At 41.1% G+C, this 72,089-nt stretch overlaps 1 pseudogene; it reads right to left on the bottom strand.

The window, feature by feature from the left end:
• Positions 1–30,255: 30,255 nt before the first annotated feature.
• Positions 30,256–49,828, bottom strand: LOC142175294 (protein GRAVITROPIC IN THE LIGHT 1-like; annotated as a pseudogene).
• Positions 49,829–72,089: the final 22,261 nt, after the last annotated feature.

The following is a 72,089-nucleotide window of genomic DNA, read 5'->3' as shown; positions in this document are numbered from 1 at the left end:
TTAGCCAAATTTTGAAACTATTGGTTTGTTTGAATTAACAGCTGGGCCACATTTAATTCTAATGATGGATTTTGACCCTCATTCAAGGATGAATGATCCTAAGTGGGGGAGAATATAAGGCCCCGTAAAATTTAGCAAAGGAATTTAAGGTTTCGTGGTGCCGAATTAGGTTTACGTGTTAACGTTTTGGGTTGAAAAATGCACTGGTGAGTAAAGGAAAATTTTGGGCAGAAAAATACATTTGTGCAGCCCACTATGCGGCCGCATAATCACTCTGCGAACTGCATAATGGCCGCAGAGTGAAGCAGCTTAGGCAAGTTTGTAGATCAGTTCTGCGGACGCATAATGGCCCCAGAATGTGTCAGTTTTGCCTTTGTGTTTATGGTTTTATGACTTATGTGGTTGATTAGTTTCATTTCGGGAAGATTTTGTGTAAGGCTGCATAAAATTTTTCAAAGGCATTTAAGGTTTCGTGGTGCCAAAGTAGGCTTACGTATTAACTATTTGGGTTGAACAATGCATTTTTGAGTAAAGGAAAATTTCTAGTAGAAAAATACATTTCTGCGGCCCACTCTGCGGCCGCATAATCACTCTGTGGACCGCATAATGGCCGCAGGATGAAGCAGCTTAGGCAAGTTTGGAGATCAGGTTTGCGGCACATTATGCGACCATATACCAGTTCAGCGATGCATTATGCGACCGAAGAATAGGTCTGCATGCCGCATAATGACCGCATACGGAGTCATCTTTGCCCAATTCCAGAGGGCAATTATGTAGTCCATTTCGCAGACCGCAGATGCATTATGCGGTCGCATATGCGACCATAGATCCTGTTCTGGAGCTTTATTATTTGTGTTTTTATAACCCGACCCTACTTCATTAAATAGACGATATGTACCATCTTTTGAGCAAAAACCTGATATTTTGAGGGTTAGAGAGTTCCCTAGAGTGGGAGAGAGTTCTTCAACAATTTGGTATTCTATTCTTGGAAGATTAACAAGCAAAACTCACTAGGTCTTCATCCTAGTGGTAAGATTCTACACCCTAACCCTTCATTTTGAAACTTAACTAGAAATGGATAATTAGTAAGATAATTCTTGGGTGTGGGAGTTGGTTATTTTTCATGTCTGTGTTATCAAGGGGTGTAGGAAGATTATTGAGCTAAAAATGGTATAGAATGGGTTGTGGGATAATGAAATCCTCCATAAAAAGGCCTTGAAACCTTAATGCACACATAGTATTTGATAAAATGCTCAAATGAGCTAGAACCATGATCAACTTCCTAATTTTGGTTCAATTTGTTACATTTCTAAAATAGATCGAAGTTGCTAAGATATTTGGAACATTTTATAGTTTAAGGAAGCTCAAGTGAGGTATGTTGACTAAACTCCTCTCCTAGAATTGAATCCCACGGTATTCATATAATTTATGTAAGTCCCGAATTGTTCATTATGAAAGTGTCTATTAGGAACAAGCTTGTGTTGAAAGATATATGTTCAATATGTATCCCAAAATGCTTTTATCTTGTTATGTTATAATTTGATAATATGTTCAAAGTATGATCTATGCATTAATAATGTTGTGACTTCAAGTCAAGTTCAAACAACGGTTATTATGCCAAATTTTATGAAAAACCTCTATGTGTCTATGACTGTTAATTGCTCACATGTGTACTAAAAATATTGATTTGAAATATCCTTGTTGTAGATGATGATGATGATGTTTGAAAGTGAAAAATATGAGCATGAAATATTAAATACGGCCAATGTGCCAATAATGATTTGATAACTATGGCCACTAGTGCCAATAAAATGAAAAGATGCGAAAGAAGTATGAAATGAGATGATTGGTATAAGAAGGTTTATGTCTCTAATGAGACGGCCTTGCTGATCGGGTCGTGATCAAATGCCATGCCGCACACATGGTGGTGATTGTGTTAAAACTTATAATTGTGGTTGATGTCTCTAATGAGATGGCCTAGCCGATCAGGTCGTCGTCGGACTCCGTGCTAAAAGAACGGTGGTATTGTGAATATTGGTATCGTGAACGGTGGCATATTGGTACTAAAGACCTCCTAACTTAAAATATGGAAATTTAATTGAACATTGTCTTGATCCTAATTTCAAGTTTGATATTGCTTGAGGCTTCCACTAATATTATGATTGTACTTGCTTGTATTATTTATCATTCTATTGAGAGGGTGTTTTTTCATTCATACTAGTACTTTTCCATATCTATTACCGTCCTTTTTTTCGGTGGCACTGCATCTTCAATGGATGCAGGTGGTTCCACAGTAGGAGACATTGATCGGTGATAGTGGTACACTTTCTTCCCAGCAGACTTGGTGAGCCCCACTTCATTTCGGGTTCATGTATCTTTTGTTCCTTTGAATTGTGTTTGAGGTATACCCGGGGCCTTGTTGCCGGCACCATTATAATACTCTTATGTATCTATTAGAGGCTCCGTAGACATAGTGTGGGTTGTATATTAGTACTGGGGAAGTCAAACAATGTTATGTGGTGTTTGAATTACTTGTTCCACTTTAGACTATGAAAATATGTGTGAAATTTGAGACTCTTAAATGATGTAACTAATGGTATGAAATTGGTATTGCAGACATGGTGACCTTATTGTATAATCAATGAAAATATGTATTATCTTTATTCATGAATGAGTTTGGGTAGAAAGAAATCTAAGAGGCTTGCTCGACCGGGTTCACTCAGTTAAGCGCCGGTCGCGTTCCCCGAGTTTGGGGCATGACATTTTTGGTAGAATTGGACCATTTGGCTCTTGGCTTAGAAGCCTAAGCTGGCTATGTCGACCAATGTTGACTTTTGTGAAAACAACCCCAAAATGGTATTTTGATGACTCTGATAACGTCGTATTGTGATTTTGAATTGGGCATATGGCCGGAATTGAATTAGGAAGCACGTAGGTTGAACTCTGTTGTGTTGCCAAAAATTGACAATTTAAGGTTTAAAGGTTTGACCGTATGTTGAATGTTGGTTATCGTGTTCGGAATTTGGTTTTGGGACTTAAAATAGGTATGTTATGCTATTTAGAACTTGTCTACAAAATTTGGTGTCATTTGGAGTTGATTTAATAGGATTCGGATGCTTAGGTGCAATTCTAGAGGTTCTTGAACTTTACTTTGAAATTCATGCCTTTTGGTGTCTGATTCGTGGTTCTAGATGTTATTTTTGTGTTTTGGTCACGCGAACGAGTTCGTATATCTTTTTAGGCTCGTGTGGATGTTTGGTTTGGAGCCCCGAGGGCTCGGTTGAGTTTCGGACGCGTAGCGGAATTTGTTTTGAGCTTAAAATGGAATTGCTGGTGTGTTGTTGGTGCTATGTTATCACAATCGCGAGCACCATCCTCACAATTGCGAAGGTGGCAGGGGATGTTCTGATGTCACAATTGCAACTTACACCTTCAAATTCGCGAAGTCAATAGGCTTGGGCTTGGGTCGCATCTGCGACCACTTGGCTACTATTGCGATGGTATCCAGCTTCGCAATTGCAAAGCCTTTGTCAAAAATTGCGACTTCTGTTGAGGATGTCAGGGTTTACAAATGCGATCTCTAATTCGCAATTGCGAGGGCTCGCAAATGCAAATCTTGTGTCACAAATACGACATCTACAGCTAGTCATAAGGACTGGAAAGTTGGGATTTATTCTCATTTCTCACATTTTTAGAACCCTAGACTCGATAGGAGGCAATATTTAGAGGGGATTTTCATCTACAAATATTGGTTAGATGATTGTAATCAATTTCCAACTATATGTTATGAATGTATCTTAGATTTAAGATCAAATTTATGTCAATCAAAGAAGAAACATTGGGAAATTTTGCCTATGTTTTGAAAAATGAGAATTTGAGTTTTGAAAATCGATTTGGAATTAGATATCAAAACCAATCACATATATGGACTCGCGGGGCTATGGTTTGTTGGATTTACCCTTGGACCCGACCGACCATTCCCGGGGTTGATTTTTGTTGACTTTTTAGGAATTTTATAAGATCAAAGCTTTATCTATTATAATTGTTTTCCCTTGCATTGTTTGATGATATTAAGTCACTTTTTGTTATATTTGACCCATGAAGAGGAGAATTTTAGGGGAAAAGTTATTTTTGAGGGTTGAGTTGGCCTAGTTGAGGTAAGTATCTTGCCTAACTTTGTGTGGGGGAACTACCCCTTAAGATTTGGGATTGATTGTGATATTTTTGTTATGTGAAGCCATGCACGCAAGGTGACGAGGTTATATGTGGTGTTTGACTTGTTTAGGTTATGTAGACTCTTTCCATGCCTTTAATTGAATTGTCATAACATGTTGTGTCCCTTATTGTTAATCAACTCTTAAATGTGTTAATCTACCCTAACATACTTTATTTGACATGGTTAACACTTGTTCTCCCTCTTACTTGTTATTTTTCGCGTATATGCTTAGTTGAAGTTATTGATTTCCTTGTTGCTTTGCTACATTCTTACATTTTGAATTACTTTTATTTCAAATTGTTATTTCATGAAATATCTTCTTGTTCAGTTATTGGTGTTGAAGTTGTGAAAGCCGTTATCACATTGAGGTGAAGTTGTTAATGGTTGAGATGTATTTCTTGCTGAGCAAATTCACATTCATTTTGTTATTGTTGAGATTCTTGAGAACACTGTGGTTGAGCCATGTATTTGTTGTGGAAATATTGATATTGTTGATTTTTGGCAAGTTGTGACATATGGGTACTTGTGGTGCGAATTTTTATTGTATTGTGATATTGATGTAGATGCGACGGTATAAGGATAGGGGTTAATGTGTATGCGACAGCATAAGGTGGGATTTATGTGCATGTTGCTAGTAAGGGAATTACTTGAAGACACGCGGTAACATAAGGTGGGTTAAAGTGCGTGTAGCTATTTTAGGAAAAATGTTTTCAAAACTATCTAAATGCAAAGAACTATCCTATTCATGATTTGGAGTTAGCTGCCATCATTCATGCATTAAAGATTTGGAGGCATTATATCTACGGTGTGTCTTGTGAGGTGTTTACAGATCATCGGAGCCTCCAACACTTGTTCAAACAGAAGGATCTAAATTTGAGGCAGTAGAGATGGTTGGAGCTACTAAAGGACTATGATATCACCATTCGGGAAAGACAATGTGGTTGTCGATTCCATGAGTAGAAAGGCGATGAGTATGGGTAGACTTGCATTCATTCCCGTTGAAGAGAGACCTCTTGCAGTTGATGTTCAGGCCTTGGCCAACCAATTCGTGAGATTGGATATTTCATAGCCCAGCCGGGTTATAGCTTGTGTGATTTCTCGGCCTTCCTTATATGATCGCATCAGTGAGCGCTAGTATGATGATCCCCATTTGCTTGTCCTTAAGGACACAGTTCAGCACGGTGATGCCAAAGATGTGACTATTATGGATGATGGGGTATTGAAGATGCAGGGTCGGATTTGTGTGCCCAATGTGGATGGGCTACGTGACTTGATTCTTAACGAAGCCCACAGTTCGCGGTATTCCATTCATCCAGGTGCCGTGAAGACATCAGGATGTGAGGCAGCACTATTGGTGGAAGAGAATGAAGAAGGATATAGTGGGGTTTGTAGCTCGGTGCCTTAACAGTCAGCCGGTGAAGTGTGAGCATCAGAGATCGGGTGGATTGCTTCAGAGGTTAGAGATTCTAGAGTGGAAGTGGGAGCGAATCACCATGGATTTCGTAGTTGGGCTCCAATAGACTTCGAGGAAGTTCGATGCTATTTGGGTGATTGTGGATCGGCTGACCAAGTCTGCGCACTTCATTCCTGTTGGTACTACTTATTCTTCAGAGCGGTTGGCTGAGATTTACTTTCGAGAGATCGTCCGCCTTCACGGTGTGCCAGTGTCTATCATTTCATATAGAGGCACGCAGTTTACATCACAGTTCTGGAGAGCAGTACAGCGAGAGTTGGGAACCCAGGTTGAGTTGAGCATAGCATTTCATCCTCAGATGAACGGACAGTCTGAGCGCACTATTCAGATATTGGAGGAGATGCTACGCGCTTGTGTCATTGATTTTGGGGGTTTTTGGGATCAGTTTCTGCCACTCGCGAAGTTTGCCTACAATAATAGCTACCAGTCGAGCATTCAGATGGCTCTGTATGAGGCTTTGTATGGGAGACGATGTATATTGCTGGTGGGTTAGTTCGAGCCGGGGGAGGCTGGGCTATTGGGTATTGACTTGGTTCAAGATGCATTGGACAAGGTAAAATTGATTCAGGAGCGGCTTCGCACGACGCAGTCCAGACAGAAGAGTTATGCCGACAAGAAGGTCTGTGATGTTGTTTACATGGTTGGGGAGAAGATCCTGCTAAAGGTTTCACCCATAAAGGGTGTTGAGCGCTCGGTACATTGGGCCATTTGAGGTACTTCGGAGGATTGGGGAGGTGGCTTACGAGCTTGCCTTGCCACCTAGTTTGTTGGGTGTGCATCAAGTATTTCATATTTCTATGCTCCGGAAGTATGTTGCTGATCTGTCTCATATTTTGGATTTCAGCACGGTTCAGTTAGATGGTGATCTGACTTATGATGTGGAGCCGGTGGCCATTTTGGATCGGCAGGTTCGGAAGTTGAGGTCAAAGAATATAGCTTCAGTGAAGGTGCAGTGGAGGGGTCAGCCCGTGGAGGAGGCTACTTGGGAGGCCGAGCGAGAGATATGGAGCAGATTTCCACGCCTATTTGAGACTCCAGGTATGTTTCTAGACCCGTTCGAGGATGAACGCTTGTTTAAGAGGGGGAGGATGTAACGAGCCGGCCGCTCATTTTGAGAGTTGTAGCTCAGTTTGCACATTTACTGCTCCTTTTGTGCTTTATAGCTGTTATTTGACTTATCAGGTTAGTTGGTTCGGGTCCGGAGAGATTTCGGAATGAATTGAGACACTTAGTATCATAATCGAAAGCTTAAGTTGGAAAAGTTAACTGGATGTTGACTTATGTGTAAACGACCATGGATTTGCATTTTGATGGTTCTGTTAGCTCCGTTAGGTGATTTTGGACTTAGGAGCATGTCCAGATTGTGATTTGGAGGTCTGTAGTTGAATTTGGCTTGAAATGGCGAAAGTTGAATTTTTGGGAAGTTTGACCGGGAGTGGACTTTTTGATATCGGGGTTGGATTCTGATTTAGGAAGTTAGAATAGGTCCGTGGTGTCATTTTTTACTTGTGTGCAAAAATTGGGGTCAATCGGACGTGATTTGATAGGTTTCGGTGTCGTTTGTAGGAAGTGGAAGTTTCAAAGTTCATTAGGCTTGAATCTATGTGTGATTTGCGTTTTTGATATTGTTTGAGGTGATTTGAGGGTTCAACTAAGTTTGTATGATGATTTGGGACTTTATGGTATGTTTGGTTGAGGTCCTGGGGGCCTCGGGTGAGTTTCGGATGGTTAGCGGATCGATTTTGGACTTGACATATTAGCTGAAGTTTTATGGTGTCTCTGATAAGGTTTCATCTTATGTGATCGTGTGGGAATGTCCGGGATCATGTAGGCTAATCTGGGCAGTGAAGGATTTTGTTCTACACATTCACAAGCAGGGGGATGCGAACGCGTAGTTGTAGAATGTTGTGGTTCGCGAACGCATGGCAAAGGCCTCATTCGCGTATAGTATTGGAGGCAGGAGCTGGGGCCAGGCAATTGTTCTATGCGGTCACGTGGGGAAGGACGCGATCGCATAGCTATGAGGAGTCAGATGTACGCGACTACGGTTGTTGTTACGCATTCGCGTAGAAGAGTTTCTGGACAGAAGCATAGTTTTGCATTGCGATCGTGTGGAATGTTCCGCGATCGTGATGAAGACTTAATTGGGCAGATTTTAAGTTTCAAAAATGAGGGTTTTGTGTTCATAACACAAAATTAATTTGGGAGCTTGGTAGAAGGTGATATTTGGAGGGATTTTCACATGGGTGTTTGGGGTAAGTGATTCCTATCTAGTTTTGGTTAATTTCCATGATTATGCCTTTGATTCTACCATTAAATTTGTGATTTGGGGTGGAAAATTTAGGAAAATGAAGAGAGAGTTCTTGGGTTAGATTTTTGAGTTTTTGAATGCGATTTTATTATTGGATTTGAGTAAATTTGATATGGTTAGACTCGGGGATGAATGGGCTTTCGGGTTTGGTTATTCTTGTTGGATTCCGATAATTGGGCTCGGGGGCCGGTTTGGAGTCGATTACGAATTTTTGAGTTATAACTTCGAATTTCTTGTAGAATTGATTCCTTTAGCCTGTAATGATTATATCATACTGTTATGGCTAGATTCGAGGCATTTGGAGTCTGATTTGCAAGGCAAAGGCATGTTGGATTAGAGTTTTGCTCGGATTGAGGTAAGAAACACTTCTAAACTTGGCTCGGAGGGTTCGAAACCCCAAAATATGTGTTATATGATTGGTGTTGAGGCAACGCACATGCCAACTGACGGGCATACGGGCGTGCACTCTGAGAATTGTGGCTTGGTTGATTCCATGGCATTTTATAGTGGACTTATCTTGTTGATGTCCGTGTTTTTATCATGTGATAGAGTAATTAAGTGTTAAACATGCTAGAGATCATGTCTAAGCTATATGCCGGTACTGTTGGGGCCCATAGTGGTCATTTCTTGCTGGTATCTTACTGATTCCATTGATATTTCGTACTCAGTCATATTCATTTATTTCACATCATATCTCAGTCTCTGTTGTTATTTATTGATGCATCATATCATTTTTTCGGGCTAGTTTCATTGACATGGTGAGTCCGTGAGAGAGACTGGAGAGATTGATGGTAGGGTGAGGCCGAGGGCCTGACTATGAGTGACATTTATGGGATCGGGTTGCATGTCGCAGCGGTTATACTGATTTATGATAGCGTTTGGGATGAAGGTGCCCCTCCGGAGTCAGCACACACCCTCAGTGAGCGCGGTTGATTATATTGAGGGATGGATCTTCCCTAGACATGGATCTTGTCCGAAGCATTATAATCTGGGGATGGATCTCTCCCACGAGTTGGATTGACCCTACTTGGTACTAGGAGACTGATGGTCAGTCGATGTATATATTCCAGGATGGATCTTCCCTGGGCCGGGTTGGCCATATACAGTACTGAGTGATTGAGCAAATGAGAGTGTTAGCATATGAGGCTGACAGCATGGTGCATCAGATACAGCATGCGCATTGGCATGTAGGAGTAGAGAAGTTATATTCTTCTTATTATTCAGATTTGATCTATTTTACTATTTTAACTTTATCTGCTTAACATAAAAGCATGCCTACATTTCTACAATGTTACTTCTATATTGAACTGTGCCGGTTGAGTTCGTCACTACTTTCAGTCCAAAGTTTGGATTTGTTACTTATTGAGTTGGTTGTATTCATGCTACACCCTGCACCTCATGTATAGATTCAGGTTTCCAGTCACGGCGGTTGCTCAGTGTGGAGTCGGGATCTCGGGATACTCTCAAGGGAGCTACATGACGTATGAAGACCTTGACCCTTCTTCATTTTCTTTACTACTATTTCAGTTTTTATTCTTTAGAAATTATATTAGACTATATTTTGTTGTAGATGCTCATGTACTTGGTGATACCTCAGTTTTGGGAGAGATTGTATTGGGTTGCATATTTATTTCTATCTTCAAAGTTTTTCTTAAATATTAACCGCTTCCATATTTTTTTCAAAGCTTTTGGTTATGTTGGAGTAGTTGAGTAATTGGCTTGCCTAGTTCCACGATAGACGTCATCATGATGGTTGGTTTTGGGTCGTGACATAAATACTATCTATGAATTTAGAATTGTACTCGAAAGTGGGAACTTTAGATTGCAATAGGATTAGATAGAGCAAATGTTTGAACCTAAGCATCGGGAATAAATTTGTGGTTATGATAGATATATATCTAATCGTTGCTTCGTTATTATACAAGTAATATTACTGAATTATTATTAATTCTTATTCCATAGACATATAGGCATTATGTTGACTTAAATAGGCAGGTAAGAACTCGAGAAATTATTATAAGTAACATTAACCCTGTCAATTAATAAATTAGATAAATTAATTAGTCAATCCAGGTGGATAAATCAACACGATTTTTAGCCGATCCATAACCCTGAAATATTCTCTTTTATTGATCTCAATCCAATATTTCACACACGATTTGTTCAGGTGCTTGTTTTAGTTATTTGGTTTGCAATTCTTAAGTTAGTTTAGTTATTCACATCCAACTGTCGAAGAAATCCCTTGAAAGATAACTTATATTAGTTTAATTTAGTTAATAGATAATAACAATAAGTCTATGTGCAAAACGATACTCTATTTATCACATTATTACTTGTTGACCACGTATATTTGCGCGTGTGTTTGGTAGATATTCGACTACATTTTCATCCTTTTATCCCCCATTTATAAAATAAGATAAAAATATTTGGTAGTGCTTCACGCGGTTATATCATTTTACATCAACCATACAAAAATTTTAGTTCTTAAAATAATAAGATTATGATAATTATTTTTTTTATTGAATTTGTTCAAAAAAGTAATGACCGACTATATTATGCTTAATGGCCTGTAAATATCAAATTTTCTATAATAGATAAAATTATCAAATTTTCTCCCTCTATTTCATTTTTGTAGGTTTTAGAATAATTATACGTTTTAAATAAAAATAATATTTTCTTAAAATTTTAAATAATCCTTTTTAAGAATTATATAAATTTAAACTTAAATATGTAGCTATAAAATCCTCAGGTAATTTTTAAAGTATTATATATTCAACTAAAGAAGCAATATGTAATGACCCGGCCGGTCGTTTTGAGAGTATTAGCCCTGAACCCCTATTTATTGCTCCCTCTATTTCATTTTTGGGTTTTGTGACTTTTTGGGGTGTTTGGTGTCGGATTCGGGAGAGTTTCAGAGTGGAATGGGACACATAGTCCCTAAATTGGGAATGTAAGTTATAGGAATTTACCATAGTTTAAATTGGGTGAAGACGACTCCGGAGTGAAGTTCCAACGGTTCCAATAGCTCCGTAGGGTGATCTCGGTCTTAGGAGCGTGTCCGGATGTTGATTTGGAGGTCTGTAGGTCATTTTAGCGTCAATTAGCGAAATTTGGAAATTGAATAATTTTTTGGAAGGTTTGACCGGGAGTGAAAATTTTAATATCGGGGTCGGATATCGATTCTGGAAGTTGGAGTAGGTCCGTAATGTCAATTATGACTTGTGTAAAAAATTTGAGGTCAATCGGACTGTATTTGATAAGTTTCGGCATCGTATGTAGAAGTTTGAAGTTTTAAAGTTCAATAGGCTTGAATCTATGCACAATTCGTATTTTTAGCATTGTTTGATGCAACTTAGAAGCTTGACTAAGTTCGTATGATGTTTTAGGACTTATTAGTATGTTTGGTTGAGGTCCCGGGGGCCTCGGGTTGTTTTCGGATGGTTAATGGATCAAGTTGAAGTTTATAGAATGGCTGAAGTGCACTAGTTCCGGTGCAACCGCACTTGCGCAACATTTACCGTAGGTGCGGGCCCGCAGAAGTGTGAGGCCAAGTGTAGAAGCAGAACTGGAGGAAGTGGCCTGTGGTCGCAGGTGTAATGTGAAGGCCGCAGAAGCGGAGTCGCTTCTGCGGAAGTATGAGCGTATAAGCGAAAAGGTCAGGGAGGCCTGTTGATCGCAGATGCGGATGAGGTCCGCAGGAGCACATGCGCAAAAGCGCTCCTTGGCCGCAGGAGCGGAAACGCAGAGGCACATTTGGGTCCGCAGAAGCGGACGAGCCTGGACTAAGTTATAACCGCACCTGCGATGGAAAGTTCACAGGTGTAGAGCCGCATATACGGCTGTGGGTTCGCATGTGCGACTTCGCTGGGCAGAAAAGGGACAATTCCGAGGGTTTAATTTCATTCTCCATTTGTGAAGCTAGAGAGCATGGATTGAGGGAAAATTTCGAGGGTTTTTCGAAGGAAACATTTGGGTAGGATTCTTTACTTGTTTTTGAATAATTTCCACTACGATATCATTTATTCTTCCTTTACTAGTGAGTTGGGCCGTACATAGAGATTTCAAGGTATATCAGCCAGGGTCCGTAAACCTCGGAGTCCCCCTCTATCCTTATTATGATATTTTTCTTCTTCTCTTTATACTCTAATGTATAGAGACACTTAGTATTTTCTCTTAGAAGCTTGTGACTTATTTCTACGTGTAATTATTTGAATCGCAGTTTCTATTTATATTTTATGTGTTGAGATTTGAGTTCCGTTTTATATTCAGTTATTCCGCAAATTATTAGGCTTACCTAGTCCTGGAGACTAGGTGCCATCACGATATCCTACAGAGGAAAATTTGGGGTCATGACAAGTTGGTATCATAGCTCTAGGTTCATAGGTGTTATGAGTCATAAGAAGGTTTAGTAGAGTCTCACGGATCAGTACGGAGACGTATGTACTTTTCTTCGGGAGGCTATGGAACTAGTAGGAAAAGCTTCACTTCTTTGATTCCTTATCGTGCGAGATTTTGACTTAGGATTCTAAATTTTTGTCTTTCTATTCTCTCACAGATGGTGAGGACACGTACAACTGGATCACGTGACTAGACATCCGCGCCCCCTGTTAGATACGCGAGAGGCTGGCGCCAGGGTAGAGGTCGAGGAAGTCCACGTGGTGCAGCCAGAGCACCCGCATAAGCTGCTATAGAGGAGCCACCAGTATTTCTAATTGTAGAGCAGGCACCTGAGACATCTGTTACTGCACCTGCCATCCAGGAGACTCTAGCCCAATTTCTGAGCATGTTCAGTACCCTGGCTCAGGAAGGATTGATACCACTTGCTCCTTCCACATCTCAGGTCTGGGGAGGAGCACAAACTCCCGTCGCCGGTATCCCAGAGCAGCAGGTTCAGGCCGACCAGGTTCCACAGATCAAACCGATGCAGCCGGTAGCTCTAGTTCAACCTGAGGTTAGGATAGCCTATTCTGAGGCGGAGCAACTCAGGCACGAGAGGTACAAGAAGTACCATCCTCCTACTTTCAGTGGCTTGGAATCAGAGGATACTGAGGGTTTTGTTGAGGAGTGCCACCGCATCCTCCGTACTATGGGTGTTCCAAAGACTAGTGAGGTTTCTTTCACTACGTTCCATCTTAGAGGAGCGACATATCAGTGGTGGCGAGCTTACGAGTTAGGTAGTCCGGCAGAGGAAGTTTCACGTACTTTGACTCAGTTCTCAAATATGTTCTTGAGGGAGTATGTTCCTTAGAGTCTCAGAGATGCATGGCACGCGAGTTTGAGTAGTTGCACCAGGGTTCTATGACCGTGTAAGAGTATGCGGTCTGATTTAGTGATTTGGCCAGGCATGCACAAGCCTTGGTTGCTACTGTTTGAGAGCGAGTCCGTCGATTTGTTGAGGGGCTTAACCCCAATATCAGATTTAGCATGGCCAAAAAGTTGGAGATGGATATTACGTACCAGCAAGTAGTAGGGATTGCTAGGAGGTTGGAGGGTATGCTAACTTGGGAGAGAGAGGAGAGAGAGTCCAAGAGGTATCGAGAGACTGGCACTTATAGTGGTACTCTTGCCCCAACTGCAGCTCGTCAGGGTAGGGGTTATATGGGTTGCCCTGTTCATTCAGCACTTTCAACCGTCAGTGGTGGTCCGGCCACTCCTAGGCCTCAGGATCCCTATTATGCACTGCCAGTGTCTAGTGTACCTCCTGTATGGGGTGCTTTTAGTGTTCAGTCCATCCGATCAGACTCGAGTCAGTCGCAGTAGCCACATCCTCTAAGAGCTTGTTTTGAGTATGGTGGCACTAATCATGTGGTGAGGGATTGCCCTAGAACTAAGAGGGGTATACCTCCCCAGATTTCTTAAGCACCGCGTGCTCCACCGGATCCTCAAGCTATGATTACACCACCAACTACCACTCCACCTGCACCTCTAGCTAGAGGTGAAGGGTCGAGCAGGTAGAGGTCGCCCCAGAGGGGGAGGCCAAGCCAAATATTATGCCCTTCCTGCTAGGATGGAGGCAGTTGTATCAGATTCTGTCATCACATGTATTGTTCCGGTCTGTCATAGAGATGCACCAGTCTTATTTGATCCAGGCTCCACTTATTCCTATATGTCGTCTTATGTTGCTCCGTATTTGGGTATATCTCGTGATTCTCTGAGTTCACCTGTCTATGTGTCTACACCCGTGGGTGATTCTATTATTTCTGACCATGTGTATCGGTCGTGTTTGATTGTTCTTAGTGGTTTTGAGACCAGAGTCGATTTATTATTGCTTAGTAGGGTGGATTTTGATGTTATTTTGGGCATGGACTGGTTGTCTCCCTATCATGTTATCCTTGATTGTCATTCCAAGACAGTGACGTTGGCTATGCTAAGTCTACCGCAGCTAGAGTGGAGAGGTACCTTAGATTATGTTCCTAATAGGGTTGTCTCATTTCTTAAGGCTTAGTGAATGGTTGAGATGGGATGTGATGCGTATCTGGCCTATGTGAGGGATGTTAGTATTGATACTCCTACTGTCGAGTCTGTTCTGGTAGTGAGGGACTATTCAGATGTATTCCTGATGGATCTTCTGAGTATGTCGCCCGACAAGGATATTGACTTTGGCATTGGTTTGTTACCGGACACTCATCCCATTTATATTCCACCTTATCATATGGCCACAGCAGAGTTGAATGAATTAAAGGAGCAGTTGCAAGAATTGCTCGATAAGGGCTTCATTCGGCCCAGTGTGTCGCCTTGGGGTGATCCTGTCTTGTTTGTAAAGAAGAAGGATGGTTCTATGCAAATGTGTATTGATTATCGCTAGTTGAACAAGGTTACAGTAAAGAACATGTATCCATTGCCAGGTATTGATGACCTATTTGATCATCTTTAGGGTGCCAGAGTGTTCTCTAAGATCGACTTGTGTTCAGGCTATCATCAGCTAAAGATTCGGGAACCAAATATCTCAAAGACTGCTTTCAAGACTCGGTATGGTCATTACGAGGTCCTTGTGATGTCTTTTGGGCTGACCAACGCCCCAGCAGCATTCATGCACTTGATGAATAGTGTATTCTAGCCCTATCTTGACTCTTTCGTCATTGTGTTTATTGATGACATTCTGGTGTACTCTAGGAGTCAGGAGGATCATGAGTAGCACTGGAGGACTGTGCTTCAGACCTTTAGTGAAAAGACGTTGTATGCAAATTTTTTGAAGTGTGAATTCTGGCTAGAGTCAGTGGTATTTTTGGTTCATATAGTGTCGAGTGAGGAGATCAAGGTAGATCCGAAGAAGATTGAAGCAGTGCAGAGTTGGTCCAGATCGTCCTCAGCTACGGTTATCCATAGTTTTCTTGGCTTGGCGGGGTATTACCGTCTATTTGTAGAGGGTTTCTCGTCTGTTGCAGCACCTATGACCAGACTGACCCATAAGGGTGCTCCATTCAAGTTGACCGAGGAGAGTGAGGAGAGCTCTCAAAAGCTCAAGACTGTTTTGACTACAGCCCAGTGTTGGTGTTGCCTGCTTGTTCGGGGTCCTATACAGTATATTGTGATGAGTCACGCATTGGTCTCGACACGGTGTTGATGCAGGACAGTAGGGTGATTGCCTACGCGTCTAGACAGCTGAAGGTGCATGAGAAGAATTATCCGGTCCACGACCTCGAGTTAGCAGCTATTGTTCATGCCTTGAAGATCTGGCGGCACTATTTGTGTGCTGTTCCTTGTGAGGTTTTCACCGATCACCGGAGTCTACAACATCTGTTTAAATAGAAGGATCTTAACTTGCGGCAGCGGAGATGGTTGGAGTTGCTTAAGGATTATGACATCACCATTCTATATCATCCCGGGAAGGTGAATGTGGTGGCCGATGCCTTGAGTCACAAGGCGGAGTGTTTGGGAAATTTAGCATATCTACCAGTAGCAGAAAGGCCTTTAGCCTTGGATGTTCAGGCCTTGGCTAACCAGTTTGTCAGATTGGATGTTTTCGAGCCGAGCAGAGTTTTGGCTTGTATGGTTTCTCAGTCTTCTCTTTATGATTGTATCAGGGTGCGTCAGTATGATGACCCCCATCTGCTTGTCCTCAAGGACACAGTTCAACACGGTGATGCCAAGGAAGTCACTATTGGGGATGACGATGTATTACAAATGCAGGGCAGGTTATGTGTGCCTAATGTAGATGGCTGGGGTAAGTTGATTCTCCAGGAGGCTCATAGTTCGTGGTACTCCATTCATCCAGGTGCCGTGAAGATGTATAAGGAATTAAGGCAACACTATTAATGGTGGCGGATGAAGAAGGACATAATGGGATATGTAGCTCGATACTTAAATTGTTAGCAGGTGAAGTATGAGTATCAGCGAGCGGGTTGATTTCTTCAGAAGTTGGAGATTTCAGAGTGGAAATGGGAGGGGATGACTATGGATTTTGTTGTTGGGCTCCCACGGGCTTAGAGTAAGTTCGATGCAGTTTGGGTGATTGTGGATAGATTGACGAAGTCAGCTCATTTCATTCATGTGGTTACTACATACTCTTCAGAGCAGCTAGCTCAGGTTTACATTCGCGAGATTGTCAGGCTTCATGACCCGCCAGTATCTATCATCTATGATCGGGGTACCCAGTTTACATCGCGGTTCTGGAGAGTCGTACAACATTGGGTACTCAGGTGGAGTTGAGTACAACCTTTCACCCTCAGATAGACGGACATTCCAAGCGCACTATTCAGATATTGGAGGATATACTTCGTGCATGTGTGATGGATTTTGGGGGTACTTGGGATCAATTCTTTCCACTTGCAGAGTTTTCCTACAACAACAGTTATCAGTCGAGCATTCAGATGGCACCGTATGAGGCTTTGTATGGTAGACGGTGCCGGTCTCTAGTGGGTTGGTTTAAGCAAGGTGAGGCTAGACTATTGGGTACAGATTTGGTTCAGGATGCTTTTGAAAAAGTTAAATTGATTCAGGATCGACTTCGTACAACCTAGTCTAGACATAAGAGTTACGCAGATCGGAAGGCTCGCGATGTTGCATTCATAGGTAGGAGCGGGTTTTGCTCCGGGTTTCGCACATGAAGGGTGTTATGAGGTTCGGAAAGAAGGGCAAGTTGAGCCCTAGGTATATCGGGCCTTTTTGAGATTCTTGAGAGGGTTGGAGAGGTGGCTTACAGACTTGCACTACCACCTAGTCTCTCTATAGTTCATCCAGTATTTCATGTTTCCATGCCCCGGAAGTATCACGGCGATCCGTCCATGTGTTACACTTCAGCTCAGTCCAGATGGACAAGTTTGAAAGTTGAGGTCAAAGAGAATCGATTCAGTGAAGGTTCAGTGGAGACCCAGTCGAGGAGGTGACTTGGGAGACCGAGCATGATATGCGCAGCCGTTACCCTTATCTTTTCACCACTTCAGGTATATATATATATATATACTCGTTCGAGGATGAACATTTGTTTTAAGTGGGAGACGATGTAACGACCCAGCCGGTTGTTTTGAGAGTATTAGCCCCGAAAACCTATTTATTACTCCCTCTATTTCAATTCTGGGGTTTTTGACTTGCCAAGGTGCTTGGTGTCAGGTTCGGGAGAGTTTCAGAGTGGAATGAGACACATAGTCCCTAAATTGGGAGTTTAAGTTATAGGAATTTTACGTAGTTTGTATTGTGTGAAGACGACTCTGGAATGAAGTTTTGACGGTTCCAATAGCTCCATAAGGTGATTTTGGTCTTAGGAGCGTGTTCAGAGGTTGATTTGGAGGTCCGTAGGTTATTTTAGCATAAATTGGCGAAATTTGGAAATTGAATAATTTTTTAAAGATTTCACCGAGAATGGACTTTTTGATATCGAGGTCAGATTCTGATTATGGAAGTTGGAGTAGGTCTGTAATGTCAATTATGATTTGTGTGCAAAATTTGAGGTCAATCGAACTCGGTTTGATACGTTTCGGCATCAGATGTAGAAGTTTGATGTTTTAAAGTTCAATAGGCTTGAATCTATGTGCAATTCACATTTTTTGCGTTGCTTGATGTGATTTAAAAGCTTGACTAAGTTCGAATAATGTCTATAACTTGTTAGTATGTTTGGTTGAGGTCTCGAGGGCCTCGGGTTGATTTCGGATGGTTAACGGATTATGTTGAAGTTTAAAGAATCGCTGAAGTGCACCAGGTCTAGTGCAACTGCACTTGCGCAAGATTTACCACAAGTGCAGCCCATAGAAGAGTGAGGACAAGTGCAGAAGAGGATCTGGAGGAAGTGGGTTGTGGTCGCAGGTGCAACGTGAAGGCCGCAGAAGCAAAGTCACTTCTGCAGAAGTATGAGAGCAGAAGCGGAAAGGCCAGGGAGGCATGTTGATAGCATATGCGGACAAGGTCCGCAAGAGCGCATGCATAGAAAATCTCCTTGGCCACAGGAGCGGAAGCGCAGAGGAGCATTTGGGTCCACAGAAGAGGACGAGCCTGGACTAAGTTAGAACCGCATCTGCGATGAAAATTCCACAGGTGCGGAGCCGCAGATGCGGCTGTGGGTTCGCAGGTATGACTTCGCAGGGCAGAAAAGGGCCAATTCTGAGGGTTTAATTTCATTCTCCATTTGTGAACCTAGAGAGCTCGGATTGAGACGAAATTTTGAGAGTTTTTCGGAGGAAACATTTGTGTAAGGATTCTTGACTTGTTTTTGATAAATTTCCACTAAGATATCATTTATTTTTCCTTTAATTAAGGATTTAGGTTGTGAAATTTGTGAAAAGGGTGAAAACATTCTTAGGCTAAATTTTGAGGTTTTGATCGAGAATTTTATGTCGGATTTGAGTAATTTGGTATGGGTGAACTCGATATCGAATGGGTATTTGTATTTTGTGACTTTTACCCGATTCCGAGATGTGGGCCGAGGTCGACCTTTTGGGTCGATTTTTCGATTCTCTGCTAAAGTCGTAGTTTCAGTATTTATATTAATTTCTTGTAGTTGTATTCATGGTATGTAATTGCTTTTTGCTAGATTTGGGCTTTTTGGAGTCGGAAAGTCGAGGGAAAGGCATTCTTATCGATTGATTGAGCGAGATTTGAGGTAATTGACTTGTCTAACCTTGTTTGAGAAAATCCCCTTAGGATTTGGTACTGTTGTAACAATTTGTGATATGTGAATGCCGTGTACGCGAGGTGACGAGTGCATACATAGGATAAATGTGGAAATTCCGGTTCTTGTTGAGTAGTCTTATTTTAATTCCTTAACTGAGTTGCCTTAGCATGTGTAGTTATCATGTTTAGCCTAGTATTGGATGTCTACGTGGCTTAACTTTTACTTGACATTTGTGCAACATGCTTAGTTGAATTGCTTGCCTCTGTGATCTTGCATTCAGTCTTTAACTGTATGATTGCTTGCTGTAAATTCGTTGTTCCATAGGTTATGAGTTGTGTATTTACTTTTGGGACTACGAGGCAGTACCTCGGAAGCCCCCACTGTCGTGTATTTACTTTTCGAACTACGAGGCGATACCTCGGAAGATCCCATATTGCATATTTACTTTTGGGACTATCAGGCGGTACCTCGAGAGATCCCCCTGTTGTGTATTTACATTTGGGACTACAAGGCGATACCTCGGGAGTGCCCCTGTTGTTTTCCTCTATTTGCTGGGCTGTTACCTTTCTGTAATTTTTTGTTGTTCATTTCTCAGTCATTTCATTGTATTATTATATTTTCTACATCATTTCCTTTTATTCCAGTAGGGCCCTGACCTGACCTCATCACTACTCTACCGAGGTTAGGCTTGGCACTTACTCGGTACCGTTGTGGTGTACTTATATTATACTTCTGCACATCGTTTTGTGCAGATCCAGATTCTTCTTACCAAATGATGTACCTGTGAGTTGAGCCGTACATGGAGACTTCAAAGTATATCTGCCACCGTCCAGAGACCTCGGAGTCCCCCTTTATCCTTATTATGTTGTTTTCCTTATTCTCTTTAGACTCTGATGTATAGAGACAATTAATATTTTCTCATAAAAGCTTGTAACTGATTTCTACCGGGTTTTGGCAGTTGTAATTATTTGAATCGCAGTTTCTATTTATATTTCATGTGTTGAGATTTGAGTTCAGTTTTATATTCAGTTATTCCACAAATTGTTAGGCTTATCTAGTCTTGGAGACTAGGTGCCACCACGATACTCTACGGAGGGAAATTTGGGGTCGTGAAACAACAATAATAGTTCTATCTAAATCCTAAGAACAAATTGTCACGACCCCAATTTCCATTTGTAGGATGTCGTGATGGCACCACAGTCTTTAACACTAGGTAAGCCTAACACTTACTGAAATAATAGCAAAATTCAACCACAACTATTAAATATGAAATAGAAATTTCTATACAAAGCTAACAATCCCAAAACGGGTAGTACAAGTCACAAGCTCTATTGAGTTCACTAGAAAATCTATAAGTACAATTGTTCTGGAATAGAAATAAACTATACAGACTCCGAGGCTTGCGAACGCAACAGCAGGTATACCCTGAAGTCTCCACAGCAATATCTGTCTATCTAATAACCAACAGACTCCGAAGTACTTGGATTTTCACAAAAAATTGCAGCAGTATAGAAGTGTAATACTAATAACAGAAAGCGAAAATCAGTAAACAAGAACCAACAAGTGATATAAACAGTAAAACAATAAGAACACCACCAAATAAGGAAGCACAAAGGACAATCAATTAATCAAGTCGTTCTAACACAAGTTTTACAAAAAAATAACTCGGTGGTACTTAATCTTATAGTCACAAGTCACGGGTCTCAACCCACAATCATATACTCACGGCACCTCGTGCCCACATTTCGCATCACAATAACACGGACAACTCACGTGCCAAAATCTCAATCTGCCCGGCATGATCATAGGCTCATAATCACAATCCTCCTGGTATGATCAATGGCTCAAAATCATAATCCGCCCGGCATAGTCACAGGCTCAATATAAACATGGAACAGATAATACAAAGACACATGGGCATGATAAAAAAATGTCCAGTTTTATACTCCTGATCTAGTATAAGTGGCACGCTACGGTGTATGCTTGTGCGAGTGTACTACTGCCGCCCAAGTCAACTAGTTATATCAAAGACATCGAATGGCTAGTCGAAAGAACAAAGAAGGTCACGCAGGTGTATGACAAACACACGGAAAAGCACACCATCACATGAAAATCATCAACATAATGTCTCCAACCATCACACATCATCCCTGACATTGCCACCCTTATCTCTCTGATAGCCACCTGTATCACTCCGCCCCGACATTATCATTAGCCACCCTTATCTCTTTTATATCCACCCGTATCATTTCGCCCTGACATTATCATTAGCCACCCTTATCACTCCGCCCGGACAATAACGCAATAGCCACCCGTATCACTCCGTACATTCAACAACAGTGAGATGCCACCCTTAGGCCGCGCATAACAACAACAGTGAAATGCCAACCTTATAATCTGCATAACAACAATGGTGAAACGCCACCCTTATTCTATGCATAACAACAACCAAACACAACAAATTACATGTGTTATCATCACAACAACACAACATATCAACTCGCATCAGAAGTGCCCGTAAGCCACAACCTTTCCAAAGATTCAACAATATCAATATTTTCACAACAAATAGCTCACGGCTTGACACAACGTATCTAGAATCGTAATGACAACAAAATGCCGAAAAAGTAACTCAACAAGGAACAACACCCTTTTTTAAACACAACTTCGATTAGAATAGATTAATGATTCTTAATAACCTCAATTCGAATTAATTGTTTAAGGATAATCTCGATGGTGATAGTACTTCTATGGAATGGCAAAACTTCGGACTCTCGTGTATGAATTAGGCTAACAATGAAAAATATGGCACGAACTAGTACTACATCTAAAAGCATGAGTGAAACCAGGCAACAAAGGATATCATGTGACGATAAATTTCAATCAAGAGTAGCTCCACAATAAAAGAAATCACATAATGACATAACAACTCCAAATAAAGCATATAAGAGCAGACTCGACAAGTAAAGAATGTGACATGTATTGACAACTTCAAATATAGCATGTGATAGTAGACATGACGATTAAAAGATATAACAAGTGATAACAATTCCAAATAAGTACATGAAAGAAGCCTAGAGTCTAAGCCGGTCAATTTTCCACATATAAGCCCGGATACGTACTCATCACCCCGCGTACACGGCATTCATACAACACAAATACCACAAACGACTCAAATCCTAACAGGTAGTTCCCCCACACAAAGTTAGGCAAGATACTTACCTCAAGAAAGCTAGACCGGTACTCTAAAATGACCTTCTCGAATGAAACAACCTCCAGACGACTCAAATCTATCCAAAATAACTAAATATCATAAATAAAAACCATAGGAAACAATTACGGATAATAAAGCTTCGATCTTTAATGAAACCTAAAAAGTGAACACCGGGCCCACACCTCAAAACCTGTTAAAAATCATAAAATCCGAACACCCATTCCGATACAAGTCCAACCATACCAAATTTATCCAACTACGACATCAATTTGTTCTCCAAATAATCATTTTACATTTTTGAAAGTTTTCACAAAATTCCCACTTTTCCCAACTCAAACAACTAATCTAATGATAAAAACAAAGATAAAATCATGAAATAAAATCAAATACGGGTAAAGAACACTTACCCCAATCCAACACGTGAAGAACCCCTCAAACATCGCTCAAATCGGAGGTCTACAACTCAAGATATGATAAAAATGGTCAAACCCTCAAAATATAGTTCTTTATATTTTGCCCAGTGAATTATACATCGCGATCAAGGAACATCCATTGTGATCGCGAAGAGAAAAATCTTCAGTTGCCAAAATATGCTTCGCGAACGTGATATAAAAGTTGTGAACGCGGTGACCAAGATCTTCAGACACTACGCAAACGCGCTTGTGTACTCGCGAACACGAAGAGAAACAAATGTCTGGTGCATTCCCGCCTTACCTCTGCGTGATCGCAGACCACTGTGTGCGAACGCAAAGACAAAAGTCTTCCAACCTTCGCGAACACGAGCTCCTATTCACAAACAAAAAGAACAATATTGCATACCTCGAAATTACACTACACGAACGCGATGAAGAAAACTAGATAACAAAACCAACATGAGAAACATGAGAAAATGGTTTGTGGCCCATCCGAAACACACCAGTGGTCCGCGGGACCCCGTCGAAACATACCAACAAGTTTTATAACATAATGCGGACCTGTTAGAGGCCTCAAATCAAATCAAACAACATCAAAACTACGAATCGCTCAACAAATTGAACTTAATTAACTTATGAACTTTCAGCTTCTACAACTCGCGTCGAATCATATCAAATCAACCCGGAATGAACTCAAATTTTGCATAAAAGTTCCAATTGATACAACGAAGCTATACCAACTCCCGAGATTGAAATCTGAACCCGATATTACCAAAGTCAACTCCCGGTCAATCCTCTTATGTCACGCCCCGACCTTGGGGAGCACGTCCGGTGCTCAACTGAGATACCCCGGTCAAGCAAGCCTGTATAATACCTTCTACCCAACTCACCCATGAATAAAGAGAAGAATACATTTCATTAATTAGACAATAAGGAGATCATATATACAACACCAATCCATTACTATTAGCTACTTCATTTATAAGTCCCTTCATTCATAATTCCCAAAATATATATATATATAAACTTATATTTTGAAATGGGACTTGTGATACAAATACAACATATCAAGTTGACTCTTCCAACACCAAAATACAACCCACACTATGTCTACGGAGCCTCTAAGTACAACCGAAGAGTAATATGGAAGTGTTGGTGACAAGGCCCCGGCTATACCTCAAAACACAAGGTACAACATCAAGTGAAATCAGGCCCGGAACAAAGTAGGGCTCACCAAGACCTACTGAATAGAGAGTAACTGCTAACGAGGATCAAAGTTGCTCGCTGATGAACCACCTGCATCCATTGAAGATGCAACTCCCCCGACAAAAGGGACGTTAGTACATATGGAATACTACTAGTATGTAAACCTAAATATCCTCTTCGAAATAGAATGCCAATATAACAAAGGGGAAAAACAATGGAAGCAACAAGGAACAATCAATGATATCCAAATGCCAAATATAAAACATAACAATTTTCAAAATATGGATATTAATATATATTTCTGGTTGGGAGACCATTAGCACCGATATAGATATACCACCGTGTATTTAGCACAAAGTCTGATCACGGCCCGATCAGCTAGGCCGTCTTATCCGAAGACATCAAGCATAATCACAATAACAATCACAATTTCAATTTTAATTTTCAGCACAAACACCGCCATGTGTGCGGCATGGCGTCCGATCACGACCCGACCGGCTAGGCCATCTCACCATAGTGTCGTGTGGATCTACATGGCCCTTTTCTAGCAATCAACTCATCCCAATGAAGGGGAATATTCTTATCACATAAATCTCATCCCAAATAAGGGAAATAATCACAACGCACACCTACACCGACACATGTAGTTTCGGGGTAAGGATATTTTAACCTACCCTTCCTCGGTAACTAATGATGCTCCCAAAAACATTTTGTTTTTCACCCAATGGAAAAATAAGTATAAATATATTTTATATTCACCTCATTATCTTTCACACTATAAATAGCTTCATTAGTACTTTCAACCATTCACAACATCATTATTTCCTTGGCTCTCTTGGCCATACTCATGATTCTTCATTCATGGCACTTTGACCATAATTCATATTCCACATTTTTCATTTCTAGACTTTACATGATCATCATCACAAACATCAACATATAGAATATTTCGAAAATCATAATTTTAAGTTCATCAGTAGTGGAGGCTTTAAACACATTAGACCCCTTTTCAAAGTATGGTGCACAATGACTTGCAATCACAACATAAGTTAAAAATCATAAATGAGTAATACACCGTATATTTTCAAATATTTCTTCTTAAAAGGCAACACACAATTTCAACTCTTGAGTACATAAGAATCAAATCACATTGGAAATATTTATAAAGGAGGGCATGGTGATTTACGATTTACACACAACTTCAAGTCAAGCATATTGGGTTTCTTTTCCAAGTCAAGCATAATGAACTTTCATTTGAAACATGAATTGAAGTTATAAAATTTTAATACCTAAACCTTATTTGACCACATTCCCAAAGGAGATCATGACGAGATAAGAGCAATTGGAACACGTTTTGAGTATATACATATTTCATCACAACGCTTACTTGCGATATTCGAATTTATTACGAACAACTCGGAACATGAGAATTAGGAACTTTGGCCAACCATACTTGAAACTTACGGGAACATCATAGAATTATATTCCAAGAGAGAAGTTTATCCAACATACCTGAAATTCGCCCCTTAATAATACTACGATGTTCCACCACACTAAACAACTTCAATCTATAACAATTCAACACAATTGTACCAATATTACTAAGATTTATATACTTTAAGCCATTTAGACTTTTTCTCAAATATCTAATGTGCATATCTTTCTACAACCTCCTCCAATGGAATTTCTTCACCTAACAACCACCTTCCACACCAATGATTCACCTCACAATCATCTCTAGGCCATCCACAACTTCCATTAGCACATGCATGCCCAACTATTCACTCCCAACCCATAAATCTTATCAATTAATTCATTTTACAATATCTATAATACAAACACAACCTAGGTTAGGCACTTATGGCTTCCAATCACCATCCCATAAGTCCTAAGACATATTTCATACATAAATAATCACCATGAATTAGTTAGAAATGGTAGACATACCTCTTATAGACCAAATCTTGAAAGACAACGTGTAGTGTTCTTGACCGATTTGTGGATTTGAATGGAAATCTATGGATCTTCAAGATTAATCCTAGTTAATATAAGCGTTTAGGAGTAGTAATCAACTTAAAATTACTCCAAAAACATTACCTTGGTCCATGGGAGGGAAGTGTTGGGTGGATTACCCTTGAAATGCAAGCCCTAGCTCAATGAAATGACTTAGCCCCTCTCTCTACCCGGCCTTGGGAGTATTTATAGGTCTCCTACGTGCACGTCCGCACACATGGGCAAGTGACCGCGCATCTCGCCGCACACACGAGGCTGAAACCCCCTTATATGTGCGGCCGTGCATCTGGGCGTGCATATGGCATAGGTCTGGTAAAATGGCCATAACTGTTTTTATACATTTCCAAATGACAAACGGGTTGATGCGTTGGAAACTAGACTCAAAGGGCTTTAATTTGATAGGTATATCACCACCTAAGTATTTAATATTTTTGGGAGTGGCATTTGTTTGAATTTGGGTCAGATGCTAATTGAGACATCCTTTCCACTTAATGTATCCAACTTGTTCCACACAAATCCTTGCCATTCACAAAACTCCTTCGTATGTTCCAACAAACCTTAAACATACATTTTCATTTCAAAATGATGTGGTTGTATCCCATAGGTCTCCTTTAATACTCGAATACGTTATTCCCAAATACCGTTGGCGCACTTTAAAATCTTAAATCATTAAAAAAATTTAACGGGGCCTTACATCTTAACCTTTCAAGCCTTCAACTTTCCATTTTTTGTTGAAATGCATCAGTTTAACCTACGTACCTCCAAATCCAAATCCAGAAATATGACTAAGTCACAAATCACCATACAAAGCTATTGGTATCACCAAAATACCATTCTGGAGTCGTCTACACAAAAATCAAACTCTTGTCAACTCTTACCACTTAAGTTGATAAAGCAAGAATACTTCTTCCAAATCAATCTCGAATCATCCAAAATCCGAACTGGACCACATATGCACGTCATAATACATGATATGTAGCTGCTCGAGATCTTAAGTCATTGGACGGGATGATAATTCTCAAAACGACCGGTCGGGTCGTTACATCCTCCCCCTCTTAAACAAACATTCGTCCTCGAACATGCCAAGAACCATTTTGAAGTCGTCAAAATCACTGAGTGAACTTACCGTACATACACTCGGTCCCTACACTAACACACGGTATCAACCTCGACCAGCTGCAACAACTCCTGCATGCACTCACAAGGTGCAATCACACGACGTAACACATCACACATATGTCCATAACAACATCTCTGAACATAATATCTGCCCATATTCAAATTTAGCAACAATTAATAACCTCATCTCAGCTAAAACCTTGTCCCAAACCTTCACAATGCTGACAACTGTGCAAGAAACCTGAAAATATCATAACCATTCGCCCAAATAAACATGTCACACCCTACACCATCGGGGCACAAACCGCGCAAGCTCTAAAACACAATAAGAATAACGCGAAAATGATTGGATATGCAAAGAGAAACACAAGAGAGAACTATCAAACAAGCTTGATAGACACAACTCCCTATCAGTACCATACTACGAATCAGATCCACAAGGGAGAATCAAAACATATGAACTATTCTCAAAACGAGCATCGCTTCAGTGAAGGTTCAATGGAGACCCGGTAGGAGGTTACTTGGGAAATCGAGCATGATATGCGCAGCCGTTATCCTCATCTTTTCACCACTTCAGGCATGTCTCTATACTCATTCGAGGACAAACGTTTGTTTTAAGAAGGGGGGGATGTAACGACCCAACCGGTTGTTTTGCGAGTATTAGCCTTAAAACCCTATTTATTGCTTCCTATATTTCAATTTTGGGTTTTGTGACTTGCCGGGGTGCTTGGTGTCGGATTCGGGAGAGTTTCAGAGTGGAATGGGACACATAGTCCCTAAATTGGGAGTTTAAGTTATAGGAATTTAATGTAGTATAAATTTTATGAAGATGACTCTGGAGTGAGGTTTTGACTGTTCCAATAGCTATGTAGGGTGATTTGTTTCTTTGGAGCGTGTACGGATGTTGATTCGGAGGTCCATAGGTCATTTTAGCGTCAACTGGCGAAATTTGGAATTTGAATGATTTTTTGGAAGGTTTGACCGGGAGTGGACTTTTTGATATCGGGGTAGGATTTCGATTATGGAAGTTGGAGTAGGTCTGTAATGTCAATTATAACTTGTGTGCAAAATTTGAGGTCAATCAAAATTTATTTGATAGGTTTCGACATCAGATGTAGAAGTTTGATGTTTTAAAGTTCAATAGGCTTGAATCTATGCGCAATTCGCATTTTTAGCGTTGTTTGATGTGATTTAAAAGCTCGACTAAGTTCGTATGATGTTTTAGGACTTGTTAGTATGTTTGGTTGAGGTATCGGGGGCCTCGGGTTGATTTCGGATGGTTAGTGGATTAAGTTGAAGTTTAAAGAAAGGTTGAAGTGCTCCAGTTCTGGTGCAACCGCACTTGCGCAAGATTTACCGTAGGTGCATCCTGTAGAAGTGTGAGGCCAAGCGCAAAAGAAAACCTGGAGGAAGTTTCTTGTGGTCGCAGGTGCGACGTGAAGGCCGCAGAAGCAGAGTCGCTTCTGCAGAAGTATGAGCGCATAAGCGAAAAGGCCAGGGAGGCCTATTGATCGCAGATGCGGACAAGGTCCGCAGGAGCGCATGCACAGAAACGATCCTTGTCCGTAGGAGCGGAAGCGCAGAGACGTATTTGTGTCCACATAAGAAGACGAGCCTGAACTAAGTTAGAACCACACATGCGATGGAAATTCCACAGGTGTGGAGCCGGAAATATGGCTGTGGGTTCGCAGGTGCGACTTCGCAAGGCAGAAAAGGGCCAATTCCGAGGGTTTAATTTCATTCTCCATTTGTGAACATAGAGAGCTCGGATTGAGGCAAAATTTCGAGAGTTTTTCGGAGGAAACATTTGGGTAAGGATTCTTGAATTGTTTTTGATTAATTTCCACTAAGATATCATTTATTCTTCCTTTAATTAAGGATTTGGGTTGTGAAATTATTGAAAAGGGTGGAAACATTCTTAGGCTGAATTTTGAGGTTTTGATCAAGAATTTTGTGTCGGATTTGAGTAATTTTGGTATGGGTGAAATCGATACCGAATGGGTGTTTGTATTTTGTTACTTTTACCTGATTCCGAGATATGGGCCCGGGTTGACTTTTTGGGGCGATTTTTTGATTCATTGCTAAAGTCGTTTCACTATTTAAATTAGTTTCTTGTAGTTGTATTCACGGTATGTAATTTCTTTTGGCTAGATTTGGGCCGTTCGGAGTCGGAAAGTCGAGAGAAAGGCATTCTTATCGATTGATTGAGCGAGATTTAAGGTAAGTGACTTGTCTAACCTTGTCTAGGGGAAATCCCCTTAGGATTTGGTACTGTTGTAACAATTTGTGATATGTGAATGCCGTGTACGCGAGGTGACGAGTGCATACACAGGCTAAATGTGGAAATTTCGGTTCTTGTTGAGTAGTCTTCTTTTAATTCCTTAACTGAGTTGCCTTAACATGTATATTTATCATGTTTAGCCTAGTATGGCATGTCTACATGTCTTAACGTTTACTTGAAATTTGTGCAACATGCTTAGTTGAATTACTAGCCTCCGTGATCTTGTATTTAGTCTTTAACTGTATGATTCCTTGCTGTAAATTCGTTGTTCCGTAGGTTATGAGTTAAGTATTTACTTTTGGGACTACAAGGCGGTACCTCGGAAGCTCCCCTTGTCATGTATTTACTTTTGGGACTACGAGGCGATTCCTTGGAAGATCCCATGTTGCATATTTACTTTTAGGACTATGAGGCGAGATCTCCCTGTTGTGTATTTATATTTGGGACTACGAGGCGATTCATCGAGAGTGCCCCTATTGTTTAAAACTTATATGTTTACAACTGGACGTCCGAATCACGTCAAATGAACTCTGATTCTCACCAAATTCGGCAGACAAGTCATAAATATTATAGTGGACCTATACCGATCTTCAGAACGAAAATACGGACCCGAGGTCAATAAATCCAATATTAGTAATTTCTTAAAAATCATTAAGCTTTCAAGCTTCTAATTTTTGATCAAAATTCCAAATCTCGAGCTAGGGACCTCGGAATTCGATTCCGGGCATACGCCCAAGTATAAAATCATGATACGAACCTAACGAAATTTTCAAAACACTGATCCGGATCCGTTTGCTCAAAATGTTGACCAAAGTCAACTTAGTTGAGTTTTAAAGCTCTATTTCCCATTTTAATCCATTTTTCACATAAACACTTTCCGAAAAATTGTACGGACTGCGCACGCAAGTCGAGGAATGATAAATGGTGCTTTTTGAGGTTTAGAACACAAAATTACTTATTAAATTTAAAGATGACATTTTGGGTCATCACAAGTTTCTGGTGATCCGTTAGACATCTAGAATGCTTCTTCATTCACACTCTCCATATAAACATCGGAAACTCTATATTCTCTACTCACTTGAAAGATAGCAACCTCGAGGTCGAAAGAAAAGGCAAGAAAATGCAGTAGCCAAATGCGCTTTGCCATTTCCGCAAATGTGCAAAAGAATGTAGTTTCCGGGTACTCATCATAATTGTTTACCCTCAAAATCGGATAATAATTGAATTTGTTAATGGTTATAAGGACATGTGGATTAACTCGATACAAAGTGATAAATTAGATTGTAATAAAAATAAATAGCGATAAAATAACTGCAAACCACAGGAATTGAGTGATTCCAATTCTGAGAATATCAGCCACCCTTGAGTCGAATACACTTTTATTGACAGAAACATATCAAAGAGTAGGAGCTTGGAGGATGTATTGCTTATCAGTAGATGTTACAATGTGTTTTATGAATTGTCAAGTCCCCTTTATATATTAGGGGAGATCTACTTTTTAAGATATTATTTTATTATTCTATAAAAGGCAAAAAAGGATCGTTGGTTCCCTTTTTCGTGATTTCTGCCATAATGACTAATTAGTGGTGAGAATTACGGACTCTTGTCGGATGAGTTGGTAAAGCTTTCTTTGAGGCCATTGGAACAGGACCAGTTATTCCTTTGGTAAATGCGAGGGCATATCTGATGGTTTCTCAATGGATAGTTTTAATGATGCTTAGGGTCCGATCTTGAATATTATAATCTGCCCTCGGCTGATCATGTTGGATGTCAGATCGAACCTTAGACTTCGATTTTTACCCGGTAACAGATGTACTGACCTTGGCCTTCCGTTTCTCAAGCTCGAACGAACATCGAGCTCAATTTTACCAGTACACAGATTGTCCCCTCATTTTTTAGAGAGTAAATGACGAGAAACGATATGAGCCTCAGATTCTCACTTCGATATATCGTGACGCAAGTGACAAAAATATGACGTCAAAATCCCCTTATTTTTTGGAGGACAAATGATGGGAAATGATTCGATCTTTCGCTTCTTAAAAACGTGATGATGAATTCATGACGTAAGTGATAAGAATAGTGGAAAACTCCCGTCGGTCCAGTTTTTGAGGCATTAAATGTGTGTCAGTCAATGGTCGGCAATCTTGGGATATGAAACGTCGTGATGTGAACCGCCATTTGGGAACACTATAAATATCCTTCAACCTATCATTAGAACCTTTTCCATTTCAACTCTTTCTCTTGCATTTTAAGAGAACTTCATCATCCTCACCTTCTGATTTTTTTGTTTTAAGCTTAAGAACTTCCTTCCTTGTGAGTATTTTGAAATTTCTTCATAAGTTACCTTCTAGTTACAACTCCTCCTTTACTAACATCTTCTTCTCTCTTCTATCTAGAAGAAATGGCAAAGACTTCAAAATTTGTTCCACAAAAAGAAACCCCTTCTTCCTCGAAGCCATCAAAAAATGTTTCATCTGCTGCTATTGAGGAACCAACACCGGAACCCCCCTAAAGTCGCTTGTCCCTTCGGGATGCCTAACCGGGGCCAACTTCAAGATCGAGCAAAGCCCCTTGGTACCGGGTCAGTGCGAGCCGGTGTCTAGGTACATATGTACTATTACATCCGACATCCTCGATAAGGTAAAAAAGGAATGCAACTGGGAAGATAAACTCATAGTGGTCCCTACCCCCGAGGAATCGATCACTACCTACGTGGAGGATGTTTTAAGAGTTTACACTTACCCTTTCACTCTGGGACCTTTAGACCCAGTTATCATAGCTTTTTAAAAAAGGTATAAGGTGACGGTCGGGCAGATCCATCCTTCATTTTGGAGGATCGTTATTCTGCTTTGTTTCTTTGTGAGCAAGCTCGAGGGGTGTCCATATACCCTCAACCACCTCATGATCCTGTATAGCCATCGACTTTACCGAGGGGGATTAATCAAGCTCGCATGTTGAGCCACTAAGGCCTTATTCTCGAGCATCGACGAGGATCGGGACCGGGGCTGGTTGGGTCGATTCGTTTGAGTGAGGACCTCAAACTTAATCCTGGCTGCAGATATGCCATTTCATGAGAAATGGAATATGAAATGTAAGTGTAATTTCTCCTTCAACATTTCTTTTATTTCTTTTCTTTTCCCTCCCTTCTTATTGATGTTATGTGATGATGCAGTTGGTGCCCAGATGCGGATGCCATTCCTCAACTCAAGGAGTGGGTCGAGGGCATTACGAAACAGAGACTTATTCCGAGCGCTTATGGCGTGAGCTCTTGAAGGGCCGATGGGAGGCCCGTAACCATGGTGAGAATTTCTCCTCTAAGTTATATTTGATCTTACTTTCACATCATCAATCTCTAAATCGTTTTACATTCTTTTTTTCAAGTTTACCAAAAGATGTCGAAATGAGGCCCCCATCAGCCAATTATGATATATATGCTAAACCCCCTGCTACGAAGCAGGATAAAGAAAACAAAATAAAAGAAAAAAGGCTCCGAGTTCCCCGGACCTTGAGAAGAAAAGGCCAAAGAAAAGATTTGGCTCGAAAACCCAAGGGAAGCACCAGTGGTCGAGCATTGTCCCCGGATTCACTCCATCGACTGAGGGATGAATCGCAGGGGGAAGGTAAAGCTTTTGATCTTGTAGCCAGTATGCCATCGCAGTTGGAAGGGCAATGGGCCTTTGAACTAGGGAGAGGCGAGGCCAAATTTCATCACGTAGGGGAGACCGAGGTGGAGGTAGGAGTCGAGGCTTCCCAAGATTATGGAAAAGACCCACAGTAAGCACTCAGCCCGATAGAGAGTATCGACTTGCACTCGTTCACAAAGTCGATATTTAACGAGGCCCATGTTGCCAAAGAACGCCCCCTCGAGGAGGTCCATAGATTGAATGACCCTTTCCGTGGTTTTTTTGACGGTGTGGATTCGGCGGCTACGGAGGATGCCATTGGATTTGGTTATCTATAGATACCGAGGAAGATATCTCCCTCAGAAGCAAGCGGGCCTTCCTCTAGCCTGAAATTGGTTGATCGATTCCCTGCCCCGAGTGTATATCCTAATCAGAAGCGCACCATTATTTTTTCACTTCCGGAGGATGCCAGGTTCTCTCCGCCCCCGTAGGGGTGGCAAGCTATCTTCGATGCTTGGTGATCGAGGATGATCAAGCTAAGATGAACGAGGTGGATGCACCCTGCCTTTTCAATGAAGCTCAATAGGAACTGAATCGGGTAACTTCTCATTTTTCTAAGTGAATGTTTTACTTATGCTTAGATTATTTCGTAGATATTTTAGTGTTTCCCTTATTTCTCATAGGCTTCGGTGATATTTGAGGTACCGGGATAACCGGAAGCAACTCGAAGCCGGAGTTCGAGAGCTTACTGAGAAGAGAGACGCCTTTAAACTTCTTAGCGAGCAGCTCGAAGGGGACACTAAGAACCTTCATGCCGAGTTGGAAGTGGCCCAGAAGGATCATGCTGACTTGGTCGAGCAGGTAAAAGTTTTTGAAGTAAGTGATGATGAATTTGATTCGGTGACTAATGGTCAAAATCCGCAGGTCCAGCAAAACCTCGATCGGATTGCTCAGCTCCAAGATAAAATGGACATAATCAAAGATGAGACCGATGAGTGGAGAGGCAAAATGGATCGCTTGGCCTCTGAATAAGAGGCTTTTCGGGAACAACTATCTTCGACCAAAATTCAGCTGAGAACGGAAAAGGAAAAGGCCGAGGTTCAGAAAAAGGGTTGAGGAGCTTCAATCTCAGCTCGGTTCGGCCGTCTCAGATCGAGATAATATGGTCAAGGAGCTAAAAACGACCAAGTCAGAGATCATCATGGCCAAGTCTAAAGTCACTGAAATGGTGGCCCAGTACAAGGATGATACCGAAGCTTCTCAAGACCAATCGAAAAATATAGCCAAGCATACGAATTGGCAATCTCGAAGGAAAGTCCTCGAGGAAATTCACGCTGGGGATTATGACATATAAGTCGAGATCAAGGGTGAAAAAGTGTTCGAAGCCAAGGACGGGAAGCTGGTTTATCCCGAGGAGGAGGATTCTGAGGAATCAAGCAGATCCGAGGATGGAGAAGACCCCGGGAATCCAGATGACGAGGCAGGCTCCGGCCAAGATCATGAAGCCTCTGTTTGATTTTGTTTCTTTTTGTACTTAGTATTTTATGTCGAGATTGCCCTGCCTTTGTTTGTCTCGAGTTCTTCCTTTGCTTTTCACTTTACTTTTTTGCAAAGATTGAAATGCCTTAGCATTAAATAGTCATGTTCGAACAGGCTTTGCCTTTGATATTATTATCTCTAGAGCATCGTAGGGTCTGGTATGTCCGGGAACTCTTCCCGAATACTCATATCTTTTTAGGATATGACTCGCCGAGAGTGAGTTTTGTTCAGGTTTTCGTAAGCTTTTTCAACCTCGGGTTTTGTTAACTTGGAACGGCCTTAACCTTTAAATTCAAGAAATGCCAAATAAACTTCATTCCCTCGAGTTTTATTAACTCGGAATGGCCTTAGCCTTTTAATTCGGGTAATGCCAAATAAGCTCCATGCCCTCAAGTTTTATTAACTCAGAACGGCCTTAGCCTTTTAATTTGGGCAATACCAAATAGGCTTCATGCCCTCGAGTTTTATTAACTTGGAACGACCTTAGCCTTTTAATTCGGGCAATGCCAAATAAGCTACATGCTTATTAACACGTAACGGCCTTAGCCTTTTAATTCGGGAAATGCCAAATAAGCTTCATGCACTCGAGTTTTATTAACTTGGAATGCCCTTAGCCTTTTAATTCGGGCAATGCCAAATAATTTTCATGCCCTCGAGTTTTATTAACTCGGAACGGCCTTAGCCTTTTAATTCTGGAAATGCTAAATAAGCTTCATGCTTATTAACTCGGAATGGACATAGCCTTTTAATTCGGGCAATGCCAAATAAGCTTCATACCCTCGAGTTTTATTAACTCAGAACGGCCTTAGGCTTTTAATTTAGGCAATGCCAAATAAGCTTCATGCCGTCGAATTTTATTAACTCGAACGGCCTTAGCCTTTTAATTCGGGCAATGCCAAATAAGCTTCATGCCCACGAGTTTTATTAACTCGGAACAACTTTAGCCTTTTAATTCGGACAATGCCAAATAAGATTCATGCCCTCTAGTTTTATTAACTCGGAACGACCGTAGCCTTTTAATTCGGGCATTGCCAAATAAGCTTCATGACCTTAAGTTTTATTAACTCGGAATGGCCATAGCCTTTTAATTCGGGCAATGCCAAATAAGCTTCATGACCTAGAGTTTTATTAACTCGGAACGGCCTTAGCCTTTTAATTTAGGCAATGCCAAATACGCCTCATGCCCTCGAGTTTTATTAACACGGAACGGCCATAGCCTATTAATTCGGGCAATGCCAAATAAACTCCATGCCCTCGAGTTTTAATAACTCGAAACGACTTTAGCCATTTAATTCGGGAAATACCAAATAAGCTTCAGGCCCTCGAGTATTATTAACTCAGAACGACCATAGCCTTTTAATTCGGGCAATGCCAAATAAGCTTCATGCCCTCGAGTTTTATTAACTCAAAATGGCCTTAACCTTTTAATTTAGGCAATGCCCAATAAGCTTCATGCCCTCGAGTTTTATTAACTCGGAACAACTTTAGCCTTTTAATTCGGGAAATGCTAAATAAGCTTCATGCCCTCGATTTTTATTAATTTAGAACGACTTTAGCCTTTTAATTTGGGAAATGCTAAATAAGATTCATGCCCTCGAATTTTATTAACTCGGAACAGCCTTAGCCTTTTAATTTGGTCAATGTCAAATAAGCTTCATGACCTCGAGTTTTATTAACTCGGAACGGCCTTAGCCTTTTAATTTGGGCAATGCCAAATAACCTTCATGCCCTCAATTTTTATTAACTCAGAACGATCTTAGCCTTTCAATTAGGGCAATGCCAAATAAGCTTCATGCCCTCGAGTTTTATTAACTCAAAATGACCTTAACCCTTTAATTCGGGCAATTCCAAATAAGCTTTATGCCCTCAAGTTTTATTAACTCGGAACGACCTTAGCCTTTTAATTTGGGCTATGCCAACTAAGCTTTATGCCCTCGAGTTTTATTAAGGTGTCCCTTGGGATCGATAGCTTTAGCTTTAGGAATTTCCTTGAAAGATGTAAGAAGTACTTTGAAGCACAAGATGTTTATGTTCAAGGAAGAATCTTCTTTTATATTCTTGTGCACAATAGTTGTACATGTATACATGTTTTGTGCCAGGGCTCAAGCGGTCTGTGTGGGCACGTTCATTTGACCGTTTGACCCTTACAATAAATCCTTTTGTCATTAAAGTCGATAACTCCGAGGATATTGCCCCCCCAGTGTTCAGGGTTTACTCAAGAGTGACCTCGATTGCTGTTGTGATCATTGCCACCAGTCCATAGCCAGCCTTCAATTCTAAGTTAACGCGAGTTATTTGTTTCCTCGTTAAAAATGTTGTAGGTTCAAGGCAAAAAAGAGTGCAACGCGTGCTTTCAGACCTAGGACCTCATATCATCCTTTGTTGGTCACCTTCTAGTGTTAGTTTGAAATGTAAAAATAAAAGAAATCATCGGGACCATACCTTAGCAGTAATATCGCTTTAAATGAGTTATATTCCAGTTGTTCGGTAATTGCTCAACGTTCATTGTTCTGAGCTTGTAGGACCCTTTTTCGGTAATCTCGATAATTTGGTACCGTCCTTCCCAGTTTGGTCCTAATTTCCCTTCGTTCGGGTTTTGGGTGTTTAGTGTAACTTAGTACTAAGTCCCTGGTATTGAAGTACTGAAGGTTGGACCTTCGATTATAATACCTCTCGATTCGCTATTTTTGGGCGGCCAACCGGACAAGGGCGGCTTCGCGCCTTTCATCTAATAGTTCTAGGCTGGTACTTATAGCCTCGTCGTTTGATTCCTTTGTTGCATGTCATAATATTATGCTTAGTTCTCTTACCTCGACCGGTATTAAATCTTCGGTGCCATAAACCAAAGAAAACAGGGTGGCCCCGGTGCTGGACTTCGAGGTTGTACGGTATGCCCACAGGACCTCAGGTAGCATTTCTTTCCATTTTCCTTCGGAGTCGATCAACCTCTTTCTGAGGTTTTGGATTATGGTTTTATTGGTGGATTCTACTTGTCCGTTCCCACTAGGGTGGTAAGGAGTGGATAAGATTTTTTTGATCTTACGATCTTCGAGAAACTTGCTTACTTTACTGCCAATAAATTGTTTCCCATTGTCGCACACAATCTCGGCCAGTATTCCGAATCGACATATGATATGGTCCCAGATAAAATCGATGACTTCTTTTTCTATGAACTTTTCATACACATGTACTTCCATCCATTTAGAAAAATAGTGATTCACAAATAAAATAAATTGAATCTTATCGGGTGCCCGTGGAAGGGGGCCAACGATGTTTATCCCCCATTTCATGAATGACCGTGTTGACAAGACCAAATGTATCGGCTCTCCTACTCAATGAATCATCGTAGCATGCATCACATTTTTGAATGAACTCCTTCGCGTCTTTTTCCATATCGATCCAGTAGTAACCGATTCTAATTTTTTTTTGAACCATTGATTCAGCGCCTGAATGATTTCTAAAGGTACCTTTGTGGATTTACCTCAAAATGTATTTAGTGTCTCCTGGTTCCTAAACATATCGCGATCGGGCCATCGAACGTTCTTCTGACTAAGGTTTCATCCTTGGACAAACTAAACCGGGCTGCCTTCGTTCGTAGGGCCCTCGACTCCTTTGCGTCCGAGGGTAGTTTTCTGGTCCTGAGATATTCTACATACTTATTCCTCCAGTCCCAAGTTAGGCTCATTGAACTGATCTTGGTGTGGCCTTGTTCCATCACCAATCTCATAAGCTGCACAATTTCTCTCGAGTTGATCTCGTTGTCTTCGACCGATGATCCCAAGTAAGCGAGGGCATAAGCTTCGCTGTTTTGATCCCGAGGTACATGTTGCAAAGTCCATTCTTTGAACAAATTTAATGTCATTTGTAACTTGTCAAAGTATCTCTGCATTCGTTCTTCCCTGACCTCGAATGTCCCATTAACTTGGTTTAGCACATGGAGTGAGTCGCACTTGGCTTCAATCACCTCTACCCTAAAGCTTTTGGCTAATTCAAGGCCTGCAATCATGGACTCTTATTCAACCTCATTGTTAGTCAATTTCACAGTCTTAATAGATTGCCTAATTATATTACTTGTCAGTGGCTTTAGAACGATGCCAAGTCCGTACCTTTTTGTGTTTGAGGCACCGTCCGTGAAGAGGGTCCAGATTCCCGAAGAAGTCCCCGAGTTAATCAATAACTCTTTTTCGACCTCGGGTATTAAGGTCGGCATAATGTCGGCCATGAAGTCTGCCAAAATTTGTGACTTAATGGCGGTCCAGGGTCGGTACTCAATATCGTAACCACTTACTTCAACGACCCATTTAGCCAATCGACATAAGAGTTCGGGCTTATGCATAACGTTCCATAACGGGTAAGTTGTTACGACACATATGGGGTGACATTGGAAGTATAGTTTTAGTTTTATGCAGGCACTTAGCAAGGTGAGTGCCAGTTGTTCTAGATAAAGGTACGTAGTTTCTGCCTCACCTAAGGTCCTACTAACATAATAGATCGTAAATTGCGTACCTCGATCTTCCCGAACTAGGACTCCACTTACCGCTATCTCTGAGATCGCCAAGTACAAGTATAGTTGTTCGTCTGTCTTTGGTGTGTGAAGTAGATGCGTTCTTGATAAGTACTTCTTTAGTCCTCCAAAGCTCGTTGGCATTCTGGAGTCCATGAAAAGTTATTCTTCTTTTTCAACAGTGTGAAGAATCGATGGCTCTTGTCGGACGACCTTGAGATAAATCGCACCAGAGTGTCTATGCACCCTGTTAGCCTTTGTACGACCTATACGTTGTCTACGACCATGATATCTTCTATGGCTTTGATCTTGTCGGGGCTGATCTCAATTCCTCGGTTGGATACCATGAATCTGAGGAATTTACCCGAACCAACTCTGAACACACATTTTTTCGGGTTTATCTTCATATTGTACCTCTTCAATATGCTGAAGGTTTCCTGCAAATGTTTTAAATGGTCCTCTTCTTGCATGGACTTAACCAATATATCATCAATGTAAACTTCCAACGATTTTCCTATTTGTGCTTTGAACATCCGATTTACTAAGCGTTGGTACATGGCACCAGCATTTTTAATGCAAATGGCATTACATTATAACAGTATGTGCAATATTTATTGATGAAGGAGGTTTTTTCCTGATCACCTGGGTCGATCCGTATTTGGTTGTACCCAGAATAGCCATTGAGAAAACTTAGGATCTCGTGGGTGGCCGTGGTATCGATCATACAGTCGATGTTGGGCAAAGAAAAAGAGTCTTTGGGGCATGCTTTATTCAAATCATTGTAATCTACACACGTTCTTAGTTTATTCCCTTTTTTATGGACTACCACTACGTTTGCTAACCAATTCGGGTATTTAACCTCCAGAATGGACTCTATTTTAAGGAGTTCAGATACCTCGTCCATGATGAAAACATGTTTGATCTCGGACTGGGGCCTCCTTTTCTACTTGACCGGATTGATTTTCGGGTCCAAGCTTAGTTTGTGAGTGGTTATCTCCGGTGGGATCCCAATCATATCAAGATTGGACCAAGCGAAACAATCTATATTAGTTACAAGAAATTGAATAATTTTTTTCATGAGCTCGGGAGTTAACCCCGTGCCCAGGTATACCTTCCGATCGGGCAGATACTAGACCAATATAAAATATTCCAGCTCTTCGACCGTTCATTTGGTTGTGTCAAAATAATCGGGGATTATAAAAGATCGGGGGACCCCGTAATCATCATCTTCATAAGTCCCCTGCTTATCTGATTGGGTCGTGGCCGGTGTCGGTGACTACTATTTGGCCTCTTGGTTTGCGCCCTAATTTGGTTCCTTTGATGTTGTGAGTACTGATATTGGAATCACTTCTTCTACTGCAAATATCACTTTTGTGGCCAGTTATTCCCCGTAGACTGTCTTAATCCCTTCCGAAGTTGGGAATTTTAACACTTGGTGAAGAATTGTGGGCACTGTGCTCATGTTGTGGATCCACGGCCTTCCGAGAAGGGCATTGTACCTCATGTCTCCTTCGATCACATAAAACTTGGCCTCTTGTATGGTTTCGGTGATATTGACCTGTAACGTTATCTCCCCCTTAGTGGTTTCGCATGCCATGTTGAACCCGTTTAGAATTCGGACTGCAGGCACGACTTTATCTCATAGACTGAGCTATTCCACGACCCTCGACCGAATGATATTAGCTGAGCTACCTGGATCAATCAACACATATTTAATTCAATTTTTATTTACGAGCACAGATATTACGAGTGCATCATTGTGAGGTTGTACGATCCCTTCCACATCCTCGTCGCTGAAAGATAAAATTCCTTCTGGTACGTAGTCTCGAGTTCGTTTCTCCCTAGTGATAGATACTTCGGTGCGTTTCAACATCGGCCCTTGTGGGATATCGACTCCACCGATGATCATATGTATGACGTGTTAAGGTTCGCCATCTTCTTGTCCTGTCTGTTTTTTAGAATCCCTGTTTCTAAAGTGGTTCTTGGCTTGGTCGATCAAGAATTCCCGAAGGTACCCATTGTTGAATAAACGATCTACTTCTTCTCTCAGTTGTCGACAATCATCCGTTATATGACCGTGAGTGCCATGATATTTGCCTATCTAGTTAAGTTCCCTTTGATACAGATCAGATTGTAGAGGTCGAGGCCATTTGATATCACTGATGCGCACGATAGCAGTTACGATGGCGGCAACATTGACATTAAAGCTGTATTCCGATAGTCTCGGCGCTTCTTTAGGACCGATGGACGTGTCGAAGCTATTTTTGGTCATGAGCCCCCAGTTGCTTTTACCTTGATTATTTCTCCTATCAGTTCTTATGGGGTTCCTCAACCACTGCTCCTCCGATCTCCATTATATGGTAGAAATCGATCCCTGTTTGATCTTGGTTGAAGATCGATGTCTCTCTTGACTTTTTTGAGGGTTTTGACGGGATAAACAGACTCCGAGTGGGCCCAGAGTTGGTCATTTTTGACTCGGATTTTTGATTGATACCGGGTATGTACATCTGCCCAAGTAACGGCAGGGTAATCTATCAGATTCTGCTTCAGTTGGTGTGAAGCCATTGAGCACCGAATATTGAGTCCCTGAGTGAAAGCTTGAACATCCCAATCATCAGCGACTGGCGGTAGATCCATTCGTTCCATTTGAAAACGGGACACGAATTCTCCGAGCATCTCGTTATCCTTTTGTTTAACTTTGAAAAGGTCCGATTTCCTAGTTTCGACCTTGATGGCACCAGCTTGTGCTTTCATGAAGGAGTCTGCAAGCATAGCAAATGAATTAATAGAATTAGGAGGTAAGTTGTGATACTATGTCATAGCTCCTTTTGACAGGGTTTTCCCAAATGTCTTTTGTAGAACTGACTCGATCTTGTCGTCTTCCAAGTTGTTCCCTTTGATGGCGCACGTGTAAGAAGTTACATGCTCGTTTGGATCGGTCGTTCAGTTATACTTAGGTATTTTGGGCATACGGAATTTTTTTGGGATTCGCTTTGGAGCCACGCTCGGAGTAAAAGATTTTTGCACGAACTTCCTGGAATCCACTCCTTTCAATATCGGAGGTGCTCCTGGGATTTGATCCACTATGGAATTGTAGGTTTCCACCTTTTTATTGTTCGCCTCAATTTTGTTTTCCCTTGATTCTATCCTCTTTGTCAGCTCCCCAAGCATCTTTATAATCTCGGTATTAGTAGCCAATTCTTTTTCATTTGACCTTACTATGACCGGTTCATTCCTATGGGTGACTTCACGGGGAGGATCGGGTTCAACCCTGCTCGGAGTCTGGATTTGGCTCTACAACTGAGCTTTCGCCACCTATTGAGGTTGTAGCATTTCGACGATTATCCGTAAGCTGGTCTCGTCTTCTTCATTGTTTTGTGTGTTTCGAGTCGCCGATCGGGCCCTACCACATATGCTATTTTTGGGGTCGGTAGGAAAGTTGGCGTCGATCGCCACATGTGAATTAACATCAATCGGATCTGCGATCGAAATTCCTACAGGACCAGCGGGTGGCCCTACGTTACCGGGCGCTATGTTGTTATTCTCATCCTGATGACTAGACTCATTGTCGATATGTAAGGGTGCTAATTGAGAGTTTGACAGTTTTTGTCTGAAATCAAAGATACTTCAAAGAGCAAGTTTAAAGTAGTGTGTGTTATGAAGATTTGTATCAAATAACCACTATTATCCTTAGCCCCACGGTGGGCGCCAAACTGTTTACCCTCAAAATCGGATAACAATTGAATTTGTTAGTGGTTATAAAGACATGTGGATTAACTCGATACAATGCGATAAATTACATTGTAATAAAAATAAATAGCGATAAAATAACTGCAAACCACAGGAATTGAATGATTCTAATTCTGAGAATGCCAGGCACCCTTGAGTCGAATATATTTTTATTGACAGAAAAATATCAAAGAATGGGAGCTTGGAGGATATATTGCTTATAAATAGATGTTACAATGTATTTTATGAATTGTCAAGTCCCCTTTATATATTAGGGGAGATCTACTTTTTAAGATATTATTTTATTATCCTGTAAAAGGAAAAAAGGACCGTTGGTTCCCTTTTCCGTGATTTCTGTCATAATGACTGGTTAATGTCGAGAATTACGGACTCTTATCGGATGAGTTGGCAAAGCTTTCTTTGAGGACATTGGAACATGACCGGTCATGCCTTCGGTAAACTCGAGGGCATATCTGATGGTTTCTCGATGGATAGTTTTGATGATGCTTTGGGTCCGATTTTGAATATTATATTCCGCCCTTAGCAGATCATGTTGGATGTCAGATCGAACCACGGACTTCGATTTTTACCCTGTTTCAAATGTACTGACCTTGGCCTTCCATTTCACAAGCTCGACCGAATATCGAGCTCGATTTTACCCATACACAAGAATCTACTAAATTACTATGATCCAAATCGCCAAAAAGTGAACTTTCCATTTCGGGGTGAATGAGTTTCAAGTACTTTGCGTGTCAAAATCTTGTAAATGTTGATTTTGGCTTCCAGGCGAAGTAATCTGCTACATTAGAAGATCCCAGTTTCACGAATCTGTTGAAAAATAACTTTTGTTGTTTCTTCTCCACTGTTTGGGATTCCTTTGAGATTGAGAAGTGTGGATAATTCGAACTATCAAACATCTCTCGGTAAACAAATGATTTAAATGCATAACATTTGTCACTTGATTTCAAGAATATAATACCAGGTTGAATAGACAAGGCTGCAGCATCTAAATCCCACCCTGCATATTCCATCTCTCTACAAAGCAACCTAACAAAGCTCTGAATCGACCTAATTGTCTACTAAAGGAACATAGTAAAATAGCTGGGGCTTAATTTTGTCAACTGAAGATTGTCAATATCAGAGACTTGCTGACTCATTTTAATCTCTTTTCAAGCAATGTGTTCTCTTTATTGGCCTCATTTAGTCTCTCTGAGAAACTTCTTTTTGAGAATCCAACTTCTTTTCCATATGTCCTACGTTTCAAAATACGTTTCTGCTCCTTAATTTTTGCTAAAACCAGAGTTGTCTCAGGGGAATAATCATCAAATTGCTTCTTTAAGCAACACTCTTTCAATTCGGACAAACTTTTCAGCTCGGACACGATCACCTCATCAGCAGATTGAATAAACTCAGTGTCACGACACCAATTTTCCTCTGTAGGATGTCGTGATGGCACCTAGTCCCTATGACTAGGAAAGCCTAACAAATAATAATAACTTGGCAGAAATAATAATCAAAATACTAAACAAAACTGAATACTGATATAACGTTCCGATACAAATATATTCTCAACAATACGCTCCCTAAAACCGGTGGAACTGAGTCATAAGCTCTACAGAGTATAACTAGAGTACTACTTCATCACTATCCGAAAGGAAATACAACAGTAAATGAGAATAAGGGAAGGTGACTCCGAGGCCTGCTGACGCCAAGCAGGCATACCTTGAAGTTTTCGATAAAAACAACTAGCAGGTAATCTCCAACAACTGCCACAAGCAGACGTACCTGGATCTGCACAAGAAAATGTGCAGAAGCGTAGTTTGAGTATACCACAACGGTACCCATTAAGTATCAAGCCTAACGTCAGTAGAGTAGCGTGGAGACCAGATCAAGACACCTACTAGGATATAAATAAACAGTATGAAAATGTAATACGAATATGTAATGGAAAGTGAAGAAACAACTGATACGAAATAAGATGATAACATGTACTAGTACCAAAAATCAACAATGGAAATAGCATGAAAGAAGCAACTAAAGGGGCTACAATGATCATGTATGAACAACAACTACTAGAACAAGAAAGAAGGAAACAACAAGAAATATTCCCACCAAAATACATTGCAACATGTAATAAACAGCAAGAATCACTACGAGGTACCACCTCGTGTATAATGAAATCAAAACTGAGGTACTGCCTCGTATAATCAAGAATCACAACCGGGGTACCGCCTGTTATTCACATTTCTCAATTTCAACCACAATCTTTCCTTATACCGCCGAGTGAGCCTTACATTTGAAATAGGTTTTGAAAATAATTTTCCCGAAATTGCTACACACACTTTAGCCCACCTTATGACGTCGTGTGGCTTCATGTATTTCCCCTACAAGCAACACGCACATAAGTCTCACTTTATACCACCGCATGCCCATCAATATCATATCACAATAACAATTCACACTACAAGTGCCCACATATCACAACTTGCCAACAACAACAATAATACCAATGTTCCACAATAATAGCCCATGGCTCCACCACAACGTATACAAGAATATCAACAACAACAATGAATGTAAACTGCTCAATAAGATAAATGTCTCAACAATAACCAACTTCGCCTCAACGTGTTAATGACTTTCAAAATTTCGATGCCAAATAATGCAACAATGAGAGAAATGATGTAAAACCACGATATTAGATAAGACTAGCTCACAATAAATGAGATAACATTTAGCAATGAGTTTCAAATAATTGAAATCAACAAGGAAAGGTATATCATGAACAATTACTTCAAGTATTGATAACCAATAAGGGAAGAGATAGGACGAACAATAACTTCAAATAAAGATAATTAACAATGAAGAGATAGCATGTAACAATAAAAGAATCAACAAGTTCAACTAAGCAAGAGAGAAATCTATCAAGTAGGATGTAGAACAAGTCAATCAAGGCATTTAAGGATAGACTAACACAAATAAGGATAGATTGACTATGAGAATTTAGAACATGACATGGCATTTTAATTAAAGCATGGAAATAGTTTAAGTAGCCTAAACCGGTCAAATACCACGTACAACCCGTGTACCCGCTCGTCATCTTGCATACACAGATTTCAATTAGTACAATTTAATCAAACAATACCAATCCTAAGGGGTAGTTTTCCCACACGAAATTAGGCAAGATACTTACCTCAACTAAGCCAATTCAATAATCGGGAATAGCTTTTCCCTTAAAATCCGCCTCCACACGGCTCAAATCTAACCAAAATCGACTCAATATCATCAAACAATGCTAGAGAATTTGATTGCAATAGATAAAATTAAGATCTTTACACTTTTTCCAAAAAGGCAACAAAAGTTAATCCGGGGCTCGCCCATTCAAAATCGGGGTCCAATGGTAGATTTCATGTACCATGACCCCACAAGTTCATATATGTGATTAGTTTCAAAATCAGCATCCATATCGACTCTCAAAACTCAATTTCTTATTTTTCAAAAACTTGAAAACGTTTCACAAATTTTCACTTTGATTCACATGCGTTTGATGTTAAAATCTAAGATATGTTGATGGAATATGATTAGAAATAGATTATAATCACTTACCCAAGATTTGTAGGTAAAATGTCCCTTTCCAAATCGCCTCCTACCGAATCTAGGCTTAAAACAAAAAAGAGAATGAGAGACAAATCCCGACTTTCAGCCCTTATGTTCAGCTGCAATTATCGCATTTGCGAACCCTTGCAATTGCAAATATAACCTCGCAATTGCGGCACTGAAAGACTGAGAAGCTCTTCACAAATGAGAAGGTGGGATCGCATTTGCGACCCCTGCTGCCCTCGCAAAAGCGACATTTTTGTCATAAATGCGAACTACCCAATTTCCAAATTACTTCGCAGTTGCGAGCCTAGCATCGAAATTGTGACACCTAAGGCTCCCTTGCTAAACTCGCAATTGAGACCCCGGTGTTCGCAATTGCGACACCAGAGCACCAGACTCCAGATTTCTTGCAATTTCAATCCAAAACACTCCGGAACATGTCTGAAACTCATCCAAACCCCCGGGGCTCCAAACCAAACATTCACACAACTGTATAAATATCATATGAACTCGCTCGCATGATAAAAACACAAAAATAACCTCCAAAACTATGAATTGAACTATAAAATGCATGAAATTCAAGGAAATTTTCAAGAACTTCTAAAATTACAACTAAGCATCCGAATCCTATCAAATCAACTCCAAACGACACTAAAATTTGCAGACAAGTTCTAAATACCATAACAGACCTATTCCATGTCCTAAAATCAAATTCCGAGCTCGATAGCTAAATCCAACCTACGGTCAAACTTTTTAACTTCAAATTGTCAAATTTCGGCGAATCAACATAAATCAACCTACGGACTTCCAAAATCAATTACGGGCATACGCCCAAGTCCGAAATCACAATACGAAGCTATCGGAGTCAGAAAAACAGAATTTCGGGGTCGTTTTCACAAAGGTTAAAGTTTGGTCAACATATCCTAAGTCAAGAATCAAGGTTCCAAATCAACCCGAAAGCTTCCCGGAACGAAACTAACCGACCCCGCAACCATAAATACATATGTGTGAAGCATTAAAAGGGGTAACATGGCGTAATTTCATAAAACGACCGATCGGGTCGTTACACTCGCGGTCATATGAAGATTGAGTGAATTGTAACTAAGCTTAAGCAGATTTAACAGTTGAGATGCTCGCTAACTGGTTGGGTAGAAAAGCTTCTGTAGCTTCTCTCTTCTTCAGTTTTTCATCTTTATCTATAAATAAATTGAGTTGTGTTTTGTTCAACACATTGTTCTTTGGTATGTCATTCTTTACTGTTTCATTTTTAAACTTATCTTGGGATTTTGGGTTTTGATTTCCTTCTCTCAAAGCTCGAATATGCAAAACCTTAGCAAAATTGCGAGCTAATCTACTCTTACTCAAAGATCGATTTTTTGAATCCACCTGAAGCAAAAATTAAATATGTGCTGCTAATATTAGAGGAGTAATAGGTACGAATAGAAGTTTTGATCATTTCATCAAATGATAATAGTAACAATTAAAGAATGAAAAGAATATGACAATGATTATAACTACTATCTAAAATGATGTGTTACAGCTAAAGAAAAAAGCAGCACCTTTAACTCAGGAATACTAGAGCAAAGGGATTTATTTTTTGTACTTTCTTTGAGAACTGCAGAGTTAAAATGAGAAGTAAAGATGTCATGACTCGTAATCCCAATCTTGGGGTCGTGATGGCGCCTAACATCCACTTGCTAGGCAAGCCGACGTGAGATAGTGAAATAGCCAAGTTTTAATAGTTTAAACAAGGTGATGATAAATAGGAACTTAATTTAATAAAACACCATCATAAGTCATGTGATAATATAATTTAATAAAACACCATCATAAGTCATGTGATAATATCTACTCCTAAAGATACGGAGTCACGAGTACACAAGCAACTAGAAGTTCTACAAACAGAGTCTCACAAAGGCTAGATAAGCATCACAACCCTTCTCAACCATCCGCTGAGCCTTTTGACATGATACAACCTTGCTAGGAACATAATATAATGCACCCATCCACTCTAACCGTGGAAAACCTGGCGTAGCCAATGTCACTATCTTGGCGAGACAATCTAGAATAGCATGATAGAGCGACAACCAGTCCATGCCCAAAATAACATCAAAGTCTACCATACTAAGTAACAATAGATCAACTATGGTCTCAAAACCACCAATAACAACTAAACATGATCGATACACATGGTCCACAATAGTAGAATCTCCCACAGGCATAGACACATATACAGAAGAACTCAAAGAATCCCGAGATATATCCAAATACAGAGAAAAGTAAGATGACACATATGAATAAGTGGATCTCGGATCAAATAAGACTGATGCATCTCAATGGAAAATCGGAACCATACCTGTAATGATTGTGTCTGAAGCAACTACCTCTATCCTACCTAGAATAGCATAAAATCTGGCATGGCCTCCCCCTTCTTCGGATACCTCTACCCGCCCATCCCCCACCCCTAGCTAGCTATGCGGGTGGAGTGGCAACTGGGGTAGCAATCATGGACCGAGAAGTCTGTGGACCTGACTGAATCCGTGGAGCCTGAGTAGTGTGTGGAGGTGCACCCCTCCTGAGTCTGGGACAGTGTCTAACCATGTAGTGGGTATCACCACATTCAAATCAAGCTCTCAGTGAGTGTGGCTATTGGGCCTGTATTGGGCCTTGTCGACTGGACTGACCGCTGAAGGCACCCCATGCAGGAGGTGCACTAGAAAGTGGTTGAGCAAAGTGTGCAACCTGAGACCTCGGAATACCCGGAGCACCACTAGAAGCTGGAAGTGTTGAATGAACTGGATGACTCACATAGCCTCTACTATGATGGGATGTGTTGCAGCATGTCCACCACTGAATCCCCCAGTACCTTGAGGCATCTTGGCCTCCCTGTCCTCTCTCTCACGGCCCCGCATACCCTCCAACCTCCATGCAATCTCAACCACTTGTTGGTATGGAGTATATGTCTCCAACTCTCTAGCCATGCTAATTCTAATATTATAGTTGAGCCCCTCGATGAATCGACGGACTCTCTCTCTGACTATATAAATCAAGGCAGATGCATGTCTTGACAAATCACTGAATCCGAAAGCATACTCTGACACTATCATAGTACCCTGGCGCAGCTGCTCAAACTCCACGCGTCATGCATCCCTAAGGGTCAGGGGAACAAACTCTCTCAAGAATAACTCTAAAAGTCGAGACCATGTAAGTGAAGCTGCATTGGCTGGGCTACCCTCCTCGTACACTAGCCACCACTGATAGGCCGCTCTGTACAACTAGAAAGTAGTGAAAGCAACACTGCTCGTCTCCACAATACCCATGGTGCGGAGAATACTATGGCGCTCCTCAAGAAAACCGTGTGCATCATCTGAAGGTAAACCACTAAAAGTAGGAGGGTCATACTTCTTGAACCTATTGATCCTAAGTTGCTCCTCCTCAGATGATGTTGCCCTGACTACGGGCTGAACTGGAGCAGCAGGCTGTACCAGTATAATCTCTGGGACCTGATCGACCTGGACCCGCTGTTCTGGGCTACGAACCATGGGAGTTTGTGCTCTGGGACCCGCTGCTCTGGGACCTGAGATGTGGCAGGTGCAAGCGGGATCAGCCCTTACTGAGCTAAGGTACCGAACATGCTCAAGAACTGTGTGAGGTCTCTTTAAGTTCTAGGCTGGCAACAAACGCCTTGGATGCCTGTCCCCAACTGGAGCCACTGATGGCTCCTTTGTCACAGCTCGGGCAGGTGCTCTGGCTGCACCACATGGCCCTCTTTGGCCTCTTCCCCGACCTCTGCCTCTTACGGCTCTAGGAGGGGCGTGGGTGTCTGATCGTCGGATCAAACAGTGCGTGCCCTCGCCATCTGTGAGAGAAAAGAATGCAAAAGATTCAGCTTTTTGAAGTCAACCAATTCGCATGATACAGAATCAAAGAAGTGCAGTTTTCCTAACAGTTCTATAGCCTCTCAAAGATAAGTACAGATGTCTCCATACCAATCCGCAAGACTCTACCAAAGCTGCTTATGACTCGTAGCACCTATGAAGCTAGAGCTCTGATACCAACTTGTCATGATCCCAGTTTTCCTCCGTAGGATGTGATGGCACCTAGTCTCTACGACTAAGTAAGCCTAATATTTGATAACAACTAAACAAATATAATTAACAAATACTAAAAGCTAGTCTGATAAACTCATATAAACTTTCGAAAAATAGGATCTCAACCATACACTCCCCAAGAATGATGGAACAAAGTCATAAGCTCTACAGAGTAAACTAAAGTTTCTAGTACATCATTGTCTGAAAGAAAATAAAATAGTAAATAAGAATAAGGGAAGGTGACTTTGAGGCCTGCTGCGAACGTGGACCCAGTATACCTTAAAGTATCCAAAGAAGAAACTCAAATCAACTATAACGTCCGGCATGGTAGACGTACCTGGATTTGCACAAAACATGTGCAGAAGCGTAGTATGAGTGCACCACAACAGTACCTAGTAAGTAACAAGCCTAACCTCGGTAGAGTAGTGATGAGGCCATGTCAAGACACCTAATAGGATATAAATAAATAGAATAAAACCATAAGAATGAATAATATTGGAAAGCGGAGAAATAACTAATACGAAATGGATAATAGCATGAATTGATACCGGAAATTAGACATGGAAGTAACCTAAACTAAGCAGCTAAAGAGAATCGAAATGATTATATACGGACAACAACTACTAAACAAGGAAGAACAAAACAACAAAATATGTTCCCACCAAAACTACTTGCAAAATGAGATAACAACAAGAATCACAACGAGGTACCGCCTTGTGTGCAACAAGAATCACCACCGAGGTACCACCTCATATTCACAATTCACAATATCAATCACAATCATTTCTTATACTGCCGCGTGAACCTTACATTTAAAATATGTTTTGAAAACAGTTTTTTCGAAATACCTACAAGCACTTTAGCGCACGTTATGATGCCGCGTGGCTTCACATAGTTTCCTTACAAGCAACACACACATAAGTCCCACCTTATATCATCGCATGCACATCAATATCACTTTACAATAACAACTCGCACCATGAGTGCCCATATATCACAACTTGCCAACAATTAACAATATCAATGTTTCCATAACAATAGCCCATAGCTCTACCACAACGGGTACTAGAATATCAAGAACAACAATGAATGTAAAATGCTCAGCAAGCAAGATGTTTCAATAACAACAATTTCTCCTCAACGTGATAATGACTTTCACAACCTCAACCCCAACAACTCAACAATGAGATAATGTATAACCACGATATTAAATAAGAATAACACACAATGGAAGAGATAACGTATAGAAATGACTTCAAATAATGGAAATCAACAAGGAAAGATATAACAAGAATAATAACTTCAAGTAATAATAATCAAGAATGAAGTAGATAACACCAACAATAACTTCAAATAATGATAATTAACAATAAAGAGATAGCATGTAACAATAAAAGAGACAACAAGTTCAACTATAGCATGAGAGCAATTTATCAAGTAGGATGTAGAACAAGTGTTAAACAAGTCAATTAAGGCATGTGAGGATAGACTAACACAAATAGGAATAGTTTAAATATGAGAATCTAGAACATGATATGGCATTTCAATTAAAGCATGGAAATAGTCTAAGTAACCTAAATCGGTCAAATACCACGTACAACCCGTGTATACACTCGTCACCTTGCGTACAAGGCTTTCACATAGTACAAATGAATAAATCAATACCAATCATAAGGGGTCGTTCCCCCACACAGAGTTAGGCAAGACACTTACCTCAATTAGGCCAATTCAACACTCAGAAATAGCTTTTCCCCTACAATTTGACTCCACATGGCTCAAATCTAACCAAAATCGACTTAATATCATAAAACAATGATAGGGAAATCAATTATAATAGATAAAGCTAAGATCTTTATACTTTAACCAAAAAATCAACAAAAGTCAACCCAGGAGATTGGAGAGATTGATGATCGAGTGCCTGATTGTGAGTAATATTTATAGGATCTGGCTGCATGCCGTGGTAGGATTTATTAATTCATTCCATGTTTGGCTTATATTAGTGCTTGGGCAAGATGCGCCCCTCCAGAGTCTGACATACCAGCAGTGAGCGTAGGTACCTACTGAATGCGAGTGCCGAGTGCGAGTGTCGAGCGATTGGGAGTGCTGAGTGATTGAGAGTGCTGAGTGATTGGGAGTACTGAGTGACTAAGCGAGCTGTGAGGTTGAATACTCCTATAGTGTGTATATGACTTTATCACTTTGTTGCATTACAGTTGACATGCATACTTGACATTTAGATATCCAGATGTGGTATACCTCACATTAGTCATACTTGGCATATTTTATCCGTGTTGAGCTCAAACTATTGAATACTTGAAAGCATGTATACATTTATGAACTGTCTACAAACTGATAATGAGGATTTCTCTGAATTATTATTGTCATTTTCCTATCATATGTTCGTTTTTATTATCCGGATTTGGAATGTACCTATATGAGCTTGTCACTGCTTACAGCTTTAGTTAGTCAGGTTACATATTGAGTACATTGGGTTGGTTGTACTCATACTACACTCTGCACTTCATGTTCAGATCCATGTACCTATGCGAACGGCGGTTACTAGATTTGGAGATCCATCTGTTTGGAGACTATTGAGGTAGCTGCCTTGGCGTCCGCAAACCTCGACTCTCATTCTTTTCAGATTATTAGCACAATTCTATCTTTCTAGACAGTTGTTTTAGCAGTTAGACTATATTGTCATTTAGAGTCTTATGTACTCAGTGAACCTAGATTTTGGGAATGTTTTATTCCAGTCGCACTAGTTCTTATCGACATGAAAGTTATTACTATTAACCATGTTTCATCTTATTTTCAATTTAAAAATGCGTAGTTATTTGTGGTTGTCGGCTTGCCTAGTACTGTGATACGCGTCATCACGACATGTTTAGTTTTAGGTCCTAACAATTTGGTATCAACGCCTAGGTTACATAGATCTCATGAGTCATGAGCAAGTTTAGTAGTGTCTTGCGGATCGGTACGGAGACGTCTGCACTTATCTTCAAGAGGCTACCGATCCATTAGGAAAACTTCACTTTATTTTATTCTTGTCATGCAGATTAGTTGATTCCGAAAACTAAACTTCTATTATTCTATTCTCTCACAAATGGTGAGGACACATGCTACCGGATCGAGCAGATGACCGCCAATACCACCAACAAGGGCCGCGAGAGGACAGGGCCGCTGTAGAGGCCGAGGTGCAGCTCGTACAACAGCTAGAGCAGCACCTGTAGACCCTCCAGTTTCTCCAACTCAGGAGCAGATCACAGATGTGGGTGTGCCGGTGTGACCAGCTCAGGCACTAGTTGTGCCCATTGTGATTCCAGGCCTTCGGAAGGCTCTGGCCCAAATATTGACTGTATGCACTAGCCTTGCTCAGGCGATTTCAGTTCTGGCCATGCCATCCACTTCTTAGGCCGGGGGAGGTGCTTAGACTCCCACCACATGTACTCCAAAGCAGGTGGTTAGGGACTTCAGACATCAGGGGTACTACCAGCCCAGCCGGTTGTAGTTACTCAGGCTCAGGTGGGTCACCCTATGAGTGACAAGGATCATAAGAGGCTATGGAGGTCTGGGAGGCTCATGCCTCCATCATGCAGTGGGGCTGAGTAAGGGGATGCTCAGGACTTCTTGGACAGGTGCCAACGGATTCTTCGCACGACGGGTATTCTAGAGACTAGTGGAGTCTCATTCACTACTTTTCAGCTGTCGGGGGCAGCTTTCAGATGGTGGGAGGCCTATGCGTTCAGCAGACCTGCCGGCGCTGCACCACTTATGAGGCACGAGTTCTCCGTTCTCTTCTTAGAGAAGTTTGTGCCACAGACCCACAGGGAGGAGTTGTGTAGGCAGTTTAAGTATCTTTGTTAGGAGGATATGTCTGTGACCCAGTATGAGATGATATTTCCAGAGTTGGCTCCTTACGCAATCTGGTTGGTTCCCACAGAGAGGGAGATTATTAGGATGTTCATTGTTGGCCTCAACTATGGACTACGCTTCGTCATGACTTAAGAGATTGTATCGTGTACTAGGTTCAATGAGGAGGTTGCTATTGCTAGGAGGCTATAGTAGGTCTGTAGTCAGGAGCGTGAGGAGAGGGAGGCCAAGATCCCTCATGGTGCGGGTGGTTTTAACGATGCTTCTTCAGGAGGGTAGTTCTACTACAACATTTATCGTCCTTATAGGCCTGCTTAGATGAGTCGTCCGGTTCATTGTGGTGCATCAGCTTGCCATGTTTCATACATTGCTCATCGGGGTCAGTCATCTCTCAGTGCCCTCCAAGCTCATAGTCATCTCATGCTGCATCAGTTCAGGGTTCATTTGTACTAGGTTCTTCTAGTAGCTAATCTGGTTCTCGGGGTCCAATTCAATCTCCACCACCATTGGGGAGTTGCTTCAAGTGCGGGGAGTTTAGAGATGTGTGGAGGTAGAGTCCCCATCATTTTGGAGGTTCATTTCAGAAGTGGGGTCATGTTATGACTTTCACAACAGTTACTTCACCACCCGCCCAGCCAGCTAGAGGTCTCCCTAGAGGGGGAGGCCGATCAGGTGGCAGTCATGATCGATGCTATTCTTTCCTTGCCAGGCCAGATGCCATTACTTCAGATGCAGTGATCACACATGTTGTCTCAGTATACCACATGGATTCTTCTATATTATTTGACCCTGGTTCCACTTATTCAATTGTATGATCATATTTTGCTCGTTATCTGGATATGACCCGTGATTCCTTAGTTTCACCTGTTAATGTATCCATGCCGGTGAGAGATTCTATTGTTGTGAACCGTATGTATTGGTCCTGTATGGTGACTATTCGAGGATTGGACACAAGAGTTGATCTCTTATTTCTTAGTATGGTTGATTTCGACGTGATTCTGGTCATGGATTGGTTGTCCCCATGTCATGCTATTCTAGATTGTCACGCTAAGACCGTGATGTTGGCAATGCTAGGGTTACCTAGGATCGAGTGGAGAGGTTCTCTGGACTATATTCCCAGTAGGGTGATTTCATATCTGAAGGCCCAACGGATGGGTTGGGAAGGTATATTTGACATATTTGGCTTTTGTGAGGGATGTTGGTGTTGACACTCCTACAATTAATTCTATTCCGGTAGTGCAGGACTTTTTCAGACATGTTTCGTGCAAACCTGTAGGGCATGCCACCAAACAGGGATATTGGTTTTGGTGTTGACTTGGTGCTAGGCACTCAACCCATTTTTATCTCTCTGTACCATATGGCACCAGCAGAGTTGAAGGAATTGAAGGAGCAACTTCAGGAGCTTCTTGATAAGGGGTTCATTAGGCCTAGTGCACCATCTTGGGGTGCACCAATTCTGTTTATGAAGAAGAATAATGGTACTATGTGGATGTGCATTGACTATAGTCAGTTGAACAAAGTTACAATGAAGAACAAGTATCCTTTGCCACGCACTGATGAATTATTTCACAAGCTTCAGGGATCTAGAGTATTCTCTAAGATTGATTTGAGGTCTGGGTATCACCATTTGAAGAATAGGGACTTTGACATTATGAAGATGGCATTCAGGACCCGCTATGGTCACTATGAGTTCCTTGTGATGTCTTTTAGGCTGACCAACGCCCCAACAACATTCTTGCATCTGATGAACAGTGTATTCCAGCCATATCTTGATTCATTTTTCATAGTGCTTATTGATGATATTCTAGTGCATTCACATATCCAGGAGGAGCATGCACAACATATGAGGATTGTACTACAGAGGTTGAAGGAGGAGAAACTTTATGCCAAGTTCTCCAAGTGTAAGTTTGGGCTCCGTTCCGTGGCATTCTTGGGACACGTGGTGTCCAGTAAAGGGATTAAGGGGGGTCCAAAGAAGATTGAGGCAGTTCAAAGTTGGCCCAGACCCTCTTCAGCTACTGAGATTCAGAGTTTTCTTGGCTTGGCCGAATATTATCGTAGCTTCATGGAGGGTTTCTTGTCCATTGCAGTGCCTTTGACCAGGTTGACCCAAAAGGGTGCACCTTTTAGGTGGTCGGATGAGAGTGAAGAGAGATTTTAGAAGCTCAAGACTGCCTTGACCAATACTCCATTTCTAGTTTTGCCTTCAGCATCGGGTTCTTATACGGTTCAGCACGGTGATGTCAAGGAGGTTTCTATTAGGAATGATGGGGTGTTGCGGATACAGAGTCAAATTTGTGTGCCCAATGTAGATGGGTTATGTGAGTTGATTCTTGAGGAGGCCCACAGTTCACGGTATTCCATTCATCTGGGTGCCGTAAAGATGTATTAGGACTTGAGTCAACATTACTGGTGGAGGAGGAGAAAGAAAGATTAAGTGGGGTTTGTAGCTCGGTGCTTAAATTGAAAGCAGGTGAAGTACGAGCATTAGAGGCCGGGCGATTTGCTTCAGAGGCTTGAGATTCTGGACTGGAAATGGAAGCGTGTAAGGACCCTTAAAAATTTAAACCAAAAACTAGGGTTTTCGTGGTGCCGTGATAGATTCCTGCGCTATTATAGTAGATATGCGATTTGGAAAGAAAGGGAAATTAAGTCCGAGATATGTCGGGCCATATAGAATCACTCAAAAGATAGGTCAGGTGGCATACAAGCTTGATCTACCACTTGAGATGTCATTAGTGCACCCGGTATTCCATGTGTCCATGTTGAAGAAGGTAGTTGGAGATCCGTCTGCTATCATGCCGGTTGAGACCATCGAGATTAGTGAAGAACTGTGATATTAAGAGATTCCGGTTGCTATTCTTGATAGACAGGTCCGAAAGTTGAGAAACAAAGAAATTGCATCCGTAAAGGTATTATGCCGAAACCAGCAAGTCGAAGAAGCTACTTGGGAAGCCGAGAATGAAATAAAAAAGAAGTACCCTCATTTGTTTGAATAGCCATGCAATAGCTCTATAAAGTCCCCCCCCCCCCCCCCCCCAAATTTTGTATCACCTGTTCGGCTAATATAAAGACACTCCTTTCTAGTTATATGTTCTCTATGAGACTTCCGTTGGTGTTATTTTGCATTCTGTTGTGTCATTTAGTTCTATGTATGTTGCTAAGGTGTGTTTCGGGGGCTCTCTGACAGGTAGATAGGCCTAAATACAAAGGAAACTCTGGCAAAATTTTCAGAAATTTAGGAAGTTAGAAAAATTTGGGGCTGATGGTATGTGGCTTAACTAAAATTGTGTTAAGTTTTACTTGATCCTCATTCGAGGACGAATGATCTTAAGTGGGGGAGGATATAAGGACCCGTAAAAATTTAAACCTAAAACTCGGGGGTTTGTGGTGCCGAGATAGATTCCTCCGTTATTATAGTAGAAATTATTCGTAGAGGAACGCGTTTTTGAGAGGAAAATGTTTCACAGAGGAATGCATTTCTGCGTCCTATTATGCGGCCGCATAATCACTCTGCGGACCGCATAATGGCCGCAAAGTGAAGCAATAAGTTGGACAATTTGAGGTTACCTTTGCGGTTGATTATGCGACCGCATAACCACTATGATGACCGCATTTCGGTCACATATTCCCTCTTGTGTTTTTGCGGAGGGAGTTCTGCGGTGCATTATACGACCGCAGAACAAGTATGCGGACTGCATACTGTTCGCATACCTGGGCCGAACGTTCAATCCCCTGAGGGCCATTTCTGCGGTCACTTTGCTGACCGCATAACCATTATGCGGTCGAATATGCGACCGCAGACCTGTGTCGGGGCACCCATTTTCTTAATTTAATACCCAACCCCAATTCCATTAAAACACTATTTTATTCTATTTTGAAGCTCATTTCTAATATTTCTAGTGTGTGAGAGATAGGGATGGCCTAATTCTCATTAATTAATCATCAACCATCACTCAAAGCTTGGAAATATTCAAGTAGAGCACCAAATTCTTCATCCAAAAAGGTAAGACTTCATCACCCCAGCTCTTAATTTTAAACATAGCTATAATGGGGTAATAGTGTGATACTAAATGGGTATGAGGGTGGTTCATCTTGCATGCATGTGATAAAGAGTGTGGGAAAAATAAAAAGTGAACTAGAACCTTGAGACATAACCTCTTTCAATTTGTATATTGCAAAAATAGATTGAGGTTGCTAAGGGTTCCGGATAATTGTAGAGTCTAAAGAAGCGCAATTGAGGTACGTATGACTAACTCTCTTCTTCTTAGAATCGAACTCCTGGTGTCCGAATAATTGGTGTAAGTTCTGACTTGATCATATTAGAATTGTTTGCCTTAGTGAGTTGGATTGAAAGATTCATGCTCCCAAATTATTCTAGATGTTCGACGTGTCATCATGCTATTTGAGAACGTAATTATGATTTCCAATATTCTTCCCTTATGTGTGCAATGCCTTGTGTGATGGTACTTAACAACATGAGTAATGATGTTGCTTGAACGAATAAAAAGGGAAAGACTTGAATTGTAAAATGTTCATTATGGGAAAGAAATGTGAATTGGGTGAACAATTGAAAGAGGTTATGTCTCAAGTGAGATGGCATAGCCGATCGAGCCGAGATCGGATGCCATGTTATACAAATGGTGGCATTTGTGTTGGAATTATTGATTTACATTATGGATATGGATATGTCTCACTTGAGATGGCTTAGACGGTCGGGCGAGACCGGACACCGTGTAAAAACACGGTGGCATTATGAGTTGGGCTTTGGCACTAAAGATTATTAACCTAAAAAGATGGAAAGATTGAATTGGAAACTGGGTGATCCTTACTTGGTGTTTCTTTGTATTTCTGTGATGTACTTATTGATTATTATGACTTCCTTCTCTTTGTTTCACTGTTCATTCTACTCCGATTGGTGTTTGCCTTACATACTAGTACTATTCGACAGTACTAACGTCCCTTTTGCCGGTGGCGCTACATCTTTGAATAGATGTAGGTGGTTCCATCGCAGATAGTGCCAATCCCAGATAGTGGTGCTCTCTTTCTCTCCTCACAGTAGTCTTGGTAAGCCCCATTTCTCCCAGGGGTCGTATAGTCCTTATTTTATATAAGTTTTCATATTTTAAGGTATAGCCGGGGCCTTGTTGCTGGCATAGTCATGATAGTCTTTTGTATCACTATAGGCTCCGTAGACGTTTATGTGGGTCATGTATGTTGGGCTGGTTGCTGGATCAAGTTGTATTTTCGAAACTCAACTATGGCATAATGTATATAAGGAAACATGAACTAAGAATGTTTATATATTTATATAACTGATCCCTCCCCTATTTTATAAATAGTGATGCGTTCCATTTTTTGATTATGAATGAGTCGGGTAGGAAAGGTTTAATAGGCTTGCTCGACCAAGTTCGCTCGGTTGAGCGTCGGTCGCGCTCCCCGAGGTTAGGGCATGACAAAGCGTATCGCATTGGACTTTGTAGTTAGGCTCCCATAGACTTTGAAGAAGTTTGATGCTATTTGGGTGATCATGGACCGGTTGACTAAGTCCACGCATTTCATTCCAGTTGGGACTACCTATTCTTCAGGGCGGTTGGCTGAGATCTATATTCGTGAGATTGTTCGCCTTCACGATGTGCTAGTGTCTATTATTTCAGAGTAGGGCACGCAGTTCACATTGCAGTTTTGGAGAGAAGTGCAGCGAGAGTAGGCACACGGGTTGAGTTGAGTACAACATTCCACCCTCAAATAGATGAACAGTCAGAGCATACTATTCAGATATTGGAGGATATGCTACGCGCTTGCGTTATGGATTTCGGGGGTTCCTGGGATCAGTTCCTTCTGCTTGCAGAGTTTTTCCTACAACAACAACTACCAATCAAGTATTCAAATTGCTACGTATGAGGCGTTGTGTAAGAGACGGTGTCGGTCTCTGGTTGGTTGGTTTTTAGCCAGGTGAGGCTAGGCTATTGGGTGCTGACCTAGTTTAGGATGCTTAGGAAAAGCTTAAGTTTATTTAGGATCGACTTTGCATGACGCAGTCTAGACTGAAGAGCTACGCTGATCGAAGGTTCGTGATATGGCTTACATGGTGGGGGCGAAGGTATTGCTCAGAGTTTCACCCATGAAGGGTGTTATGAGGTTCGTGAAGAAGGGCAAGCTCAGCCCTCGATATATTAGTCCTTTTGAGGTGTTCTATATGATTGGGGAGTGGCTTACAAGCTTGCTTTGCCACCTAGTCTATCGAGTGTTCATCCAGTATTTCATGTTTCCATGCTCCAGAAGTATTTTGATGATCCGTCTCAGGTTTTGGACTTCAGCACGGTTAAGTTAGATGGTGATTTGACTTATGATGTGGAGTCGGTGGCCAGTTTGGATCAACAAGTTTGAAAGTTGAGGTAAACAAATATATCTTCCGTGAAGGTGCAATGGAGAGGCCAGCGAATCGAGGCTACTTGGGAGACCGAGCGGGAAATACAGATTAAATATTCACGCCTATTTGAGACTCTAGGTATAATTCTAGACCCGTTCGAGGATGAACGTTTGTTTAAGAGGGCGAGAATATAACCATCCGACATGTCATTTTGAGTATTATACCCTTGGTTTCCCATTTATTTCTTATTTTGTGCTCATTTGTTGTTATGTGACTTGCCAGGGTGGTGGTTTTAGTTCCGGGGATGTTTCAGAATGAGTTGGGACATTTAGTCCCAAGTTTGGAAGCATAAGTTGAATGAGTTGATCGGATGTGGAATTATATGTAAATGACTCCAGAATGGAGTTTTGATTGTTCGGATAGCTCCGTATGGTGATTTTGGACTTAGGAGTGTGTCCGTAGATGATTTTGTCTTGAATTGGCGAAAGTTGGAAAATTTGAAGTTTGGAGAGTTGAGAAGTTTGACTGAGAGTTGAGTTTGTGGTTACCGGGCTTCGATTTTGGTTACAGAGGCTAGAATAGGTCTATTGTGTCATTTATGATCTGTGTGCAAAATTTGAGGTCAATCGGAGTTGGTTTGGTATGTTTCGGCATTAGTTTTGGAAGTTATAAGTTCATGAATTCATTAGGCTTGAATCAATGTGCGATTCATGGTTTTAGTGTTGGTTGATGTGATTTGAAGCTTCGAGCAAGTTCGTATGATGTTTTAGGACTTGTTGGTATATTTGGTTGAGGTCTCGGGGGTCTCGAGTGGATTCCAGATGACTAACACATTCAAATTGGACTTTGAAGAAGTTTGATGCTATTTGGGTGATCGTGGACCGGTTGACTAAGTCCGCGCATTTCATTCCAGTTGGGACTACCTATTCTTCAGGGCGGTTGGCTGAGATCTATATTCATGAGATTGTTCACCTCCACGATGTGCCGATGTATATTATTTCAGAGCGGGGCACGTAGTTCACATTGTAGTTTTGGAGAGAAGTGTCGCGAGAGTTAGACACACGGGTTTAGTTGAGTACAACATTCCACCCTCAAACGGATGAACAGTCCGAGCACACTATTCAGATGTTGAAGGATATGCTACGTGCTTGCGTTATGGATTTCGGGAGTTCATGGGATCAGTTTCTACCGCTTGTAGAGTTTGCCTACAACAACAACTACCAATCAAGTATTCAAATGGCTACGTATGAGGCCTTTTGTAGGAGGCGGTGTCGGTCTCCGGTTGGTTGGTTTGAGCCGGGTGAGGCTAGGCTATTGGGTGCTGACCTGGTTTAGGATGCTTAGGAAAAGGTTAAGTTTATTCAGGATCGACTTTGCACGGTGCAGTCTAGAAAGAAGAGCTACGCTGATCGAAGGTTCGTGATATAGCTTGCATGGTATGGGAAAAGGTATTGCTCAGTGTTTCTCCCATGAAGGGTGTTATGAGGTTCGTGAAGAAGGGCAAGCTCAACCCTCGATATATTTGTCCTTTGGAGGTGTTCTAGAGGATTAGGGAGGTGGCTTACAAGCTTTCTTTGCCACCTAGTCTTTCGAGTGTTCATCCAATATTTCATGTTTCCATGCTCTAGAAGTATTTTGATGATCCGTCTCATGTTTTGAACTTCAGCACGGTTAAGTTAGATGGTGATTTGACTTATGATGTGGAGTCAGTGGCCATTTTGGATCAACAAGTTCGAAAGTTATGGTAAACAAATATATCTTCCATGACGGTGCAATGGAGAGGTCAGCGAATCGAGGCTACTTGGGAGACAGAGCGGGAGATGCAGATTAAATATCCACGCCTATTTGAGACTCTAGGTATGATTCTAGACCCGTTCGAGGATGAACGTTTGTTTAAGAGTGGGAGAATGAAACCATCTGACATGTCATTTTGAGTATTATAGCCTTATTTTCCCATTTATTTCTTATTTTGTGCTCATTTGTTGTTATGTGACTTGCCAGTGTGGTGGTTTTGGTTCCGGGGATGTTTTGGAAAGAGTTGGGACACTTAGTCCCAAGTTTAGAAGCCTAAGTTGAATGAGTTGACCGGATGTGGACTTATATGTAAATGACTCCGGAATGGAGTTTTGATTGTCCGGATAGCTCCGTATGGCGATTTTGGACTTAGGAGTGTGTCCATAGATGATTTTGGCTTGAATTGGCGAAAGTTGAAAAATTTGAAGTTTGGAGAGTTGAGAAGTTTGACTGAGAGTTGAGTTTGTGGTTACCGGGCTTGGATTTTGGTTACAGAGGCTAGAATAGGTCTATTGTGTCATTTATGATCTGTGTGCAAAATTTGAGGTCAATCGGAGTTGGTTTGGTATGTTTCAGCATTAGTTTTGGTAGTTAGAAGTTCATAAGTTCATTAGGCTTGAATCAATGTGCGATTCATGGTTTTAGTGTTGGTTGATGTGATTTGAGGCTTCGAGCAAGTTCGTATGATGTTTTAGGACTTGTTGGTATATTTGGTTGAGATCCCGGGGGCCTCGAGTGGATTTTAGATGGCTAACACATTCAAATTGGACTTTGAAGAAGTTTGATGCTATTTGGGTGATCGTGGACCGGTTGACTAAGTCCACGCATTTCATTCCAGTTGGGACTACCTATTCTTCAGGGTGGTTGGCTGAGATCTATATTCGTGAAATTGTTCGCCTTCACGATGTGCCGGTGTATATTATTTCAGAGCGGGGCACGTAGTTCACATTGTTGTTTTGGAGAGAAGTGTCGCGAGAGTTAGACACACGGGTTTAGTTGAGTACAACATTCCACCCTCAAATGGATGAACAGTCCGAGCACACTATTCAGATGTTGAAGGATATGCTACATGCTTGCGTTATGGATTTCGGGAGTTCATGGGATTAGTTTCTACCGCTTGTAGAGTTTGCCTACAACAACAACTACCAATCAAGTATTCAAATGGCTACGTATGAGGCCTTTTGTAGGAGGCGGTGTCGGTCTCCGGTTGGTTGGTTTGAGCCGGGTGAGGCTAGGCTATTGGGTGCTGACCTGGTTTAGGATGCTTAGGAAAAGGTTAAGTTTATTCAGGATCGACTTTGCACGACGCAGTCTAGAAAGAAGAGCTACGCTGATTGAAGGTTCGTGATATAGCTTGCATGGTAGGGGAAAAGGTATTGCTCAGTGTTTCTCCCATGAAGGGTGTTATGAGGTTCGTGAAGAAGGGAAAGCTCAGCCCTCGATATATTAGTCCTTCGGAGGTGTTCTAGAGGATTAGGGAGGTGGCTTACAAGCTTGCTTTGCCACCTAGTCTATCGAGTGTTCATCCAGTATTTCATGTTTCCATGCTCCAGAAGTATTTTGATGATCCGTCTCATGTTTTGAACTTCAGCACGGTTAAGTTAGATGGTGATTTGACTTATGATGTGGAGTCAGTGGCCATTTTGGATCAACAAGTTCGAAAGTTGAGGTAAACAAATATATCTTCCATGACGGTGCAGTGGAGAGGTCAGCGAATCGAGGCTACTTGGGAGACGGAGCGGGAGATGCAGATTAAATATCCACGCCTATTTGAGACTCTAGGTATGATTCTAGACCCGTTCGAGGATGAACGTTTGTTTAAGAGTGGGAGAATGAAACCATCCGACATGTCATTTTGAGTATTATAGCCTTGTTTTCCCATTTATTTCTTATTTTGTGCTCATTTGTTGTTATGTGACTTGCCAGGGTTGTGGTTTTGGTTCCGGGGATGTTTTGGAAAGAGTTGGGACACTTAGTCCCAAGTTTAGAAGCCTAAGTTGAATGAATTGACCGGATGTGTACTTATATGTAAATGACTCCAGAATGAAGTTTTGATTGTCCGGATAGCTCCGTATGGCGATTTTGGACTTAGGAGTGTGTCCGTAGATGATTTTGGCTTGAATTGGCGAAAGTTGGAAAATTTGAAGTTTGGAGAGTTGAGAAGTTTGACTGAGAGTTGAGTTTGTGGTTACCAGGCTTGGATTTTGGTTACAGAGGCTAGAATAGGTCTATTGTGTCATTTATGATCTGTGTGCAAAATTTGAGGTCAATCGGAGTTGGTTTGGTATGTTTCGGCATTAGTTTTGGAAGTTAGAAGTTCATAAGTTCATTAGGCTTGAATCAATGTGCGATTCATGGTTTTAGTGTTGGTTGATGTGATTTGAGGCTTCGAGCAAGTTCGTATGATGTTTTAGGACTTGTTGGTATATTTGTTCGAGATCCCGGGGGCCTTGAGTGGATTCCAGATGGCTAACACATTCAAATTGGACTTTGAAGAAGTTTGATGCTATTTGGGTGATCGTGGACCGGTTGACTAAGTCCACGCATTTCATTCCAGTTGGGACTACCTATTCTTCAGGGTGGTTGGCTGAGATCTATATTCGTGAAATTGTTCGCCTTCACGATGTGCCGGTGTATATTATTTCAAAGCGTGGAACGTAGTTCACATTGTAGTTTTGGAGAGAAGTGCAGCAAGAGTTAGGCACACGGGGTTAGTTGAGTACAACATTCCACCCTCAAACGAATGAACAGTCCGAGCACACTATTCAGCTATAGGAGGATATGCTACACGCTTGCGTTATGGATTTCGGGGGTTCCTGGGATAAGCTCCTACCACTTGCAGAGTTTGCATACAACAACAACTACCAATCAATTATTCAAATGGCTACGTATGAGTCCTTTTGTAGGAGGCGGTGTCGGTCTCCGGTTGGTTGGTTTGAGCCGGGTGAGGCTAGGCTATTGGGTGCTGACCTGGTTTAGGATGCTTAGGAAAAGGTTAAGTTTATTCAGGATCGACTTTGCACGGTGCAGTCTAGAAAGAAGAGCTACGCTGATCGAAGGTTCGTGATATAGCTTGCATGGTAGGGGAAAAGGTATTGCTCAGTGTTTCTCCCATGAAGGGTGTTATGAGGTTCATGAAGAAGGGAAAGCTCAGCCCTCGATATATTAGTCCTTCGGAGGTGTGCTAGAGGATTAGGGAGGTGGCTTACAAGCTTGCTTTGCCACCTAGTCTATCGAGTGTTCATCCAGTATTTCATGTTTCCATGCTCCAGAAGTATTTTGATGATCCGTCTCATGTTTTGAACTTCAGCACGGTTAAGTTAGATGGTGATTTGACTTATGATGTGGAGTCAGTGGCCATTTTGGATCAACAAGTTCGAAAGTTGAGGTAAACAAATATATCTTCCGTGAAGGTGCAGTGGAGAGGCAGCAAATCGAGGCTCCTTGGGAGACCGAGCGGGAGATACGGATTAAATATCCATACCTATTTGAGACTCTAGGTATGATTCTAGACCCGTTCGAGGATGAACGTTTGTTTAAGAAAGGGAGAATGTAATGACCCGACCGGTCATTTTGAGTATTATAGCCTTGTTTTCCCATTTATTTCTTATTTTGTACTCATTTGTTGTTATGTGGTTTTGGTTCCGGAGATATTTCGGAATGAGTTGGGACACTTAGTCCTAAGTTTGGAAGCCTAAGTTGAATGAGTTGATCGGATGTGGACTTATATGTAAATGACTCCGAAATGGAGTTTTGATTGTTCTGATAGCTCCGTATGGTGATTTTGGACTTAGGAGTGTGTCCGTAGATGATTTTGGCTTGAATTGGGGAAAGTTGGAAAATTTGAAGTTTGGAGAGTTGAGAAGTTTGACTGAGAGTTGAGTTTGTGGTTACCGGGCTCGGATTTTTGTTACAGAAGCTAGAATAGGTCTATTGTGTCATTTATGATCTGTGTGCAAAATTTGAGGTCAATCGGAGTTGGTTTGGTATGTTTCGGCATTAGTTTTGGAAGTTAGAAGTTCATAAGTTCATTAGGCTTGAATCAATGTGTGATTCATGGTTTTATTGTTGGTTGATGTGATTTGGGGCTTTGAGAAAGTTCGTATGATGTTTTAGGACTTGTTGGTATGTTTGGTTGAGGTCCCGGGGGCCTCGGGTGGATTCAAGATAGTTAACAGATTGAAATTGGACTTTGAAGATTTGATGAAGTTGTTGATGCCTGTGCTTCTGGTTTCTTTATACGCGATCGCGAGTGAAAGTCCACGATCGCGAAGAGTTGTATGGGCAACAAGTGAAAATGTTTCTATGCGATCGCATATCTATATTTAGTAGTATTACGCGAACAAGAGGATTGTACCGCGTTCGCGAAGAAGGAAGAATGGGTGGCCTGGAAGCCACGCATTTCTTAATCGTGATCGCTTGAGGAGGCATGTGATCGCTTACATTTGAGTGTCTGTGCACCACGTTCGTGGTTTTTTGTTCGCGTTCGTGGAGGGTAATTTGGAGGGCTGTGATTTGTTTTCTTTGCGATCGCGAGGGACTTTCTGGGCAAATTATAAAATTTCAAAAACGAGGGTTAGAGTATTATTTCACATTTGGACTTTGGGAGTTCGGATTGAAGCAATTCGTGTAGTGATTTTCAAGAAATTGATTAGGGGTAAGTTATTCTAACTTGGATTTGGTTAATATACATGAATCTATCCCTGTTTTTTCCATTTAATTAGTGTTTTGAGTAGGAAAAAATGGGAAAATTGTAAAAACTTCATAAACTATAATTTGAGGATTTGAAGGTCGAGTTTAGATAGAAAATTGAGTAATTTTGGTATGGTTGGACTCGATGTTGATTGGATGTTTGGATTTTGTTAATTTTATCGAATTTTGAGACGTGGGCTCGTGGTTGAATTTTTGGATTGACTTTTTGACTTTTGTTAAAGAATCTAGTTTTATCGTATGGAATTGGTTGCTATAGCTTGTGTTGATTGCATTAAGTTGTTTGTGGCTAGATTCGAGTAGTTTGGAGGCTGATTCACGAGGCAAGGGCTTGTTGGAGTAGAAATTTGCGTAGTTTGAGATAAATAACACTTCTAAACTTGGTTCTGAGGGTATGAATCCCTAAAATACGTGTTATATAGTTGGTGTTGAGGTGACGCACATGCTAGGTGACGGGCGTGAGGGCGAGCACCATGGTAATTGTGACCCGGTCGATTCCGTGGAACTGTGTAGTCATCAAATCTTGTTATTGTTCATGTATTCTCCATGTGTTAGAGAAATTGAGTTTTTATTTATGTTAGAAATCATGTTTAGGCTATATGATGGTATTGTTGGGACCCACAAAGGTTGTTTTGTTGTTGCATTATTTGCTTAATTTGCAATTATGTACTCAGTCACATCTATCAGTTGTATATCATATCGCAATCTCCGTTGCCATTTATTGTTACATCATATAATCATTGTTTGGGCTGATTGTCATGAGATTTCTGATCCCGAGTGACTGGAGAGATTGATGACTGAGTAAGACCGAGGGCCTGATTGTGAGTGATATTTTATTTGATCGTGCTGCGTGCCGCATCATGCTTTATTGATTCATGCCATGATTGTCTTATATTAGCACTTGGGCAGGATCCGCCCCTCGGAGTCTAATATGCCAGCAGTGAGCGCAGGTACCTACTGAGTGCGAGTACTGAGTGTGTCACTCACCAACCTCGGGGTGCACGACCGGAGCTCAACCGAGATAGCCCGGCCAAGCGAGCCTACTTAATACCTTCTATCCAACCTTACCCATAAACAATACAAAAAACAATAACATGTGATTTACATGAGAAGAAAAAAGTGCTCACATTCCTTTCCCATTATTCAAAGAGGTTCATTTATGATCTCTAAAATATTACTTGTTTATAGATATGATGAAAAACATGTTTGCCAAATACCAACACTGTTAGTTTAATTCCCAACACCAAACACCACCCACACTATGTCTACGAAGTCTCTAAGTACAACTTAAGAGTAATATGTAAGTATCAGTGACAAAGCCCCGGCTATACCTCAAAAGACAAAGTACAACATCAAGTGACATCGAGCCTGGAGTATAGTAGGGCTCACCAAAACCTGCTAAATAGAGAGTGACTGCTAACGAGGACCAAAGCTACCCGCTGATGAACCACCTGCATCCATCGAAGATGCATCGCCCCCAGCAAAAGGTACGTTAGTACATGTGGAATAGTACTAGTATGTAAAGCTAAGTGTCCTCTTTCGAAATAGAACGCCAATATCAGAAAGGGAAACACCATAGAAGCAACAAGTAACAGTCAATGATATCCAAATGCCAAGTTAGAACATAACAATTTTGAAAAATAGGAAAATAATATATATTTTTGGGTGGGAGATCATCAGCACCGATATACCATCGTTTTTTTAGCACGGAGTCCGATTACGCTCTTTCTAGGCCATCTCCCGATAGACAATGCGGTTTGACATGTGATGCGAAAAAAAGGTGTTACCAAGAGTAGTACCACCATGTGCGCAATATGGCATCCGATCTCCACCCGATCGGCTAGGCCGCCTTCCCATATATGCCGTGTGGTTTGACTTTTCAATTCACAACTAATATCAATCTCATCCCAATTAAGGGGAATAATCACAATCACATCAATATTTCAATATCATCCCAAATAAGGGAAATAATCATAATCCACCCCTACACTGGCACGTGTAGTTTAGGGTGTGGGCCTTATGACCCACCCTTCCTCGGTTTGCTAATGATACTCCCAAAAATATTTTTGTTTTGCACACAAGTGAAACAGGCGTACAAATATATTTTTATATTCACCTCATTACCTTTCACACTATGTATAGAATATTTCGGAAATCACAGCTTTTTGTTCATTAGTAATGAAGGCTTTAAACACGTTAGATCTCTTTTCAAATTATGGAGCACAATGATTTGTAATCACAACACAAGTAAAAAAATTCATAAGCAAGTAATACACCATATCTTTTTAAATACTTCTTCACAAAAAGGGAATACATAATTTCAACTCTTGAGTACGTAAGAACTAAAATCACATTGGAAATATTTATAAAGCAGAGCATGGTGACTTATGATTTAAACACGACTTAAAATCAAATGCACTAGTTGATAAGTGGGGATTTTAACTACTTATTAGCGCCTTTTAGCTTTTGTTTTAATCTAAAAGCATTAAATTGTGTTCCCAAAACTAATGAAATTGTGCAAAATTACAGGAATGCTGGAAGTTGGGCTCCCGAGATGAAATCCAGATAAAAAAGGAGTAGTCTAAGCACAAGTAAATAAAGGGAACAGAAGCACACAATGTGTGGTCCGCATAAGAAATTATGGGCCACAGAATTCCATCTGCCGCCACAAACAAAGAAGGAAAAATCTACAAGCATTTGTACAAACTGCGGACCGCACATGAATTATGTGACAGCAAAAGATGGGCTAAGGGTCAAGATAAGAGAGTGTGCAAAAGGACCAAGTCTAGGACCTCAGTGAATTGTGGACTGCACAATATTTGTGTGGAAGACGAAGAAATCTGCGGACCGCACATGGACTTGTGTCGCCACAAAACCTCCCAAGGGGTATTTTTGTCCGATATTTTCAGCCTTGCATAAATAGACGAGTTTCACAAAATTAGGTCAGGTTTGAACATCTGCAATTACTGTAGCCATTTTGCTTTGCCATATTTTGAAGTTTACTTTTCTTTGGTGTATTTTACAATAGATTTTATCATTTTAAGCTTTTATTATGAGTTTAATTAGCCTTTCTTCTCTATTTTCTTCAAATCCAAGTATGAGTAGCTAGATTTTCATTAGGGTTGTAACCCAACCCTAGTGTGTAAACCTTATGGGTATCTAATTTAGTGCTTGTTTATGAATGGGTGTTTATTATTTAGCTTAGTTAATACTTTAATTGTTGAATTAATGGTTGCAAACATTAGTTCATGCCTATTTAACTTAGTCTCTTCTTAAGAATGAGAGACCTAGTCTAGGATAACTTAGCTAACAATGAATTGGGTCAATCAAGAGATTGATTAACCCAATTAAAGGGTTCAACCTAGAGATAGTAATTACCCGACTTGATCTTTTATCAACTATTTTGTGTGATACCCATTTGGTCTTGAGAAAGTCAAATTGGGCAAAACCACTCTCTGACCGAGAAGTATTGAGTGGGTAATTTAGAGTTGATGGCTATAATATACCCTAGTCAGCAGAACAAGCATTAATGTCTTTATCCCATTAGGCAAACACCAAGGTAATGGCCGCAACCCTAGGCTTTTTATCAATTTGGAAAAACCTCAAAAATAATTATCTCTAGTCTTCTTTCTTAATTTTGCAATCAATAGAGTAAAATTAGAAATAGAAAACCAATATTTTTGTGGAAGTGCAATCTAGATAATTCAATCACATTCATCGAAATATATATCCCTAACTCCCATCTTAGCTCCCTGTGGATTCGACCTTAACTCTTAGTTGGGTTTTATATTGCAAACGAACGTTACATATCCTTATTGAGGTGTGCATTTGGACGCGATCAATTTTTGGCGTCGTTGCCGGGGAGTTAAAAATAGTGGTAGCTATATATTTGGGTGTGATTTTGGTGTATCTTCTTTTCCTTCCGTGTTACTAACTTGTATAAGAAATCGTAGGTATAACCATTGAAAACAATGAGATCAGAAATATTGCTTTGGGGTATGTGGACATTGAGGATGACCAAGTAGATGAGGTTCCTCTTGAACCTCAAGACAATAAAAGAGGCCTCATGACAATGTGCTCGTACTACCCCCACCTACACCATGAGCGGCTCCACACCGGGTGTTACCCAATGAAGGATATGCAAGTTCAATAGTCCCTCATTCTATTAGGGCGAGCAAATTTTGAATCACCAATGTAATGCTCACTTTGCTAGATCAATGAGATTTCTTCACCGGTGCTTCAAGTCAAAATGCATAGAAACATTTGAAGGGGTTTGTGGACACTTGTTGGGGGGAGAAAACAAACAAATGTCTCCGAGGATGCATTGAGGCTAAGGATTTTTCCCTTCTCTCTACGGGAGAAAGCTTTAGATTGGTTGGAACGTTTGCCGAACCATTCCATTCACACTTGGGATCAGTTGGCGGAAAAGTTTATTCCTAAGTTCTTCTTTCCGGGGCAGATGGCTACACTTCGGGATGAGATTTTGGCATTCAAACAAGAGCCAAATGAACCACTACACGAGATATGGGAATGCTATAGAACAATGGTTAAGGAATGTCCCAACAACGATATGACGGAGAACATGATTCAACAAACTTTATATCGTGGGATCAACATAACCAACCAATGTGTAGTGAATCAACTTGCCGGTGGGAACTTCATGACTACTCCTTATGCAGAGGCGTGTGAGATTTTAGATGAAATGGTGGAAACTTCATCGGCGTGGAAATCCCGGGATAATGTGACCTACCTTCACAAAGAGTTGTATGACCATGGGCAATTCATTGCCGAATGGACTACCACCATGAATCAATTAGCGAATGCTCAACTTCAACAAGTGAAAAATCTGAAGCAAGTCAATGCCATGGATGTGGTGAACATGATGGTGAACAAGCGGAGAATCAAGGGTCGACATGTGCAACATCGAGTAGAGAATTTTGTGCAAGATGATAGTGGTTTTGATCA

The sequence above is a fragment of the Nicotiana tabacum genome, chromosome 21, assembly GCF_000715075.1.
Source record: "Nicotiana tabacum cultivar K326 chromosome 21, ASM71507v2, whole genome shotgun sequence".
Classification (NCBI taxonomy): Eukaryota; Viridiplantae; Streptophyta; class Magnoliopsida; order Solanales; family Solanaceae; genus Nicotiana; species Nicotiana tabacum.
The sequence above is the reverse complement of the archived record's forward strand: the minus strand, read 5'-3'. Positions and strand labels throughout refer to the sequence as shown.